Genomic DNA, 65,521 nt, shown 5'->3' with positions numbered 1-65,521 from the left:
GGGTGCTGTTGAAAGCAGAGGGGGTTTATTTTAGGGTAATTAATAATAATAATAGCCCGTGAGCTGGCAACAACAGAGGCTCAACACACATTAGATCTTAAAATAATGAAAAATTAAATGGCTTAATGCTGCTAACCTTTCGTTGCCTGTACTCCATAATTGACACGAGCAAGACGTGCAGACATCTATGTATGTGCGGAGATATGTTTCTAATATAGATTATTAAAAACAGGCTGATGGCAGCTGAATTTTAATGTCACATCTTCTGTTAGTTTTAGTTTTCAAATCCACTCTCTGAGCCAAGTAAATTAAAAGAGTGCTTTATACTCTGCAAGCCTAGAGGTGACTTTTTTGCACAATTAATTAGTATGTAACTAATGGGACTGGATGGTTCATGGTTTTAGTAACAGGATATGGAGTTTTTTACTTCTAGGTTGCTGTTTCTAATCTGGCTGCAAGCCGGTAGTGACTGAGCCAATGCTATTTGACGGCTGTCTGGTGGCTTACATGAAGTGACCTGAGGGACTCAGGCAGTCCCCGGTGGACAGGTGGCCACATCACAAAAACCACCAGCATACTTGGCAACAAAGGGCAGTCTCAACAGAGAGGCCAAGGAATGAGCAGGCGTGGTGGCAGATCTACACTCTCCAGAGCAGGAAAGGTTCAGCTGGAGCCTGCAGGAAGATTTGCACAGTGCTGGAATCGTTTGAGAGAAATCTGGTTGCTTGTCAGGACCAAATTTTTGCACCCAGTGAGGAAATCATATCAATGTAATACTGGAATTGAATTTAATACATAGCACACACACACACCCAGGCATTATGGAGCAGATGTTTAAAAGCTGGCCCTGGTTTTGCCACCAGTAACCTCTCGTGGGCTCCATTTTGACTGCCCAGTTGTATGCAGAATCATTCAATGTTACTTGAACCTCTAAGTACTGGTTTGCACTGGCAAATCAGCTATTTAGACAGCGAAATGACCTTAATTATACCTGCAAAACTACAGGCATATAAATGAATGCCCAGATAAGGCTTGGCTGTAATATAGCTCTCTGTGACCAAAAAGATTAAACGGTTCACTCCCTGTTATTAGTATCCCATTGCATCTCATCATGATGCTCTGGCATCTGAAATGTCATTTCCTCCCATCTGTTGGACATTAACAGACAAAGGCAAAAATTATTCCCAAGAAATACTGGTTTGGAAAATGGTGCATTTTAGAATTACAATCCGAAACATTTCCCCATTGCTCCACTGAGCAAACACCTAGGCATGTTCTCTAAAAATATAGATTTTCTCAGCGGTGACTCAAACCCCCACAGCAACAGCACTCTGCAGTCCCCCTTCCTCAAACATATGGAGCTACGGGACGCCTGCCAGGGGAATACTATCCAATGGAGGGGTGTAAATAAAGTGCGTTTCTCCATTCCCTCTGCTTCTCCACTGACTCCTCCTCCATCTCTGTTGGCCTCTTTGTATGCATTAAAATATTTTTCTTCTCAACCTCTCCTTTGAAATGAGAGTGTCTTTCTCTTCTTCCGGAGCAGAACAGTGTCTCCTCTCCCCCTAGCTCTGTCCATGGTGTCCCTTCCCCCCTTCTCTCTGTTTCTTTTTTTCTTCCCATGGCCCCTTCCTCCCCCAATTCAATTCTCTCTCCCTCTTGGCTTTCCCCACCTGTTTTCTCATCCTCTTTTCTTTTCCCTTCTGCTTCCCTTGCTACATTTTGTCTGTCCCCTTTCCAACTCCTCTGGTCTTGCCCAACTTTTGCTCTTTGGCCATCGCCACCTACAGCTGCAGCGCATTACCGCTCAGCAGGCAGGTGGAGGCCTGCGGGCTGATCAGAGGAGGGAGGTGGATGGAGCGTGCGACGCCTGATCTGCACAGTGCCCCCGCAGCACTGGAAGAAGCAGCACAGTGCTGGGGAAGGCTGGGGAGGGTCAGGCTGCTTAGAGCGTGTGGTGGTGCATGGAGCTGGCAATAATTCAGAAGAGGGGTGTATTGGTGGATGGGGGAAATGGTCCGGTGTGAGACTCGGCAGGCCCAGGTCCCTCCTAGAGGCAGCCCTTTACGATTAGGACTGAGGGGCAGCCAGGGGCAAAGCTCACACAGCTCCTCCCTGTTCTGTGTCCTGTAGATGGGCAGAGGAATCTGTTCCCCAAGGCTGTTTGGTAGGTTCCACCCCCCCATGCTGGTTATCAGAGTGGGCGGTGCTTTCCAGCAGCACTAGCCTCTCGCTTACCAAATGCATCAGAGTGGATTTGGGATTTGCTTGCCTTGGTGTTGTTTATAGTCATGTTAGTCCGCACTGGTTTAAAAGTGCAGTCCGAAGCGGTCTCCTGGGAGTGTAGGGTCTGTGCAGAAAGATACTGCAGCCATTGTGTGCTCACTACCAGGTTGGCGATAACCTCAGTTACTAGAAGCTGTTTTATTGGGGGGTGATGGAAAGAAAGACCAGAGATGGAGAGAAAGACCTAAATGTAACCTCATGGACAGGACCAAAGAGCAATATCCTTCCCCACCCATTGCTGGGTCAGCACTGCAGACCAAGGCCCGGATCCAGCAAAGGCATTAAACATGTGCCGAACTTTAGGCATGTGAATAGTTCCGACGGGACTGCTCACCTGTTTAAAGTACAGCATCAGCTTCTGTGCTTTGCTGGACTGGGGCTCAAGCCCCGTTGCAGGGCTAGAAAGTCGCCATTTGCTATTCATCTGCCTGCAGTCAAGCTGAGCAGGGAGAGGCTGGCTCAGCACTTGGGCAGCAGACCTCCAAGGAACACCTACAACAGGTGCTTTCAGGGAGCAGTGTTGATGATTCACTCCATGGCACTCTTCCATCCCAGTGAGTACTAGACCAATGCCTCAGCACGGTGCATGGGCCCCTGCTGGGGAGATCACCTTTCAGAGGAAGTCCTAACCACTTCTGGTCATTAAAGCTCCCCTAGTCATTTTGGTAATAGTAGGAGTATTAATCATGGTTTCCTGTCTGAACTGGGTCATGCTAATTACCTGCTGTCTACCAAGATACCCCTGGCAGCTTCAGCTGACCCAGGCTACAATTCACCTTTGGTCTCAACCCATTGTGTAGTGTTGCAGGGCCCTAGGGTTGCCAGCCCTCCAGGATTATCCTGGAGTCTCCAGCAATTGAAGATTAATCTTTAATTAAAGATTATGTCAAGTGATGAAACCTCCAGGAATATGTCCGACCAAAACTAGCAACTGCTGTTAGGGCCAAATTCTGATCTCCCATGCCAAAGGTAAGTGCAGTAAATGCCTGTTCACAGGGGACAAAATTCTCCCCTGACACCGAGTTCCTTCCTGACCTATTCACAAGCTCTCCCTCCATGTCGCTGCACAGACAGCAGCTATGGAGCATCGTACAGGTCACGCGGGGTCTTGTCCTCCTGAACAATGGACCCCGGCAGTTCCACTGGTTCAAAAGATGATGTGATCCTTGAGTACAGTTTTTAGGGTACTTTGGGGACAGGAGGGCTGAAATTATTAATTGTCATTCATTGCTGACAGATGCACTTGATACTCTCTCAGACCCACCAGAAAACATGGGGCAAGATCCTCAGCTCAGGCTAACTCCCCTTCATGGCACCCCAGCAGACCTTAATAAGGATCCTAAGATCTCTTTGTGCTGCTGAATCAGATCCTGATTTTGCAGCTCGCACTATCTCCACAATGGACAGGACCATCTCTCCAAGATCCGAATGCCCCCAAATTTGAGGGGAGGGGGAGTTGCAAGGCCAATCTGAATCTCACGGCTCAGACCCTGGCTAAGATACATGTCTCACTGCCGTAAATTGCTAATATTAGAAATCTGCACCAGGACAAATAAAAAACCCAAACGACCCTCACTCAGTGTCCATGTAAAGGATGGAAGGAAAGTGTCCCAGTAGGCCATGAGGTCCACTGAGGAATGCCAGTTTCCATATTGTGCAAAAGAGCTTTCCAGTCTGCTAATGTTCTCCTGAACCCTACTTGTTCTGGTGAGTACCACCTTGGGCTGGACACAAGTGGAGTCATTCATAATGGAGTAGGTGTGGGGAAATTTAACACAATGAGCAAAGCACTCAGGTTGCAGAGCTGTGGACATGAACAGGGCTGTTTGGACATTAGCGTACCGAGCTGGCTACTAAACTACTACGGCTTTATCCCCTGTCTGGATTTTAAACAGCTTCCTGCAATCCCTTCATGAGTCACTGTCGTGGCATGGAAATCACATACCTAAAAGGCTAGCTTTCTTAATCCACAGGGGACACTTTACCCTCCTAAAAATAAAGAGTGGGCAAACTAGTTTCAACTCCTGGCAAGAAATGCAAGAAAAAATTCACCTTCTAATAACTGCACGTTGTTGATGGGTTTTTTCCCCTCACTGGGGTTTGGGTTGAGGCAGATTTTCCTATTTATAATTGTGCAGCTGTTTGCTTTGCTGAATTGCCCTATTTATTATTTGCCATGTTTACTAAATGTCTCAAATACCTTCCCTGCCTCTAATTGTTGGGCAACAACAAAATTCTTCAGATGCATTTGTTTAAATGGGGCTGCATTGCTGTAACATGCCTTTGCACAGCCATTTTTGAAGGGCTATTCATGATTCAAGCGTGTGAGGCTTTGGACTCAAGTGACCCTGAACCACAGCAGACCTGCAAAGTGTCTCTCGCTTGGCATGAGTCGTGGGCAGTTAGTTCTCATTTTAAAACCAGTTTTATAGGGATGCACTCAACATTTTATAGGGATGCACTCAGTGCACAGTGTTTGTCCTGCCTTGCCAGCAGTCCCTTCTGGGTGTCTTTATGGCCATCTTTCCATCTGTCCCTCAGCCTCCAGGCCACCTAATTCCCCCCACTTTCCATTTTGCTGCTATTAGGACTTACTGTATTTCAGCCACTTTTCTTCTGGCTGAGGCGAAGGAGCCAAATCCTGCTTACTCCTGCAAACAGTGTCACTGCAGTCAGTGGGGCGGCTCGTGTGAGTAAGGCCAGCAGGAATTAGCCTTCTCTTTGGAGCCCTTCAACCTCATTCCTCACACAACTGAAGGGGACAGCAGCCCTCCTACCCAGGCTGACCCAAAGGGCTAAAAGGGGGATGTTTTGCAGTCACCCTAGCTCAAGCAAGTTAACCTGCTTGAAAAGCTCCATTACTATTCAGGCTAGGGGCAGCCTAAGCTACAACATGGCCATCTAACACAGCTTTAGCCTGCATGGGATTTCTCAATCATGTTAAACTGAGCGAGAGAGAGAGAGAGCACAAGTCAAATCCAGGCCTTGAGAAATGAGTGGTTTTTCTCAGGGTTGAAGTTGTGATTCCAGCATGTGAATCACAGCTCTAGCCACAAGGGGGCAGATTTTCAAAAGCACTTATGGGATTTAGGAGCACAACTCCCATTAACTTTGAATGGCACTTATGCGCCTAAATCTTTGCGGTGCTTTGGAAAAATATTGCTAGGCACCGAAATGGAAGCGAAAATCTGGCCATCTCCAGGTGCTGAGCACTTGAAATCCTGTTCATGAGTTTTTTAAACCTCTAGGCCTAGCTCTCTCCATGACCTAAGGCTAGTCACTAACTCAATACTTTACTGACGTACCTCCCAGAGGAGCGATGAGAATGACTGTAAAGAGTTTTGCAGATGGAAAATGCTAAGGAATATAGTCTCCTGTTTGACAGACAGATCATTAACCTCTGGACTAGTGGGGCAAGCTCTGCCTTTGGGTTCTGTTTTTAAATGAATCTTTGCAACAAACAGAAACTCTTTGAAGGGGGTGCCAGCGGACAGAGCACTCGACAGCTCAAGAGAAGCTCCTCGTGCAATTTCTTGTCAGAGATATGGGCACTGTATTGTACTGTGTAATTTATGCTCAGCCCCACTCAATTTTCTAAGAACAATTTCCCAGCAGTTGCAATGTTAGCTTTGTGGTGCACCAAAGCAAAGCAAATGGAAAGACTCCTGGAGGTAGAACAACCTTCCAGATGGGACCATGTCAAAGTAGGTCAACATCTGTGTCTAATTATATCTACAAGACAGAGTGTCCCATGTAAGTCCCTGGCATAGGCAGCGAGTTATATGGGCCCGTGGTGCCTGTGCTCCACCAATACTTCGAAACATGGGCCCAGCTCCAACGTTTCGGCTTACCGCGCTTTGCGGGGCCCCGCGGTTCAGGGGGATGCAGGGTCCAGGGTGGCCTGGGGGGTCAGCAGGGGGCCTGGCGCCGGCATCAGCAAGTGACCCAGCCCCAGCCCACCCCGCTCCATCGGCTCCCGACATTGCTCGGGGGAGGGGGTGGAAGCTGGAAAGAGGCGGGGTGGGCGGTTGGGGGAAGGGGTGGAATGGGGGAGGGGAGATGGCGGAGCAGGGGCGGACTGGAGCCGGGTCACTCACTGCTGCCGTTGCCAGGCCCTCCGAATCTCCCAGGCTGCCCTGAACCCCGTGTCCCCCGGAATTGTGGGGCCCCCCAAAGCATGAGGCCCAGGGCGGTTGTCCCAGTCCATCCTATGGACGGGATGGCTCTGCCTGGACCCCAAGTCCCCCTGAAGCGCAGGGCCCCCCAAAGCGCGGGGCCAAGGGCTGTTGCCTCAGTCTGTCCATGGACGGGATGGCTCTGGGACCTGTTCTGGGCACCACCAAAAATTATACAAACCTGGCACCCATGGTTTCTGGGTCCAATTCTCATGGCTGTTTGTACACTGAACTGACTTTCATGAAGTCACTCCTGATTTGCCCCAGAGCAAGTGAAAGAAGAATCAGGCCTTCAATCTCTTACTCTCTAACAATCAAGCAATTTACAAAAAGAAAAGGAGTACTTGTGGCACCTTAGAGACTAACCAATTTATTTGAGCATAAGCTTTCATCACGAAAGCTCATGCTCAAATAAATTGGTTAGTCTCTAAGGTGCCACAAGTCCTCCTTTTCTTTTTGCGAATACAGACTAACATGGCTGCTACTCTGAAACAAGCAATTTACAGCATTACGAGTCATTTAAAACCTAACAAAGGACTGTTTGAATTCTACCTCACTTACATTTCTCCAGCTCAGCAGCTCAGTCAGGGGCTCCGACCCACTCACCAAAATGCACTGGGCATATTCATATTGCTGGCCAATGATCCATCAGTGAGTCACTCACTGAAACAACTAGCCAGAGTCTGTCTTGCTGGAACTGTAAGGCTGCAACCTGGCCAGTGGCGTTATTACCTTAGATGATGATGATGATGATGGTTGGGGAGATTTAGCTTCAAAGCCAGCTGGAACTCAGCCAGTGTTATATTTAATCTCTTCAATAAATACAAATAAAGGTTCTGTATTTGCACTTTGAACATTATTAAACCTTCCAAAAATAAACCCACACCTCTGCCATAATAAACGTAGCCAGCTTTTTCCTGGAAGGTATCAGCACCGTGGAGGAGGGGGGTTGTTGTGTGTTTGTGTGGTTACTGGGCTGTCCACCCCCGTCCCACTCACTCTGCTACTTTGTGTCCCAGGATTGGTTTTTAAGAAAAAATGGTGGAAGCCCAAATGCATGTTCCCCAAAACAGCCGAATGCCAACTCAGCACTAAAGCAGTCAAAGTGGCTGTCAGATCAGGACTATTCTGAGGTTGTTACACTGAGTTCCATGCGGCTGTGCATGTGTTTTTAGGCCTCATGAAATTTGGTGTTTATCTTAAAGTTCCTGGAGTCACAGGCTTATGTCAGAATTCCAGCTTTCATTTTGTTTAAAAGTGTTTCTAGCCCACGTGTTCACAGAGAAAAGTGTGCAGATCTGACCCACAAACACTTAGAAGCCAAAAGGCAAGTAAAATGAATTCCCAAACTTTTATAATTAAAAAATCTTATGATTTTAAGGGAATCTCATTATTTTGGAGCCCGACTCATGTTTTTTATACTGCGTGGAGTTGGCAGCCCTGCTGGGGAGTTGTTTAAAACGGAGGTTCTGCCTGCTCTCTGTTAACTATCCCATGGCACTTTTCATAAAAGAGTTGAACTCATGTCAGTGGCCAAAATTTCTGTACAGAGTATCTGTCCCTATTTAGGAGAAAATAACCTTATTTTCAAAAATTGTTTAGGAAAGTAGCTATCATTTGTCAACGCTCTCCCTCAAGCTCTCCCAATTAATGATCGTCCTTTGGCTTAGAAGATGTATAAATGCCCCTATTTATAGTCTCTATTTAAATCTTTCAAATGTCCCTGTCTGATACCCTCCACCCCAGAAGTGGCTGCATCCAGTGGTGTTCTAGGTATCTGAGGCATGATCCATTGAAGTCACTTCCACTGACTACAACGGGCATCACCTCAGGCTTGTAGTTTGCAAGTGTTTTGGAATTCTTTGCGATGGGAGGTGCAACATAAATGTAAATAGAAAAGGCGTACTTGTGGCACCTTAGAGACTAACCAATTTATTGGAGCATAAGCATTCAGTGCATCCGATGAAGTGAGCTGTTGCTCACGAAAGCTTATCCTCCAATAAATTGGTTAGTCTCTAAGGTGCCACAAGTCCTCCTGTTCTTTTTGCCAATACAGACTAACACGGCTGCTACTCTGAAACCTGTCACTGTGCCGAGGAAGGAGTCCGGGGCAGAGCGTGCGCCTCACCGCAACCAAGCCCCCTCCATTCACCCCCAGCCATCTGAGGGGGGCCAGCCCCCACGGGTGGGCAAACCAGCCACCTCTCCCTGCATGCACGTGCCTGGCCCCTGACACCGGGGTTCGTCCCCCTCCACACGGTGCCAGAAAATCCCCACGGCCCAGCTGTGCCACGACAACGGCGTTTCGGGGCGGCAAGCGGGGCAATGGCCTGGGGCCCCACCCCACGCAGGGGGCCCCGCAAGGCTACATTGCTCAGGCTTCGGCCCCCAGTGGTGGGGCTCAGGCCCCTCGCAGCGGGGCTTCAGCTTTCTGCCTTGGGCCCCCCTGCGCCCTGAACCCTGCTCGCCCCCCCGCGCTGGGCCCCGCGCTCCGCCCCGCCCCCCAGGCAGGGCCGCCGCCCGCGGGCCTCTGGCGGCCCGGAGCCACGAGGAGGCGGCGGCGGCGACCCGGGCGGACTACACTTCCCAGCAGGCCCCGGGCCGCGAGCGGGGAAGAGGAAGCCCGGCGCGTGGTGCCCGTGGTCAAAGGGGACTAGAGGCAGCGGGAGGTGCCTAAGGGGGCATGTGTCTCCCTGCGTCCCCGCTGCAGCCCCGGTGCACGAGCCGCCAGGCCGCCCGGGCGTCGCCCCAGCGGCCGTAGTCAGGGCGGAGGCCGGGCGGGAGCAGCATGGCAGCGCCGAGCACGGGCCCGAGGGAGCTGCTGGCCCTCATTCACCAGCATCTGCTGCGCGCTGGCTACGCCAAGGCAGCGCGGGAGCTGCAGCTGCAGCTCGGCCAGGTAACCCTACAGCACCCCCACGTGGGGACCCGGGCACGGCTGCCCCTGGGCTCCCCTGAGCGCGTGGGCAGGTGTAACCCCGCAGCACCCCCACGTGGTGCTCCTGGACTCCCCTGAGCAGGTAACCCTGCAGCACCCCCACGTGGGGACCCGGGCACGGCTGCTCCTGGGCTCCCCTGAGCGCGTGGGCAGGTGTAACCCTGCAGCACCCCCACGTGGTGCCCCTGGGCTCCCCTGAGCGCGTGGGCAGGTGTAACCCTGCAGCACCCCCACGTGGTGCCCCTGGGCTCCCCTGAGCGCGTGGGCAGGTGTAACCCTGCAGCACCCCCACGTGGTGCCCCTGGGCTCCCCTGAGCAGGTAACCCTGCAGCACCCCCACGTGGTGCCCCTGGGCTCCCCTGAGCAGGTAACCCTGCAGCACCCCCACGTGGTGCCCCTGGGCTCCCCTGAGCAGGTAACCCTGCAGCACCCCCACGTGGGGACCCGGGCACGGCCGCTCTGGGCTCCCCTGAGCACCTGGGCAGGTGTAACCCTGCAGCACCCCCACGTGGGGACCCGGGCACGGCTGCTTCTGGGCTCCCCTGAGCACCTGGGCAGGTGTAACCCTGCAGCACCCCCACGTGGGGGCCAGGGCATGGCTGCCCCAGGGGCTGGGCTCCCCTGAATCCATGGGCAGGTGACCCTTTATCACTAGCACATTGGGCTAGTCTGGAGGGGCCAGGGTGAGACGTACTGGTTCATGTCTGTCGTGCCCCATGGCGTTACTTTGAACTCCATAATCTGTGTGCTTTCGTGAGGTAAACACAGTGCCCATTGTTTCCTTTCTTCTTCTCCTACAGAAGGAGTTTCCTCCACAGTTGACCTCTCTTGAGGACATCTTCACCCACTGGCAAAAGTAAGTCTGTCTGAGAGGGAATGGTTATGAAGTGGAAGGCAGGTCATATCTCACTCTCCTCATAGAAATAACCAGGTTTGATTACATTGGTATGTCTGATTAATTGGAATGGGGCAATTTGGAAATATTCCCACTAATGTCAAGATGGTCATGTACCTAGGATGAAAGTGTCTCTAACCCTAACCCAGACAACACCCCTGTTTGGGCTGAAATTTCTCAGCCCAGAGGGCAGGCCTTACCTTTAGCATCCAGCTTTCTAATGTAATATTCTCGCTGGTGACTTTTTTGAGGTATTAGAGGAGGGGGAGCATGTTTCACCAGTTTAGATGTTTTCCTAGTGATTTCTTTCCCGTGGACTAACCCCATTGACTTCATTAGGATTTCATTAGAGACCGGTTGTGCAAGTAACCTACTTGTGTGCATGTTTGCAGCATTGGGGCCTTCATGTTAATAAAGAATGAAATGATGGTGTTCAGCATCCACTCGTTCTCTATGGGCTGTTTGCTGTGTTTTAACCCATAGAAGGGTGATGCTACACGGGGTGAAATCTGATTTATGACAGCCGCCAAAGGGATCCGAAAAAATCTCTTAGCTAGGGCTACAAGAGTCAGCCTGTACCGAGTCATTTGCAGGAGAAATACCTGAGTCGAGAGAGTTATTCAAGGTTGAACCAAATTTTACTAATAACCCCAGAGAATAGTTTATAGGTTTCATTGTATCTAAAGTATCACACAATGAAATACTGTGTATCCTGACAGTCCTTGGCCCTCTCCTTACTCTTGCTGTGTATCTCTCTGATCTCCTTTCTTTCATGTTTATTGCCCTATGTGATCATGAGAAACTCTACAACTTGATTCAAGAAACTCAACTGATGCAAAGGTGGAGCTGAAATTTAATTTTCTGTGCTACTACCTTAATGTCTTAATTTGCATTGCACCATGACAGATCATTCTAGATACTCCTACAACCACCCGTATATTACATAAGTGTATTTTTTCAAAATGCACATGTAATGTTACCCTATAATACCACCCCCACTCATGCAACCCCAAACACACCCTTCGTTTATTGTCTTTCTTTGCTGTTATGTCTAGACTAGAGTCTAAACTAGTCGTGGCAGGGACCTATCATTGTATTTATCTATCCGATACCATGCTTACCAAAAGCACCATAACCTGGAGAGGTTCTTCTTCTTGGAACAACTTTCTCTGTCTCTCAATTTTTGGCCTTGAAGATGATGCCCCTCCCCTTCTTGACCCATCTTAATAGCATCCAAGCACACTCCCTTTCATCCATCGCTCTGCAGCCATTACACGTCTGGCTAAGGAGAACGGGATGGGACTTTCTTTGGAGCCTTTTAATACTCTCCTTAAGCAGCCAGAGAGGCTTCATTTAAGTGGTTAAAAAAAATAGTCTCTTCTCATCTTACATAGTCGGGTTATGAAGGGAATTGATACATAGAATGGTTATATAGGATCAGATTGGAAGAGAAGACCCAATCTGTTGTTGTAACACATTTGCCTTATGCAGAGTAGCTGTAGCCATGTCTGTCCGGGATATTCGAGAGGCTAGGTGGGTAAGGTAATATCTCTTATTGGTCTGACTTCTGCTGGTGACAGAGACAAGCTTTCGAGCCACACAGAGCTCTTCTTCGGGTCTGGGAAAGTACTCTCACCAACAGAAGTTGGCGCAGTAAAAGGTTTTGCCTTAGACAATTTAGCTCGAACAGAGATTATGCGCCTGATGCAGAGATTATTGGGTGAGGTTCTTTGGCCTGTGTTATGCATGAGGCCACATTAGATGATCAGAATGGTCCCTTCTGCTCTGAAAAATCGGAGGGCTTGTCTAGACTTGAAATGCTGCAGCTGCAGCGCTTCAGTGTAGAGCCTACCTACGGTGGTGGGCGGGGTTCTGGAACTCGAAAAAGAGTCCCGCAAAAAGTGGAAATTAGGTTAAATTACAACGGATGAATATAAACAAATAATACAAGTATGTAGGGGCAGAATTAGAAAGGCCAAGGCACAAAATGAGACTAAACTAGCTAGAGACATGATGAAGGGTAACAAGAAAACATTCTACAAATACACTAGAAGCAAGAGGAAGACCCGGCAATTAATCAATGAGGGAGGGGAAACAATAATAGAAAATGTGGAAATGGCAGAGGTGCTTAATGGCTTCTCTGTTTCGGTTTTCACCAAGAAAGTTGGTGGTTATTGAATGTCTAAACATAGTGAATGCCAGTGAAAATGAGGTAGGATCAGAGGCTAAAATAGGGAAAGAACAAGTTAAAAATTACTTAGACAAGGTAGATGTCTTCAAGTCACCAGGGCCTGATGAAATACATCCTAGAATATTCAAGGAGCTGACTGAGGAGATATGAGTCATTAGGGATTATCTTTGAGAAGTCATGGAAGACGGGAGAGATTCCAGAGGACTAGAAAAGGGCAAATACAGTGCCCATCTATAAAAAGGGGAATAAGAACAACCTGGGGAATTACAGACCAGTCAGCTTAACTTCTGTACCCAGAAAGATAATGGAGCAAATAATTAAGCAATCAATTTCCAAACACCTATAAGATAATAAGGTTATAAGTAACAGTCAGCATGGATTTGTCCAGAACAAATCGTGCCAAACCAACCTGATAGGGTTGACAGGGTAACAAATCTTGTGGCTGGTGGGGAAGCGGTAGATGTGGTATAGCTTGACTTTACTAAAGCTTCTGATTTTTTGTCTAACATGACCTTCTCATATACAAACTAGGGAAATACAAACTAGATGAAGCTACTATAAGGTGGGAGCAAAACCAGTTGGAAAACCGTTCCCAGAGAGTAGTTATCAGTGTTTCATAGTCAAGCTGAAGGGCATAATGAGTGGGGTCCTGCAGGGATCAGTTCTGGATCCGGTTCTATTCAATATCTTCATCAGTTATTTAGATAATGGTATACAGAGTAAACTTTGCGGATGATACCAAGCTGGGAGGGATTGCAAGTGCTTTGGAGGATAGGATTAAAATGCAAAATGATCTGGACAAACTGGAGAAATGGTCTGAAGTAAATAGGATGAAATTCAATAAGGACAAATGCCAAGTACTCTACTTAGGAAGGAACAATCAGTTGCACACACACAAAATGGGAAATGACTGCGTAGGAAGGAGTACTGCAGAAAGGGATCTGGGGGTCACAGTGCATCACAAGCTAAATATGAGTCAGTGGTATAACACTGTTGCAAAAAAGCAGACATCATTCCGGACGTATTAGCAGGAGTGTTGTAACCAAGACATGAGAAGTAATTTGTCCGCTCTACTCCGTGCTGATTAGGCCTCAGCTGGAGTATTGTGTCCAGTTCTGGGTGCCACATTTCAGGAAAGATGTGGACAGATTGGAGAAAGTCCAGAGAAGAGCAACAAAAATGATTAAAGATCTAGAAAACATGACCTATGAGGGAAGATTGAAAAAATTGGGTTTCTTTAGTCTGGAAAAGAGAAGACTGAGTGGGGACATTATAACAGTTTGGTACGTAAAAGATTGGAGGGAGGTAAATTGCTCTCGTTAACTTCTGAGGATAGGACAAGAAGCAATGGGCTTAAATTGCAGCAAGGGCGGTTTAGGTTAGACATTAGGAAAAACTTCCTAACTGTCAGGGTGGTTAAGCGGTGGAATAAGTTGCCTAGGGAGTTTGGAATCTCTGCCATTGGAGATTTTTAAGAGCAGACTAGACAAACAGGGGCCTGTCCAGGATGGTCTAGATCAGTGGTTCTCAACCTACTTACTATTGTGGTCTGAAGATTGAGAACCACTGTGCCAGACACACACTGGCCTGCCCAGCCCTGCACTGCCAGCATGCCCCTTCCCCTTGAGGGCAGGCCTGTGTCACACTGACTCCCTATGCCCAGCGCTCCCCTGTCCAGTCCCCCCACCCCCTGAGACCCCTGCACAGAGCGGGGCCAGGAGTGGAGCCCTGCGTAAAGCCTGGGGGTGCTGTAGCACTTCCCAAACCCCTAGTTCCTGCACCTATGCTGCCCAGAACCCCCCACAAACCTCTCCACTGCCCAGCACCCCCTACCTCTCACTGGCCAGATCCCTGCCCCCGGACCCACCCCACTTCCCTGCACCCCTGTTACATTCACTGTTTTGCTGGGAGATGACTTTGTCTGCCAGGCAATCACAGGCCAGGCTCTCTCCCTCAGGACCCACTTGCCCAGTGTCAAAGTTTGACTCAGACTCACAATTTATCAGACCACTCTGTTTTATTAGCAAAGCTGCTCTGCTAATACATTTAGAAGTGAACCCCCCCGAGTGGGGCTTGTGTCTTTTTAATTTATACAGTTTTTTGGAGAACAAGTTACAGAGAAGTTACAGACAAAAGAAGAAAAATATTTTAGTCACCACGCTTCGAGATCCCTGAGACCAGTCACGTATCTTCAATTACCTGCCACCCTTAACAATCTCCTTTAACAGCTTCCAGTTAACTAATTGCCCTTCACACCTTCCATTCTGATGCCTGCTTCTTAGACGTGCTGGCTCTATCTTAATTGCTTCTCCATTCAAAAGCTAACTGTCCCTACGTGTGCTCCCTCAGATACTTTGTAACATGTTTTGGCATGCCCTCTCATATACAATGTATCCAGCATGTCCCCTTATACAACGTTATACTTATACTTCCACACCAGCCAGGCCCCCTGCATTGGACTGCTGAGCTCTTCACTTGCCACAGGGGCCTGCTTCGCCTTCCCTGCTGGCAGGAGCGCTCTTGCCAGGCTCCGTGGGGCCGGCCATCCCTCAACCGGCCCCACCCCATGCCGGACCAGATCGACAAACGGAATTTTTTTTTTTCACACATAGCTGGGCTGCAGCTGTGTGCTAATTGGGCTGTGGCTTGAGAACTGCTGGATAATACTTAGTCCTGCCACGAACACAGGGGACTGGACTAGATGACCTCTCAAGGTCCCTTCCAGTCCTACAAGTCTATGATTTTCACCCATAAATCCAGTTCATATCATAATTTTGTGTCCCCTAGGTGTGACCATCCAAGTCTGAATGGGTGTGTAGCCTCTAGGTCATGGGTCAGTTTTGCATCACGATCCATTAGCCTCCATATACCTGTTTGGAGCTTGTCCTGTAGGACCAAGCCATATAAAACAAGTCTAGCCAGTGCTGAGTTCTAACGTGAGGCTGACTAGACATTTAAATAGAGCACTGGACTGGGGCTCAGGAGTTCAGGGTTTTATTCCTAGCTCTGCCATTGGCCTGCTGGGTGACCTTGGGCAAGCAGCTTGCCTGATCTGTGCCTCAGTTTCCCCATTGGTAAAATCTGGGTAATGATACTGACCACCTTGGTAAAGCACATTGAGATGCTCTGAGGAAAAGCGCTAGATAAGCGTTTAATCATTTGACTGTCGGAGCAAGAACAGCATTTTTCCAAATACTTGAGGCTAATTTTCCTGACTCTGGCTACTGGCCCTGCCCTATACAGATGGAATTCATTTCTAGCCATCTCTCCTCTTCACGTTCCTGTGAAGTGTCACATCCAGGGTTTGGCTAAGAAGGATTATGGGGAATTCTCTTCAGATCAACCTAAGTCGCTCCAGAGTCAGGCACCTGAGGTTACTGCGGAGGAATGGCAGTTCCTATGCTGACCCTGGGGGAAGAAGGCTGGGTGAATTGATAAGTGTTTCTGCTATTTAATGCCATTTCCCTTTTTAACACCACCTCCCTGTTCTTGAAAAATCTCTCCTACAGAACTCCTTCAAACACCAAGAAACGAAAGACAAGCAACTTGGGGGCAGGCATTCCAGGAAAGAAGATCAGGGTGCCTGATCCCCAGAGCAGCTCTGAAAGTTCGGAAGAGGAAACAAAAGCTGGGAAGGGTAAGAGCCAAGAACGGCCCACGTGGATCGGACAACAGAGAGGGCTAGCAGGCAACAGGTGCAGCTGATGCTCAGATAGCTTAATAATATGTGGCTCACCGCTGTTCTAGCGGAGCTTGTTATAGTGTGGCCTAGTGGTTAGAGCCACAGATTGGGACTCGGAAGATCTGGGTTCTAAACCCAGTTCTTCCACTGGCCTGCTGGACATGGGCAGTGGGTGGAGCCGCCTCTCTGGGGAGGCTAGCCCCTGACTCCACCCCTTCCTCCCGTGCCCTCCCCATGGCCAGAGCCCCGAGACCCCCTGTGTCGCATTCCCCCCCCAGTGGCTGGAGCCACAAGCCCCCTGCCCAGAGAGGTGCCCCCCCGGCTGCAGAAGCCCTGGGCCAGCCGAAGCCCCAAGGCCCGCCCGGAGAAGCCCTGGGATGGCCGAAGCCACGCAGTGCCTCCCCTCCCCAGACCCAACCTGTGCAGGAACCTGCAAAGGTCATCATAAAGCAAAAACTTTGCTGCCAAACCCCGCACCCAGGGGCCGCGGCAGCGCTGGGGGAGGCAGAACCTCCCCTGGCCTATTATACCCACCGCCCATGCTGCTAGGTGACCCCGAGCAAGTCATTTTTACCTCTGTGCCTCAATTTCCCTATCTCTGCAGTTGAGTGCAGCTGCTGGGAGGAGCGGCGGTTTCCCATTTGAGCCCCGTTCACCAGCGAGGAGTCTGGGGCAGACTAACCGAGAACTCAGGATTGGCTGCATGCACAAGCAGCAGGCTCTTAGGAGGACTTGCCATAGGTCAGCCCAGGGGGAATGCTTTTTTTTTCTTTTTTTTTTTTTTTTTAAAGCTTACCCATGTGATTTCAGCCAGGTCTGGTGGAGGAGCTGAGCTCTTCCACTGCCTCTCTGGCAGGCTGTTCCCGGTAGCCTGTTAGTCTGTATCAGCAAAAACAACGAGGAATCCTTGTGGCACCTTAGAGACTAACAAATTTATTTGGGCATAAGCTTTCATGGGCTAGAACCCACTTCATCAGATGCATGGAGTGGAAAATACAGTAGCAGGTGTGTGTGTGTGTGTGTATATATGTATACACACACAGAGAGACAGACAGACAGCATGTGAAAAGATGGGAGTTGCCTTACCAAGTGGGGGGGTCAGTCTAACAAGACAATTCAATTAACAGTAAATACCAAGGGAGGGAAAATCACTTTTGGGCCTTTCTTGTAGAAGGTGACTTCTAGGTACCCTTCTGGCTCTGTGAGTCTGTTTCTTAACTTCACCAGGTGGGTACTGTAGTTTTAAGAACGCTTAATAGAGATCCTGTAGGTGTTTGTTTCTGTCTGAGGAATTGGAGCAAATGCGGTTGTATCTTAGAGCTTGGCTGTAGACAATGGATCGTGTGATGTGGTCTGGATGAAAGCTGAAGACATGTAGGTAACCATAGTGGTCAAACACCTACAGGATCTCTATTAAGCATTCTTAAAACTACAGTACCCACCTGGTGAAGTTAAGAAACAGATTGACAGAGCCAAAAGGGTACCCAGAAGTCGCCTACTACAGGACAGGCCCAACAAAGAAAGTAACAGAACGCCACTAGCCGTCACCTACAGCCCCCAACTAAAACCTCTCCAGCGCATCAGCAAGGATCTATAACCTATCCTGAAGGACGATCCCTCACTCTCACAGACCTTGGGAGACAGGCCAGTCCTCGCTTACAGACAGCTCCCCAACCTGAAGCAAATACTCACCAGCAACTACACACCACACAACAAAAACACTAACACAGGAACCAAACCCTGCAACAAATCCTGGTGCCAACTCTGTCCGCATATCTATTCAAGGGACACCATCATAGGACCTAACCACATCAGCCACACCATCAGGAGCTCATTCACCTGCACATCTACCAATGTGGTATATGCCATCATGTGCCAGCAGTGCCCCTCTGCCATGTACATTGGCCAAACCAGACAGTCTCTGTGCAAAAGAATAAATGGACAGAAATCTGACATCAGGAATTACAACATTCAAAAACTAGTAGGAGAACACTTCAACCTCCCTGGTCACTCAATAACAGACTTCAAAGTGGCAATTCTTCAACAAAAAAACTTCAAAAACAGACTCCAATGAGAAACTGCAGAAGTGGAATTAATTTGCAAATTGGACCCCATCAAATTAGGCCTGAATAAAGACTGGGAGTGGATGGATCATTACAAAAACTGATTTTACCATACTAATTTCCCCGTACTGTTATTCACACCTTCTTGTCAACTGTTTGAAATGGGGCCACCTCATTACCACTACAAAAGTGATTTTTTTTCCTCCCTTGGTATCCTAGTGTTAATTGAATTGTCTCATTAGACTGACCCCCCACTTGGTAAGACAACTCCCATCTTTTCATGTACGGTGTGTGTGCGCATGTGTAATATATACCTGCTACTGTATTTTCCACTCCATGCATCTGATGAAGTGGGTTCTAGCCCACGAAAGCTTATGCCCAAATAAATTTGTTAGTCTGTAAGGTGTCACAAGGACTCCTCGTTGTTCCTCTAGCCTAATGTTTAAAGGTGGGATGCTAGATGGAGTTACCAAGCTCAGTCTAATTACTGCCTTCTAAAACTCTAGCCAAGAAAAATCCATCGAACTCTAGCACATGCTAAACTCACTAAGGTAAATATTATGGGAGAGCCCCTAGAGCTCAGCCTAAGTGGGTTAAATTGCATCTGCGTTGAAGTTCAGTGGTGTTTTCAGTCAAGTTAAGCTAACTTGATTTGGGTGAGGGGAGAGCATGTTTTTCCTAGTCCACACAAGGCCTCTCTAATAATACCATCATTACATCTCGATATTCATAGATTAATACACAGCAGTTCCTGCTGTGTCCATATCGTTATTCTATCTCTGCTCCATGTCCGCCACAAACAGCCAGGGATTTCTCTCAACTAAAGAGAACTTGACTCTTTGCTCGTAGAGAGGAGGGGTGAGAGGTAGGGGAAGAGAACTCTTCATGGAGCAACAAGGTCTTTCCTCCGACACCATGGTAATGTGCAGAACCAGCTTCTGCAGCGCCAGGGGTCTGTAGCTAGTACTGCCTTTGTCTCCAGTTGAGGGGAAGCTAGTCTTGTGTTTTGAGTCTCTGCATATTGTGGCTTTCCCTTCTGTGTGGCAGCTGGCGCCCCTGTTGTGACTAACTCCACGGTGCAGGCAGAGAGCAGGGGGGACGAAGGCTCCTCTTCAGAAGAGGAGGCAGCGGCTGGAAAGCAAATAAAGGAGGTAAGGTGACGCTTGCCTCTGGGCCGCCCCCCAAGGCTGCTAGTGGCCTGCGGCTAGGACTGCATTAGAAAGTTCTAGCAATGCCTGCTTGGGGGAGGGGGTGGTGTTTGTCACAGACCCTAGTTAGGACAGCAAAAAAGAGCTTTTGATGCTCCAGTTTATTTCATCTGGGGAGCCCGTATAAGCTATACTGACGAGTGCTTCAGCTCTGCGAGGGTTTGCCAGTATGGTTGTACTGACAGCCCTCTTCTGCTATAGACAGGCCTGAGGGAGCTGTGCATACGGCTTTGTAAAGGGGAAATCGACTGTGGAGGTTGAACCTGTTCTCATGGAAAGTGCTTTTCATTCACTTTGAAGAGTTAAGAGACTTGAGCGTTGTTTAGATGTGGCACTAATGAGAGAGAGAGAGGGAGGTTAGAGGAGCACTGAACTCCCTCTTTACTCCATGTGCCAGTTAATTAGGTGCTCGCTTCAGGGGAACAAAACACAAAAGCCTCATCCAAACCTCTTCTGCCTGATTGGGGCAGTAACCACAGCAAAACTCTGCGTGGGTTGCTGGTGTCCTGGAGAAGTGCCCTCTGAAGGCCAGCTACATTGCGGGTGTGAGTCCCTTGAGCTCCCTGGTGGAGCTCCGTGGATGAACGTGTCTCCGAGTGCCTCTGTTTAAATGCAAAGACTTTAGCCTCTGTGTCAGAGCGCATTAACGACTCGATACGTTTTGGCATTTTCTGGGCGGTGGTTCCTAAAATCTAGTTCAGAGCATTCACGATTCCATGAAGAGGACAAAAGGCTGTCCTGGAACTGACTTTCTTTTGTTGTTTCCTCCAGGTGAGAACTACTGCGGCGGGTAGCAAAGCTGCTAACTCTCTGCAGCATGCTGCCCAAAACAAAGCCAATGCCACTTCAGGTAAGCCTGGGGCTGCTGCTGTAGTTCAGACCAGAGCAGGAAAGAGCAAAGGCATCTCAAATAAGCTCACGCCTGGTGCTCCAGCTACTTCTTCAGCTCCGGCCCAAGCTGGGCAGAAGAAAGCCAGCGCTGGTAAGCCAGGACCTGCTGCAGCAACTCAGGCCAAAAAAAGCAAAGCAGCAGCTACTGCAAAGGCAGCAGAGAGCTCTGAAAGCAGCGATTCGTCAGAGAGTGAGGAAGGGGAGAAGATGCCAGCAGCAAAGCTCCCAGCTCCCAAGTCAGGTGAGAAGCCCATGGGCTTGGGATGCATTTCCTAAAGCATTGCACAGCTGTTGTGCTGGTCGTGAGACGTACATCTCTGTTCTGGCTTTGCAGTATATCAGGTCTGAATTACTTTCCTACTAATGCCGCAGGCCTCGTGGCTTCAGCTCTCCTGGCAGATAATCATCAAACCAAAACTGCTCCCTGTAGAGACTAAAGAAACCTGGCAGAAGCAGAAGCAACACAAGCACTGCCAGTCACAACCAGATCAGGCTGCATTCAGGGCCATATTGCTTGGATCTGCGATACAGAGAAATGGATGGGATCTAGCGTCTGGGGGAGCAAATGCTATAGTTAAGGTCTCGTTCAGTGCCCAGTACAATGGAGCGCTGACATGTCCGGGCCACTGGATGATACCAGAACGCTGCTTTATTCTGAGCACTCTGAAAAAGTCACTGAAACTTTCCATGTTTGGTCTCAAGCCAGAAGTGAATTGTTATTGATGTTTTGAGGGGAAAATCCCCAGAAAAGAAATGCTCCAAGCTTGGGACTTGATCTGGCAATGAGGGTGTGTGTGTGTAAGTGTCCACACTGCACTTACTCCAGGAGCGGGGACTTGGGATGACTGTCCTCTTTGAGGGAGGGTCTCCTAAACGGGTGTGGGGGGTTAATCTTCAATATGTGACCGGAAAATTTTTTTGACATGCTCAGTAGGTTCCTAAGATTTTAGCAGTGTCACTGGGCCCTGCCCCCATGCAACATGACTGTAGCCTCTCCCCTGTGCCTTCTGACTGGTTCCCATAACCTAAAAGCTGCATGAATATAGCTCTCTGCATGGACTCGACAAGAGAGCACAGTGTGAGTGACGTCTCCTCTCTGGTGTTTCAGCACTGAAGCAAACGGTGGGAAAGGCAGAGAGTAGCTGTGAGGACTCGAGCGATGAGACTTCCTCTGAAGAGGAATTAAAAACCCCAGCGCTCCAGGTATCTACCTCCAAGAGGGTCCACTGAGTGCTTTGAGCATTCCCCACCACCACCACCCATACACATCCTCTAACCTCCCAGGGCTGTGTGTTGTTAAGGCCCTTCCCCAGACTGACAGCGGGGCAGGGACTAGGAACAGTTTTCTCTGAAGCCAGGGCACTGAGGAAACAGACCCATCCCCACCCCACCCAACAGCACCTCCCAGCCTCTGTCAGCTCCAGAGGGAAAGTCTGGGTCCCGCTCTCTCACTAGAGGGTTAGAGCAGAGGGAGGAGCAAACCCTGAGCCGCTCTGACCTGTAGGATGCACTTGATGCAGACATGTGGGATACTGAGAACCCAGAGAGTGTAAAATGACTGACGCAGCCTGTTGTGCTGGTGAAACGAAAGTCCCCAAACCGCCATCTCTAGTGTAAACTAACCTACCACAGAGTCACCAGTTGCTGCCTGACCCAGGGGCCTTGCACTGAATTGTGGTATAGCTGTAGAGTGGGGGACCCTCGTTTGTAGCTAATCCCACCCCCTGATCAAGGCCTGTGCCCTGGGCTAACCTCGCCCCCTGACTGCCTTTCGGCTTCCTCCCACCCCCACTCCTGCACAGATGTTCCATACCCCTCCTCAGTGAGTCTCTTCTCTCGTCTCCAGACAAAACCAGCTGTGAAAGCAGCGCAGGTCAACGCAACACCAGTGAAAAGCGCGCCAGCCACTCCAGCACCCACCAAGAGGACCCCAGGGAAAGTGTCTGACCCAGCTCCATGGATGCCAACAGTAGATACACCAACCCAGAGCAAACCTGGAGCTGCAAAGGTGACCGCTCCTGCAAAGGTGACCGCTCCTGCAAAGGCTGCTGGGAGTGCAAAGGCAGAGGACACCTCTGCGAGCAGCGACTCGTCGGACAGTGATGATGAGGAAGCCACATCAGCAGCACAGGTGGGTCAGTTTGAGCCGATCATCCCTCACACCTGTCCCGAGGCCTGGGGATGCTATGAATGGCAACCTTGTAAAAGGGGCACCGTGCACAGCAAGCTGGCACTTGCAACAGGGTAGTTAATGGTCCCAGGTTGTTTCCACTGTAAACTTCAAGCGACCAGTTGAAAATGAAGTGTGCTGATTTCAACAGACAAAAGTTGCACGAGTGCTTTTAACCAAAATCCAACACAGGCATTCTCCACCCAAGAAAGGAAAATTCTACTCTAACCCTTCCGAGTTCTATATCTGATCCATGGAAAGATGGCAATTCACAGCTGAGTGTTGGATCTGCAATATCTGCAAACTCTAGCGCTACCTGATTTCTGCTGCTTTTGTGTCTGGGCAGGGGAGGCTTGGTCCTGTTCACCATTGGTTCCTGTGCCATGGTGCATGTTAAACAGAGCCGTTCATGTTCTTGTGCAGTAGGCAGCCTTTTCTCCCCCCACTGTTTGTTTGTTTGCCGCTGTGACCAGTTACACAGCAGATTTTTGAGGAATTTCAGTCATTGCTCCCTCACTCTAGGAGATTTCTTCCAGTGGCCAGGAGGACTGACGAGGGACGCCTGGCTCGCCACACTAGTCCCCCATCCTCTCTTGGCATTTTCAGCCTTACCACTTTTTGCAGTTGCTTCCCAGATTTACATCTTGATCCCTTATATTTTATCGTGGGAAGACGCATCTCCCCACCCCGAGTCAGGGATTCCTGTTGTGTTTATTCTGGTCTTGTCTCTTGGCTCTAGACCAACTCATCTGCAAAAGCTCCCCAGGCCACAGCGACACGAGTGAAAAGTACCTCAACTGCTCCTCCATCCTCCAAGACAGCTCCAGCAAAAGCCTCGACTCCAGCTCCACGGAAGCAGCCCTCAAAACCAGCTGTGCCCAGCCAGGCCAACGTGGGGCCTGGAACAACCAGAACCGCTGCAAAGGCTGCTGGGGGTGCAAAGCCAGAAGAAAGCTCGGAGAGCAGCGACTCATCGAGCAGCGAGGACGAGGCACCCCCAGTGCCGATAAGCCAGAAGGTTTGTAATTATTGCCTCCAGTTGGGTTCTGAGATGCTGGTGATGGCTGTGTTAGTGTCTGGCTGTTCGTACTGCTATGCTTAGGATGCTAAATCTTTCTGATACATGAAATTGCAGCCCTGTGCAAGGTATCCCTTCACCTTCCTCCATCTTTGCTTTGTAGAACTACTATGAATTGTTTTCTGATTTGATGGCCCTCTGCTTTAATGCATCTTTTAAAGGCCAGCTGTTTCCAAGTGACTAGTTTATAGTTACTGAATTCTCTGGCTCCTTTGTAGAACTTGTTTGGCTTTGCCAAAGAACTGGCTTCTGCCAATAAGATCAAACAGAAGTCATTGCAAACGCTACAATAAAATACAAGCCAAGGCCGGGGGGAGGCGCCCGTAGCATAGTATCACTTGGCTTAAAACATCTCCCATTCTTCAGCAGTGTGAGGAGCCAAACCAGCAAAAACTGTACATGGAGAACTCCAGAGTGAAACAGTTCATTTGCCTGCATCCAAACAATGACGCTGGTCTGTCATATGAATAGTAGCTGGTCGGAGCCTTCCCCTCTTGCTTCCTTTTGACTGGAACTCATGACATAGGTCCCAGAATGGATACGTATGGGGCCACAAGCAGCCTGGGCTTGCTTTCTGTGTGCACAGAAAGTCTGCTCACGCTTGCATGGGCCGGAACCAGCTCCCACTGAAGCTGATGGCAAAACTTCCATTGCTTCCAGTGGGATCGGGGTCAGGCTGAGTGTTTAGCAAGGCAGGAATCCACACGGAGTGGATTGGCACTTCTCAGTTGCTCATGATTAATCTGGCAGAGAGCACTGCCCGTGGGAGTCATTACTGGTAGGGCGCATCCTTATCAATGGTGGCCCCAAGTGCTCGCTCAGTCTTCCTGAAGATGGCACCCCAGCAAGGCGTAGTCTGATGGTGTGTGCAAGATTGTGACCTAGTTCCCCCTGTGTCTCCAAGAGTTTTCTCTCTCTCTGTGCCCATTTGGTGTGGAGGAGTGGGAGTCTGATGAGCTCTGCATGTTGGCTTTTACATTGGATTGTCCTGGTCTGCTGGCTCAGGGAACTTCTCTGAGTGATTGGCGCTATCCCAGTCTGTCTGTCTCTCAGCATTTCTACACTGCGATTCGAATCCTAATGCTGGTTCAGAACGAGGGGTGTTGTCGGGGAAAGGGGCAATTTATGCTGCATCATGAATTTGTGCAATACCAGTGAGACTTGGCCCTTCTAGCAATAGTAATAGGTGAAGAATGCATTTTCCCCACAATGTCTTTAGTTGAGGAGAATACTCTACTTGAGGCAGAATCCTAGAATATCAGGGTTGGAAGGGACCTCAGGAGGTCATCTAGTCCAATCCCCTGCTCAAAGCAGGACCAATCCCCAACTAAATCAACCCATCCAGGGCGTTGTCAAGCCTGACCTTAAAAACCTCTAAGGAAGGAGATTCCACCACCTGCCTAGGTAACGCATTCCAGTGCTTCACCACCCTCCTAGTGAAAAAGTTTTTCCTAATATCCAACGTAAACCTCCCCCGCTGCAACTTGAGACCATTACTCCTTGTTCGGTCATCTGCTACCACTGAGAACAGTCTAGATCCATCCTCTTTGGAACCCCCTTTCAGGTAGTTGAAAGCAGCTATCAAATCCCCCCTCATTCTTCTCCTCTGCAGACTAAACAATCCCAGTTCCCTCAGCCTCTTCTCATAAGTCATGTGTTCCAGTCCCCTAATCATTTTTGTTGCCCTCCGCTGGATGCTTTCCAATTTTTTCACATCCTTCTTGTAGTGTGGGGCCCAAAACTGGACACAGTACTTCAGATGAGGCCTCACCAATGTTGAATAGAGGGGAACGATCACGTCCCTCAATCTGCTGGCAATGCCCCTACTTATACAGCCCAAAATGCCGTTAGCCTTCTTGGCAACAAGGGCACACTGTTGACTCATATCCAGCTTCTCGTCCACTGTCACCCCTAGGTCCTTTTCTGTCAAACTGCTGCTGAGCCATTCGGTCCCTAGTCTGTCGCCGTGCATGTAATTCTTCCGTCCTAAAGTGCAGGACTCTGCACTTGTCCTCGTTGAACCCCATCAGATTTCTTTTGGCACAATCCTCTAATTTGTCTAGGTCCCTCTGTATCCTATCCCTACCCTCCAGGGTATCTACCTCTCCTCCCAGTTTAGTGTCATCTGCAAACTTGCTGAGGGTGTAGTCCACACCGTCCTCCAGATCATTTATGAAGATACTGAACAAGACCGATCCTTGGGGCACTCCACTTGATACCAGCTGCCAACTGGACATGGAGCCATTAATCACTAGCCATTGAGCCTGACGATCTAGCCAGCTTTCTATCCACCTTATAGTCCGGTGGTCCCCAACCTTTCTGTTGTAATAGCATATTCATCTTCCCAGAAGAGTGTGGCGGGCCAGCTGCCCAAATGCCGCCGAGAAGCAGCGTCATCGAGAAGCGTTGCTGCCTAAATGCTGCTGAGAAGTGTCGCCGCTGAAATGCCGCTGAGAAGCAGTGGCATTTCAGCGGCGATGCTTCTCGATGACGCTGCTTCTGGGTGGCATTTCAGCGGCTGGTTGTCCGGCGGCCGCGCTCCTCGGCAGCGGGTTGTCCAGCAGAAGCGCTCCCTTGTCAGTAGGCAGGTGCACATAAATGCCCCGGCGGGTGCCATGGTGCCTGCGGGCACTGCATTGGGGACCACTGTTATAGTCCATTCATCCAGCCCATACTTCTTTAACTTGCTGGCAAGAATACTGTGGGAGACCGTGTCAAAAGCTTTGCTAAAGTCAAGAAACAACACGTCCACTGCTTTCCCTTCATCCACAGAGCCAGTTATCTCGTCATAGAAGGCAATTAGATTAGTCAGGCATGACTTGCCCTTGGTGAATCCATGCTGACTGTTCCTGATCACTTTCCTCTCCTCTAAGTGCTTCAGAATTGATTCCTTGAGGACCTGCTCCATGATTTTTCCAGGGACTGAGGTGAGGCTGACTGGCCTGTAGTTCCCCGGATCCTCCTTCTTCCCTTTTTTTTTTTTTTTTTTTTTTTTTTAAAAGATGGGCACTACATTAGCCTTTTTCCAGTCGTCCGGGACCTCCCCTGATCGCCATGAGTTTTCAAAGATAATGGCCAATGGCTCTGCAATCACATCCGCCAACTCCTTTAGCACTCTCGAATGCAGCGCATCCAGTCCCATGGACTTGTGCTCGTCCAGCTTTTCTAAACAGCCCCGAACCATTTCTTTCTCCACAGAGGGCTGGTCACCTCCTCCCCATGCTGTGCTGCCCAGTGCAGTAGTCTGGGAGCTGACCTTGTTCATGAAGACAGAGGCAAAAAAAGCCATTGAGTACATGAGCTTTTTTCTACATCCTCTGTCACTAGGTTGCCTCCCTCATTCAGGAAGGGGCCCACACTTTCCTTGACTTTCTTCTTGTTGCTAACATACCTGAAGAAACCCTTCTTGTTTTAACATCCCTTGCTAGCTGCAACTCCAGGTGTGATTTGGCCTTCCTGATTTCACTCTTGCATGCCTGAGCAATATTTTTATACTCCTCCCTGGTCATTTGTCCAATCTTCCACTTCTTGTAAGCTTCTTTTTTGTGTTTTAAGATCAGCAAGGATTTCACTATTAAGCCAAGCTGGTTGCCTGCCATATTTACTATTCTTTCTACACATTGGGATGGTTTGTCCCTGTAACCTCTAAGGATTCTTTAAAATACAGCCAGCTCTCCTGGACTCCTTCCCCCTCATGTTATTCTCCCAGGGGGTCCTGTCCATCAGTTCCCTGAGGTTGTCAAAGTCTGCTTTTCTGAAGTCCAGGGTCTGAATTCTGCTGTTCTCCTTTCTTCCTTGTGTCAGGATCCTGAACTCGACCATCTCATGGTCACTGCCTCCCAGGTTCCCATCCACTTTTGCTTCCCCTACTAATTCTTCCTGGTTTGTGAGCAGCAGGTCAAGAAGAGCTCTGCCGCTAATTGGTTCCTCCAGCACTTGCACCAGGAAATTGTCCCCTGTGCTTTCCAAAAACTTCTTGGATTGTCTGTGCACCGCTGTATTGCTCTCCCAGCAGATATCAGGGTGATTTAAGTCTCCCATGAGAACCAGGGCCTGCGATCTGGTAACTTCTGTTAGTTGCCGGAAGAAAGCCTCATCCCCCTGGTCCAGTGGTCTATAGCAGGCTCCCACCACAATGTCGCCCATGCTCTAAACTTAATCCAGAGACTCTCAGGTTTTTCTGCAGTTTCATACCAGAGCTCTGAGCAGTCATACTGCTCCCTTACATACAGTGCAACTCCCCCACCTTTTCTGCCCTGCCTGTCTTTCCTGAACAGTTTATATCCATCCATGACAGTACTCCAGTCATGTGAGTTATCCCACCAAGTCTGTTATTCCAATCACATCATAATTCCTTGACTGTGCCAGGACTTCCAGTTCTCCCTGCTTGTTTCCCAGGCTTCTTGCATTTGTGTATAGGCACTTAAGATAACTCGCTGATCATCCCGCTTTCTCAGTATGAGGCCGGAGCCCTCGCCTCTTGCACTCTTCTGCTCATGCTTCCTCCTTGTATCCCACTTCCCCACTTACCTCAGGGCAGTCTCCTTCCCCCAGTGAACCTAGTTTAAAGCCCTCCTCACTAGGTTAGCCAGCCTGCTTGCGAAGATGCTCTTCCCTCTCTTTGTTAGGTAGAGCACGTCTCTGCCTAGCACTCCTCCTTCTTGGAACACTATCTCATGGTCAAAGAATCCAAAGCCTTCTCTCCAACGCCACCTGCGTAGCCATTCATTGACTTCCACGATTCGACAGTCTCTACCCAGGCCTTTTCCTTCCACAGGGAGGATGGACGAGAACCCCACTTGCGCCTCAAACTCCTCTATCCTTCTTCCCAGAGCCATGGAGTCTGAGTGATCCATTCAGGGTCATTCTTGGCAGTATCATTGGTGCCTACATGGAGAAGCAGAAAGGGGTAGCGATCCAAGGGCTTGATGAGTCTCCACAGTCTGTCCGTCACATCGTGAATCCTAGCTCCTGGTAAGCAGCAGACTTCTCGGTTTTCCCAGTCAGGACGGCAAATAGATGACTCAGTCCCCCTGAGGAGACAGTCCCGGACCACCACCTGCCTCCTTCTCTTGGGAGCGGTGGTCGAGGAACCACATCCCTAGGACAGGGCATCTCATGCCTTCCAATCGGCAGAGTCTCCTTCTGCTCCCTTCCCTCAGATGTATCATCTAGTCCACTCTCTGCATTAGTACCTGTGGAGAGAACATGAAAACAGTTCCTTACCTGTATCTGCATTGCTGGTACATGGACGCTCCCCTTTCTTCTTCTGGAGGTCACATGCTGCCAAATTTCTTCACCGTCCTTCTGTCCCCACTGCTCAGTCTGCTCTGAATCTTCAGAACATTGTGTCCGTAGAAGCATATCCTGATGTCTGCCCAGGAAATCTTCAGTTTTTCTTATGCAACGCAGGGTCGATACTTGTTTCTCCAGACCTTGAACCTTCTCTTCCAATATGGAGACCAGATTGCACTTTGTACAGACAAAGTCGCTTCTGTCCTGTGGAAGAAAGACGACAAACATGGCACATCCTGTGCCAGTAACAACAGCTGAACACTCACCATCCATATGACCTTCCTTCTAAGAGCTTCATCAGGTGCTGTAGTAACTACTCGGAGAAGCCTGCAAGATGAAAGCCTCAGTGGGCTCTCCCCAGGCGAACTCAGAGGCCAACTCCCTCTGTTAGCCTCTCCATTATTCACCGCTCCCCTGGTTCGCAGCTGACTGGCTTTTTAGAACAGTCAGGCCCACTCAAGGCTCACCTGGAACAAAGCACTCCCAATTCACACTTTTCAAACAATCAAGCACAGGGTCAAACTGACAAACTGTCCCTGCAACAGACACTCACCAACACAGCCCCCCTAAAGCCGCACTCCGAGTTTCTCCTCTCGGACAGATCCCAGGCAGAAGTAGCTGTCTCTCTTAGTGAAGGGCGATTTAAAGGATTTCATATCTCCTTCTGCCACTGTTTGCAAATTTGGGATTCCCACGTACCAGTCGCTGCTGCCGAGAAAGGCTGTAACCAAAATGGGCTGGCTTTCATGATGCCAGCAGCCAAGGACTTGGAATGGAAGTAGGCATTCTGCCCTTTTGTGTCCACAATCCGGCTCTCCCAGTGGAACGTCTCTGGGCAGATGGAGAACATGAAGTACTTGGGCCTATATTTAACCACTGACTTACTGTATCCTGCAGCTTCCGATCGCTTCTAAGCGAGATCCAGACAGGTACAGAGAATTGCAAGCTGCTTCATCTTTCACTGCAGGGGCGGATTAGCACAATTAAAATGAACATCATTTCTACATCAAACTGCTTATTTAGTATGTTTACCGCTGAAGATTTTAGGATTATTTAGTCAAAGACATTTGTTTGCAAAGGTGGTGTTTTGGTGTATGTGTTTTTTCCCGGTGCAATGGGGAAGCAAACAAGATTGACCTTGAAGAAACTCCAGGCTCCTGCTTCTTTCAGACTTTCCAAACCCACCTGTGCAATAAGTCCAAAAATGTCATATGGGTACACTGATGTGCCGGTGCCTCACTTTAGACGTGCAGCGAGTCTACGTCTCCTGTCGGCACCCAGAAATGGAGCCATGTAGTATTAATGGACATGACGGAAAATTTGGCTGTGAGCTTTTATCTGGACTCAGTGCTGAGGCGATAGTCCACTAGATCCTTTGGGGAGATGAAGCATGACTGCGTCCTAAGCTCATACCTTGGAGCGGCAGTCTTTATTCCTTTATGTCGTGGCACATCCCAGTTACTGAGCTTGTTGTTGGTATGCTGGGGGTGCTTCCTGTGCATGCCGGTAGGCGAGATTTGGCGTGTGACTGATACAGCTTCTGGGGAGCATGCTCGCTGTCTGACTCACTGCATTATGCAAATAAACTAAAGAGCATGGGGGTAGAGGGGTGATTCAACTCTGGCATGCTCCCACCGCTGGGCCAGGAGCTATTTGTAGGCCAGCAGAGAGAGAGAGAGAAAGGAAGCGAGGGAGGAGAGGACAAGAAGCTCAATCTGTAGTTACTCTTGAATTTCTCCCAGGTACCAGCATCTCTAGTATGGCAGACTGCTCCTCCACCCCTTTACTTTAGGCTTCTTCCAGTCTCCTGGGTCCGTAAAACATGCTGGCCTGGATCGTGTTCTGCACAGCTCACCTGGGAGCGTTTTACAGCCAGGCGAAGTTCAGCCAAGCCCTGCCTGGGCTCAGTCACTAGGACGTGGCAGCCCTGTAGAAATGATACCACGGCCGTTTTAGGGAAATAATCTTACATAGTGTCCAGATGCTGCTATCTGATTGTCTTCCAGGTCTTTGAGCTGTTCCCTAATACGTCCTTGTTATACATGGGCTCGCTTTCTGAACGTGAGCGAGAGTCTGTCCTGTCACTAGGAAGTTGGAGGCAAATGACTTAGACTAGATCCAATATCCCGCAAGTGCTGGTGTCTGAGTAGGGAGGAGTCTGGTGTGTTCCCAAGTAGGTGATTCATTTAAATCCCTACATCCGCTTCCAATAACGCTCTCTATTTGCCATTTAGAAGCTGGCCCCTCTCTAGGAGTTAGTGACTCATGTTAACCAAAACAAAACAGAGACTCCAGTTTGTTTTCCTCTCTCGTCCTTGTGGAGGTTTCAGTGTCTATGTGCAGAGCCTGGATATGCCTGGCTTGTTTGGAGAGCCCCTTCTGTAATGGGTAAACTCTCCAATACTGACGTCTGTTCAGCAGCTGGTTTAAATGCAGTAAACGCTGCCCCAGGGCCGTGCCAGAAAGCCAGGTTTGACAGTCTTCCATCTCACGAAGCTGCAAACCTGGGGCTCTTGGCCATTGGCAAGGAGCAGCCACCCCTTCAGGCTGTCAGAACGACTGTGATGTTCTAGCTCTTCACTGGTATTGAGGGAGAGCCCGTGTACTAAGTCCGGCACGCGGAGTAAAGGGAATGAATGCTGGGGGAGGGGATAGTGTCATGCTCCATTTTCCCTGAGAAGAGCTCTGGTGATGGCTCCCAGGCCATGGGACACCGCCCCAAAAGTGGGTCACAGGCAGGTTGGGTGGCTCTCTGCTCCTACTGTGCCTGGCAAACGGAGTGTCCCTGAACATCCAACTGCCAGGAGCTGGGACTGGACCACAGGATGGATCACTCAACAAGTGCCCTGTTCTGTTCATTCCCTCTGAAGCATCTGGCACCGGCCACTGTGGGGAGACAAGATCCTGGGCCAGGTGGACCATTGGCTGGCCCAGCATGGCCATAGTTATGTTCTTGCGCTGCCAGAGCAAACTGGTGCTTGAGCGTTCAGCCCAGCATGTGAAGATCAGGCCGTGTTTGCGTGCCTGAGCGGGTGCAGAGCCTCACCGGCCCTGAAGAGCCCCAGAGGGTGGGGTAGTCTCCCGAACTTCCTGCAAGTGGGACTTCCTCTCTTTAGCACACCCTCTGCAAGCAGCCAAAGGGTGAGAGGAGCATGGAAGCTCTCTCTGGGCCGCATGGGAGGCAGAAGATCAGACCTGTCTGGAATAATTTTTTCACGTGCCAGAATAACTGGTACCTCTTTGCATCAACTCATCAGCTGCACAAGACCCTGAGACGCGGCTCACACGCTGCCTTGAGTCACAGAAATCCAAACACGGCCAGCTGCTGTACAACCCAAGTGCCATGTTCGAGTTGCACAGCTGCTTATTTAGGCTCATGGGCAAATGAATTGCTCACGTTCTGGACAAAGTGCTTCCTAGGAACGATGCGACACTGTCTCCCTTAAACGCCTCTCTAATGCTGTGTCCAGGAGGCAGCTGCTGTGATGGTGGACTCTTGCAGTCGTTTCACCTTGTGCTCGGGTCCCTCAAAGTGTCACAAGCCCCCAGGGTCCGACAGTCAGTGTTCAAGGGAGCAGTCTCCAAGGGACATCTAGCCCCTGTAGGCAGTGGGGGTTTTCTGTAGTTGGCCTTCTCCCTTCCAAGTCAAGCTGCCCTGTTTTGGCCTGTTGATAGTGCCGTGCAGTTGGTACAGTTGTCAGATGAGACATGATAATGAGGTGCTGAACCCCTGGTCATTAAAGATCCCTTGGTCCTTTTTGAAAGAGTAGGGGTTTTAACCCTGGTGGCCTGATTAATTTCTAGCGAAATATGGCCTCCCCTCAAGTTTTCCCTGCGCTCTTCCAGTTGGATACGGTATACTTCTTGCCTGAACTGCTGGGTGGTGTTTCTCTCTGCTGCAAACAGCTGCTGCCTCCCACCCAAGAGAGGTAGCCGCATTTCACTGGTTTCGGGCATGATCCATCTCCAAACTTGTGATGTTCTTTGGGGATAAAGGGAGCATTTTAAATTATCACAGCAGCATATGGGGTGTAGGAAACAAACCCTGGCTCAGTGTTGTTGGTTTTTTTGTTTGTTTTTTAAAGAGATTACCAACTCCTCAGCCTTCCCCTGGCATCAAGCCCAGCCTGGTGGGTAAAGCTGGGAGCCCCGGGAAAGCAGCTGGAGGTGCCTTGAAGGGCAAGGACTCTGAGAGCGAGAGCAGCACGTCATCAGATAGCGAGGAGGACGAGGCAGCACAGAAACCGCCTTCTAACGCTGGTAAGATTCTAGCCTTCCGTTGGTATTCAGGGCCTCTCTCCTCCATACTCACGGGGTTTGCTTCTCTTCTCGGCTTGAGCAGCTAGTGTGTTCTAGACGGGGCTGCCCCCTAAGAGCCATCACCAGGCATGCTCTGAACTGCCAGGGGATGCAGACTTTGCCAGTCGCTTTGAAGCTGATGTTAGCAAGACCTGTCCGTGCAACTCCCTCCTGTCTCTTCTAGAGTGTCCTTCCAAACTGGCACAAGAGTTGGGTTTTTTGGGGGTACGGGGGGTTATTTTGTTCTGTTTTCTATTCCTTCCAGCATGGGTCAGCTGCTAACATACTCCCCAGTGTATGCAGATGGAGGGAGGAGCCTTGGCGTAATAATTAATAAGCACTTTGAGATTCGTGGATGGAAGAAATTACTAGTAATGAATGAAGTAATGAATGAATTACTATAAGAAATTACTAGTAATGAATGAAGCCACACTTCTCCCCTCCTGTGTGGCCTGGGGGAGTTTTGTCATCCCCATTCCTCCTGGATCAGGCGAGGAAGTCTTGCACCACTCTGGTTGATGAAGGGGTAGGAAGGGAGTCCTGGCAGCTGTCCTGGAGTGGGCCGGGGCTGGCTACAACATGGAGTCTCACGAGGACATGGTTATGTCTGAAGTGGGGATAGAGGAAGATCACCGAAAATGCAGAGGAGCCTCCCAGGCAGAATACATATCTTCTCCTGCTTCCCTGCTGCTGCCCCCGTCTCCAGAGTCTTCCGGCGTCTCTGCAGCTACAAGGCCCAGAGAGCGCAAGGTCTAAGTCCCCCGGGAAGATGCAGGGCCACTGTCATTAGACCTGCAAAGGAAACTCGGGGTGTGGCCAGTGGCGTGCTGGGGCAGCACTGGGACAACCCATGGGAACCCAGTAAATGGAGGGGCTTGATGACTGTCTGAGTTGACTCTTGCTGTTTTCAGTTGACCCATCTCCTCCCTTCCATGGACATGAACCTTCAGTGGTCACCAGGTGGCTGTGGTCTTTGCACAGCAATGTCCCTGTTTGCAGTGCAGAGGCCCAGATAACGCATGCTCCAGGCTGGTTCGTCTCTGTTGCTGGGTTTCGTGACATGAGCAACCAGAAGTTATTTCTGGCATCTCAGCAGTTGATGCCTGGATGCAGGAGGATGCCGGAGGGAACGATTTCATTACAAAGAAGTCTTGCACCTGTAGATGGCTATTGCAGGACCTTCCTGCAGGGAGAGCTTGAGCTAATGTCAAGTCCTTTGTTACAGGGAGCTGGTAAAACGGGACTCGGCCTGTGCCCGCGGGAGGTGTGGAGAGCTTTTGTTAGCAGTACACGTGGGGTTGAGTGCTGAGAGAAGTGGAGCCTGCCCATAGCGCAGAGGAATAGCCTGAGCATACACAGATCTGCCCTTGCACGGCTGTCCAGACCTCCGACACCCCCTTGGTTTGTGTTCTGGGGCTAGTGGAAGCACCAGGCAATAGGCCGGCTGGCCTCTATTGCTTGTTGGTGTAACTGCTGCCAGGAAACAGGCAGAAACCCTCCCAGTCAGCTTTATTAGTAGCCAAAGTAGCTGACGTTCTCCCCAGCTGTCAGGGTGGGAGGGTTTGTGGGATATGGAAGACAGCAGCCCCCTAGGAAATAAACAGAAGCCTCCAGCAGGCTTTGCACAGGGCATTGTTCAGCTGTCAGTTGCTAACATTTTCCACTACTGATTCCTGCCGGCTTCTGGTGGTGGTTGTCTGTTCGCACAAAGGCGGGAGGGAAGGGTTCTCCAGCTCCAGAGCTCAGTTATTCTGGCATGGTCGTGGCGTTCCCAACTGTTCCATCCCTCTGCCACCCCTCGCACCATGCCCTGTTGGGCCCCTTCAGTCGTACTGAAGAGAAAGCCAGGGCCTGGGGGCAGCAAGAGAAATCTTGCGGAGAAGGAGGTGTTAGGAAGGGAAATCATTGTCTTCTAGCAGCTCTCCCCTTCCAGCAGGGTTTTCTCTCCCAGGCTAAAATCGGAACACTGAAGCATCGGCAACCTCCCTCGTCTCTCCAGCCATTATCTTCCTATAAACAGCCTGCAGTCTTACCCTTGGTTTCTCTCTGACCTCTTTCAGCAATGAAGACCGCTGCTGCAGGACAGCTGACTAGCGTCAAGAAGGCCCAGGCCCTTCCAGCATCTCTTCCAAAAGCACCAGGGGCAGCAGATAGCAGCGAGGAGTCCAGTGAGGAGTCAGACTCTGAGGAGGATCAGGTACCCCCGCAGGTAACTAGCAAACAGACCACGCGGCTGTCAGGCAGTGAGGAGGAAGCTCTGCTGAGTTGGCCTCTTTGAGAGCTGGGGTTTCGAGGAATGGTGACTAGCGAAACTCTATCTGGAGCCCTTGCTCTTCAGGAAACCCAGCTCTGGGAAATGTCTGTCAGTGCTGGGGATCCCAGACAGCTGGCACAGGGACCTTTGCAACCAATGGGGCCTGGCTAGGGTTCGGAGGTTAGAAGCAATGGAGGGATTGGCTGCCTTGTGACAGTGATAATCATACAGGCCCATGGGCCTCTTTTTGTGCCGCTCCTGTAGAATAAATAAGCTGGAAAACAGCTGGATCCCCCCACAGTGGAGAATTCCCCCAGCCCAGGAGGGGTCCCCAAGCCCTGTAGCACCAGCATAACCCCCTGTCTCTTCTTCTCCCCACCCCCGCCCCCTCAAGCCCGGCAGGGATGTACTGACCAGAATCGTCTGTACTCCAGCTGTTCAGTGCTGCAAGGTGGCCCACGTGCCCCCGGAGAAACTGCCATAAATAAGAGCAGCCTCAGTGGTTTTTCTAACTTCTAGTGGGCCGGGGCATGGTTCTCCGCTCCCATCGGTGCCCCCTGAACTGCGCAGTGCTCCAGATATGCCCCACAGCCTTTCAGCTCCAGCTGCCTGGCTCCAGCTCTGCTCCCAGGTGTTTGAAATCGTTGGTACCTGCTGGCTGGCCTCTGGGAGAGGGGCTAGGTGCTCACCATCCCGTTCCCAGAAGCGTCCGTGCCGTGCAAAGCGCCAGCCTAGTTGGCCCTGTTGTTGGGATTCGGGGATAGAAACAGGATGCCCCTGTGTTGTGGATGACCAGAAAGCTGTGTGCTCCCCAGCTGGCAGGCTGGCACAAGGGCTCCTTTATTAAGAGGGTTGATATTTTAGAGGTACGTAAAAGCAGTCACTGTGATTTTTGAGCTTTTAAATCACAGCCGAAAATGTTTAAAGACACCTTGGATCCACAACCCCCTGGATGGCATCTCGCACCAGATGTCCTATCCGAGAAGCCTGCGAGATCCCACGGAGCCCTGGCACGTAGAAGCTTGGGTGTCTGCTGGGTGTGGGAGGCTGCACACGTAGCCTGGCTTGTAACTGACACCAGGAGACTGATCGCTTCCCCTGCCCTCCTCTCTTTGTATTCACTTGCTTCTGCCAATAGTCTACCTCCCCGGAGCATGGTGTTCCTTCCAGGGCTGTCCCGTCAACCCCCGGTGGCCACTGCCTCCCATGTGGGGAAGTGATAGGCCTGGGCTGTGATGAAATGCTACACATTCTTGTTAATCATCATTGTAAACCACGTGGGGTGTATGAAAAGAGAGGGAGAGCACATTTCCCAGGGGGCTGGTGTCCTGTTCTCTATCTCGGTATGTCCCCATCAGCCTGGGATCTGAGCACAGAGGCTTACTTGGCTATGCATTGTCCTCCTGCAAAATGGGGTCTAATTCCCTGGACTTCCAGGCTCCTCAACTCTGTTGCTGTATTTCTTTAAAAGTCACCATGCTATCTTGACATTCCTCCTTTCTTGTCTGGCCTAGCAACTGGCCCAGGTGAAACCTAAACCTGCCCCAGCCGCAAAGCCTCTGGGCACGGCCGGGCCCATGCTGCCCACTGGGAAAGGGGCCAACAGAGTGGCCAGCAGCCCTGTGAAGCCAGCTGCTGCCGCAGTTGGCCAAGCGCCCGAGAGCTCGAGCTCCGATTCCTCGGACAGCGAGGAGGAAGAGAAGCCGGTAAGCCAGGTAAGAAAGAAATGCTGGGTGTGCAGAGCCACGTGCGGCGCTGCAAGGAGATCTGGTGGAGCCTGTGGGCCTGGACTGGCGGAGTGTCCTCCAGAGGCTGGCTGGGGCTTGCAGTGCGACTCTAACAGCCACGGTAAGCACAGTTACCCCAATGCAAGGGGGGAAAGAAATCCCTGTCGCCTTGACTGAGAAGGCTGCAGTTCTCCCCCTCAAACTGGCTCTTTCCTGGTAAGAGCGCCCTGCTGAAAACTTCCTTTTCAGCTCTCAGCAGTTCCCCGCAGGCCTGTCTTGCTGGCCGCCTCCCAGATAATGGCTCCGGGCTCACGTCAGTGCTGTCTTGTAGCTTCCCCTGCACCTCTTTACACTAAAGATCTGGAGTGACCAGACCATCTCTTTCCCTCTCCATCTGTCTTTGATTTGAGCTGCTGCTGCCCCCAGCCACAGACTGAGGGGTAGCCAGAGCAGCGGGCACGAGCTGCGTCCCTGAGGGCTTTCTCCTCCCTCTGATACTGAGGAGACTCTGAGGTTTGGTAGCACCTTCGATTTGAGGATCTTCACTCCTTTTACAGATTGCCTCAGGTATCGTAGCTTCCTCAGCACCACCGGTGAGGCAGGTGGCATTTTCCTCATTGTGCCCATGGGGAAACTGAGTCACGGAGGTGAAGTGACTTGTCCATGAGCTGTGTGAAAGAGATTCCCCCCCATCCCCCTGATCATCTAGGCCCTCACCATAAGAGCTCCCAGCCTTCGGGGTACGCTGGATGCTCTGGAAAGCTCAGGGAAATTATGAATCCCCTACCCCCAGTTTGTCTAAAATGTTCCTTGTTTTCTTCTCCCTGCCCTCAGCCCCTTCCTCCTTCCTGCCTGAAGCATGGGGCTGCCTCAGGTAAAGCTGCTGCCCTCGCAGGAAAGGGTGCGCAAGCAAATGCCCCTGCATTGCTGAGCCCTTCTGCCAAGGGCAAAGGTCCCGTCGCAGCCGCAGGAAAAGCAAGACGTCACGCTGCAGGCAGGGCCACCCAGAGCCAGGCGGTGCCCCCCGCACCCGGCAAAGGCCGGGAGAGCCCGGACAGCAGCAGTTCCTCCGACAGCGAGGAGGAGGAGGACAAGGCCAAGCAGCCCCTGAAGCCTGGTAAGAGATGCTGCTCTGGGGGACTTCCAGTAGTGGTTGGGGGCAGCCGGCCCAGCAAGCAGCATGGAGAACGAGGGTTCGCTGTGCACTGGGCCTGGCTTAGCTGGCGGGATGGGTCCCGCTAACCCACGAGGCTGTGAGTGACAAGAAGCAGCAGGCTCCTTGTAGAGGAGCGGACGCTCTCTGCAGCACACGTCTCCGGGGAGCCCCGCTGCAGCCTGTATCCGGGAGCGACGCCCAGAGAGAGCTCTCGGGCGCGCGCTGGGCTGGACCAGTGGGAGGATTTCACTGGGCACTTTGCTTCTCCAGCAGAGGCGCCCCAGAAGCAGGGAGCGACGAAGGAGGCCGACAGCACCTCCTCAGAGTCCAGCGAGGAAGAAGAGCAGCCTTCGCAGGTGAGGGGTCCTGTACCCTGCGGGCTAGGGCTGTTGCCTTTCTCCTCTGCTCTGTAAGATGAGCAGACACTGGGCCAGAGTCAGCACCGGCGTAAACCGCTGCTGCCGCCCTGGAGTCCTAAAGTTGCACCCGCTCCGGCGGCTGGGTGGGGCGTTGAAGGGTGCTGGGCTTCAGGTGCCTCCCATGGAGAGGGAGAGGGGAGAAGACTTTGAACTCGGGTGTTCGGGACCCTCCTGCACACTGATGGACAGATCGCAGCGCGGCTCTGCCCTTGCCTGGTGCTGTACTGACATGGCCGTCGAATAAAATGGCACGTACTGGAAGCCTGGTGCCCTGCAGCACTGAAATAGCCAAACAAGGGAGACTATCCGTGCTCGTAGCGGCAACGTGTATTTGTAACTAAACCCATGTCTAAGCCAGTAAACCCCCTTTATTAGTAATATCTAGGGAGTGCAGTACATCTGTAATGCATCAGCTTTGCATGCAAGCGTAGGAATGCACTGATGGTCAAAAACCTCCCCAGGCATGTTTTACCAGGAGAAAGCAAAGGAGCAAATATACAGTGGATTATGACATATGTCATAAACTCGTCAAGCAGCCATATACATAACCTCCCTGTTTGGGTTTCGTTCCGTGAGCAACCCCAGCTGTGCCACTCCCCGCCACCCAGCTGCCCAGCACTGGGGTACCCCCAGCACACTCCTGTACCCACCTCCATGGCTCGGGGTGTGGGACAGGAGAGAGGCTAATAATGGAGCAGTGGGGTAGAGCCCAAGTTCAGTGGGCTCCCTACAAACCCCTGGTCTCCCTGTGTCGTGTGTTGGTAGGTGCACTTTGCTTCTGTCTCTCCGCTTTCCAGTGGCCCCAGATCACGAAGGGCAGCTGAGGGGAGCCTGCCAACCTGGAGGGCTGCTCAAGGGGCAGTTGCGGGTGGCAGTTAAAATGCCCTGGGTGAAGGCAAGAGGGTCCAGCCCCGGTGACGATGTCTCACTCAGCATACATGTGCTCTTCAGTCCCTTCTCACAGGTTATCTAGGCCTTCCTAAGGCTCCAGCAGCACCCCAAGGGCAAAAACCTGCTTCCCTGACCTCCCCCAAACCGGGGTGTGGAAAAGCAGCCGCCGTTGCCAGCACCCTCGCCAAACCTGGGAAAGCAGGCCTGCCTGACGCCACGGAGAGTGACATCAGTGACTCCGACACGGATGCTGAGGGGACAGCAGCCAAACAGAAGGCAGGTTAGTCCTAGGGCCATGGTCTAGCTTGCAAACCCGAACAGCTTTAGAGCTGGCTCCTAAATGTGCACTATATCTGGGCTCCGGACACCCTAGACCATGGAGTAATCTTCCAAGGGAAGTGGTGGAAACCCCATCAGCTGGGACTTTCAGATGAGCTTGGAGAATATATGCTGAGGGGACAAATCTGCATTGGCAGGGGCTGAAGTAGATGATCTATTAGGTCTTCTCCGTCTCTGAAATCTGAGTCCAGGTGAAGAGTGCGAATCACAAGTCCACAGTGTCCTTTACTGTGACAGTCTGCTGCTGCCCCCTGCTGGACACCTCCAGCAACATTGCAATTTGTCCTGGGCTTCTGCATCCTTTCGGGAGGGGGTGGTTGGGAAGTTTTGGGAAGCATACACCTGCTCAGTTATACAGCTTACAGGGTGCTCCCATGTGCAAGGCTATTCTGAATCCCGAAGTTTAACTAACATTTCTAGTGATAGTTGCCAAAATTCTTTCTAAAGTCAAAGACCAGCGAGCAATGCGAGCTCTCTAACCTGATAACTGGCGAGGTGTTTGTCTTCAAATATATGTTGCACTTCTCCTGGGAACCATTTTTGATTGGAAAATGTCTCAACACTTGATAAATGCCGATTTAAGAATCACTTTATCAAATGCTACCAACAAAATACTCACCTGCTACATCTTCCATGGAGCTTTCTCTGTTACGTGTCATTCAGAAATGTTTGTTTGGGGAAGAGCCAGCCACAGGGAAACACAAGGGAACAGAGCTATTTGGTGGATGATTGAAATAGAATGTATGAACATACTGGGTCAGACCAAAGGTCCATCTAGCCCAGTATCCTGTCTTCCAACACTGGCCAGAGCCAGGTGCCCCAGAGGGAATGAACAGAACAGGTAATCAAGTGATCCATTCCCTGTCACTCATTCCCAGCTTCTGGCAAACAGAGGCTAGGGACGCCATCCCTGCCCATCCTGGCTAATAGTCATTGATGGACCTATCCTCCATGAACTTATCTAGTTCTTTTTTTGAACCCTGTTAGTCTTGGCCTTCACAACATCCTCTGGCAAGGAGTTCCACAGGCTGACTGACTGCGTTGTGTACAAACATACTTCCTTTTGTTTGTTTTAAACCTGCTGCCTATTCATTTCATTTGGTGACCCCTATTTTTTGTGTTATGAGAAGGAGTAAATAACACTTCCATATTTACTTTCTCCGCACCAGTCATGATTTTATCAACCTCTATCATATCCCCCCTTAGTCATCTCTTTTCCAAGCTGAAAAGTCCCAGCCTTGTTAATCTCTCCTCCACATATGGCAGCCGTTCCATACCCCCCTCATTTTTGTGTGGTTAAAAATCTTTCTCCCCACCGCCATTGAATGGTTGTAAGTGAATAGTAGAAATCCAAGACTGAAAGATCTGTTGGGTTTCGTCGGTATCCTCCCTACACAGCTGTGTTGTGGTCTGTGATGATCAGGAAGTCAGACAAGATGTCTGCAAGGGATCACTGTAATCTAGAATCTACTCTCAAAGTCGAGGGACGTAAGAGCATGGTCTTGAGACCGTCGTTGTGCAAGTTGCCCACGTACAGCCGTGTCTGTACACCTGCAGATCCAGCCAGTGCTCTTAATCTGGGCCTCTCTTGAGTAGAGACTTAAAATTCTCAAATTGTTTGGTTTTTCGTTTGGGGGTTTTTTTAGGGCACACATTGGGGACCAGAATGCCCTGTTCTGTTCATTCCCTCTGAAGCATCTGGTCTGACACAGTTCGGCCATTCTTACGTTCTTATGAGCCCTTTGGACTCTTTAATTTGTAGCCCAAACCTGGCTTTTGTACTCTGAGTTAATGCACTTCCCCCACACCCCCTCACTGAGCCCTGTGACAATACACCGTTATGTTTCTGGGGAGATTAGTGTCTATTTCTATATGGCCCAAGTACCTACAAATTACCGTGTCTGGGGGCGGGGACTGAAGGCGTCTCTTAAACACCAGCCTCCCTCGAGTGGGTTGGGTCATAACCAAATCTCTTCCCTAAATCCTCTTCTTTAAATTGTGTCCACAGAGAGCAAGTCGTCCTCTTCTGGGGCCGAAGGGGTCGCCGCAAAAGAGACGGCGGCAGGGAAAGCGGGAGAAGGAGGCGCCAGCTACAAAGCTTCGCGGGCAAAGAAAGCCCTGTTGGTGACTCAGAATGCTGGCGGTCCGGCGGGCGTTCCGGGGACGCCGTCCCCGTATGCTCTACTGTCCATCGCTCAGTCGGAGAGGGAGAGCTCGATGAGCGACAGCGAAGACGGGGTTACCACTGCTGCCAAGGCTCCGGGAGGGCCAGTGCCGGGGGAGCTGGAGGGAGGGAAGAAGAAGCAGAAGAAAGTGAAGAAAACCCCTGCGGCCTCAGCCAAGGCTTTGAAAGCAGCGAAAGCACCAAAACATGGGGACAAAGAGAACAAGAAGCAGAAATCCTCTGTGAAAAGGAAGCTGGCAGCAGGGGACGGCAGCCCCGCGGAGCCCAAGCCAAAGAAGCTGAAAAGCAGCCTCGAGACTCCCAAAAAGAAGAAAAGCAAAGGGGATAGACCAGCCGGCAGCAAGGAGAAGAAGAAGAAAGCCAGTAAAAGTAAGGGCCCTGCTGCTGTCCCTCACCCGGTTCGACTGTCCCCGCTCCTCTGTAGACAGGCTAGTGCCCCCTGCTCACCCCAATGCTGGTCTCCACTGCAGGACCCCCTAAATGGCACCCCAAGGCCTGATTCCTAAGGGTTAGCTTGGGGCTCCGCTGCCACTCCCAAATCCAGTCAAGGGTTGAGCTGAACTAGTTAAGCAAGCGACTGAATAAATGTTACCCCGGGTCAGAGAACGACTCTGCTGTTAAAAGGTGGCTGCGGGCAGTGACGCGCTCTGCTTCCGACGGCGGCCTGCCCACCTGCCTGGCTTACGCACCGGGCACGTATCTGTCCGCAGAGCAGTCCTGCTACCCTTGCTAGTCTGTCGCAGCGATGCTTGGAGGGAGGAGTTTGTCTGCTTCCGCCCCTTCTCCAGAAATACCCTTATGCCCCGGCCCTTCGCTCTGGGCCCCCTCCCTTCCCTACTCTGAATGCCAGCAGGACCCAGTCAGCAGGCTTAGTGCATGCCGTGCCGACGAGGACGGGGCAAGCCGCTGCCAGTTACAAGCTGTACAGAGCTGTTCCTGGGGCCACTGGTGAAACCCTGCAGCGCTTTGAGTGCCTGCCTGGCCCTAACGGGCTGAAGCCAAGCTGGCTGGCAATGCCAGCTCCCAGCTGGTGCCTGACAAAGGCCACAGGCATGTTCTGAGAAACGGAGGGTGAAGTTCCCAGCCAGGCAGGATGGAGGTTGGGGTTGTGATCAGCGCCAGCTCCCCGAGTGCATGGCAGAAGTGCTGATGAGCTGGGTGTTGTCAGTGACCCCATGTTTGAAAGGCTCTGCATTGAGCTGTCGTCTTCACAGCGCCAGCCTGCCACTCCCGCTCTTCACAGCGGGCCCTGCCTGGCTGCGTATTGTTACTGTACATTCCAGCGGGGCAGTGAGCCACAGCGATCCCCGAAAATGACTCCGTGACATTAGCGCTGCTCGGGGGGTGAGAGAGAGAGAGAATGGAGCTGGGCTGCACTTTGTCACTTCCAAGTAAAAGAGCAGTTTCTGCCCCTGCCCTGCAGGTAGCCCCTGCTAAGAGAATAAAGGACAGAAAAGGGAGAGGACGATCGAAACCCCAGCAGATCCTGTTTGATCATGCAAAAATCCAACTTCTCGTCTGGGAGAGGGGCCTGGCAGCGCAGTGTGGGGTAGATGGACAGGCTGCCCAGGCTGGGCTTTGTGGGGTGCTCCAGCCCTACAAGAATTAAGACCTCGTAGAACAGTTTTTTGCTCATGTTGCTCTTCTGTTTCTTAATCGTATGTGTATTCAGTGCCAGTGAGTGACCTCCCAGCCTGGCTCTCCCCCACGCATGCCCCATCTTGGAGAACCCCCAATTCGCTTCGCAGTATCAGCTGCGGTGGGAATGTGCCCCAGGCCGTGTCACCACAGAGTTGTGCCCAGTCCATGTGAGCGGGCTGAAATGTTAGCACAGGCCCTAGCTGCCGCTGCCCCTGTCAGTGCCTCCAGCCCAAGAGACGCCAGCGTGGGATAGAACGGGGCGTGCTCTCAAAGGCATTCCAGCTTCCCTCTCGAAATGTCCCTCGGGCACGGGTGGGCCCTGAGCGTCAGGGCTGGGCATTCACTGCCATCGTTGCTAGCCTGATGGAGCAATGCAAGGCAAGGGTGGGGAAGCTGCTAGCAGGGGCATAGCCAAAGGCTTGCTGGGCGAGGCAGAGACCACCTCCCCACCCCCACCCCCCGCCTCTCAGCAGTGTCTGACCCAGTCCCCTTTCACGTGCACCCCGGTCCTTTTGTCTCTCCCAGAGAAGAAGGCCGCGAAAGACAAGAAGAAGAAGAAAAGCAAGAAGGCCACATCTGGAGGGGAGGCGAGCACGGACGGGTCTGCTTCCACCCACAAAAAAAAGAAAAAAAAGGTGGGTGGGTGTGTACACACTTCCATCCCCCCGGAGCTGGGTGGGAGAGGGCTGGCCTCTGTCTTGTGGGCAGGTACCCAGAGCACAAAGTGATCAGCATCCGTGGCTCCCTTCTCCAGCATCTCAGCAGCAGCGTCTGGTTGCATGGCCAGACTGAGCTGCACCCTACAGCTGGCCCCTTCAAGGCTTGGCAGCGTCAGTGGCGTTAGAGAGGGATGGACTGACCTGGTCTTCATGTCAGACGAGCCCTCTGACCTGCGTGGGGGCGGGTGGGTGCTGAGAGCTGGAGGGAATGGGTTTTCCCTTGCTGTGCTAATGCTTAGACTCGCTCACTCCTGCCTGAGTTCCTGGCTGTGTGTGGGGGGAGTGCTCCACGCCGCCCTGCTCCTGCCGGTAAAGAGAGCTTTGCTCCAGGGGGCTCGCGCCTCTCCCTAGCAAAGAGATCACGGTGGGGAAGCCCTGGCTGCGCTTCCCAGCAGGCTCTGCAATCACTTTGCAGAGAGAAATGAATCATTCGGCTAAAAACTGCAGGGGGTGAAGGGGAGGGGGTGGGGAAAAGAGGCAGGAGAGAGGAGTAGCAGTAGGAGCAAAGCCTCTGGACAACTGGAAAGCTGATCTCAGCCACCCGATGAAACTGTGTGTGAGGAGGAAATGTTCATTTCTGTGGAGTCAGCAAGGAAGCCTCCAGCGACTGTCGCCGGCTGTAGACTCGGCTCTGCTGGGTCCAGTTCATACGGGGGTTTTACTGATTTTACTTTCCATTTTTTCCTAGAAGAAAGATGCTGAGCTCGAGGGATCCTTGTGAGAAGGTAAGTGGGCCATGGAGACTTGTCCTTAGCTCTTTGAACTCCAAACCCTGAGACCTGTATTCTTGGGTGGCGAGGAGCTGTTCTGTGGCACCTGACTCGGCCTGTTTTAAAACATGGCCTTTAACAAGCGACCTCCGTGCCCTGGTGGGGTGGTGCACACCCGTCTGTCTGGGGGAGTGGACCCATACCCGTGCATAGGAAGAAGTTGTGTGGAAAAAGCACCATGCAGGGCTCAGTCTTTTCCCCTTGAAGTCCTGCCCAAGCTTTCAATGGGAGGAGAGCGAGATGGGACCTTTTTCTCCTGATGTACATGTTCGGTTTTCACGGAGTTCAGCAGGAATGGGTCACCACGAAGCATGGCTCTGAGAACAACTGGATCCACAGAGTTAAGCAGTAGTGACAGGACAGCTCGCCGGGCCCCTGTCAGTTCTCCTGAGGATCTGTCTGTGCAGGACTCGCGTCTGGGCCTCTGCTCCCAGCGCAGGATCCGGAATTCCCCGAGCCCTGGCGGTTTTGGTCCCTAAGGGCAGCCGTAGTGCCAGGAGGTATAAGCAAGTCTCCCCAGCTGGCTGGCTCTGCACCAGCCCCTGAGCTTACGGGCTGGCCCAGAACCTTCCAGCCAGTTCCTAATTGTCACCAGCGGCACGCCCTGCGGGAACTGCCTTTCTGGTCCCAGCACTGCCAACCTCAAGAGGCCAAAAATCACAGGGTGGGGGGGGGGGGTTTGTTTGTTGGAGACAATGTATTGTGGGTGGTACGGGTCTCCTCTGATTGTTGATCTCCTCCCCCCCTGGGCCAGGTGCTAGAGAGAGGGGGAGCACGGGTGCCCCACTGCTCCCAGGAGAGGAGGGGGCAGAGTCACCCTGAGCCGCTCGGCTCTTTGGCTCCAGCTTGACCAGCTCTGATTTGGTTATTCTGCCCCAGGAGGCAGGCACGTGGGACAGCCAGCCAGTCCAAGGGCTCGGATTCACTAGCAGGCTGGCACTTCTCTCCTCAGCCCTGGCCGGCTCCAGCGCCAGCCAGAATTGCCTCTCGCCCGAGCATTGGCAATGCTGTAGTCAGCTTTCCGGCTTCCTCGCAGCCCTAGCTGCGCATGCCGCTGGCGCCCTTTATTTGTGGCCAGCAACTCCTGCACTGCTGGCCTCACTTTCCCTATTCAAACGGCGTAGGACTCTGCCCCCGCTCCTCTCGGAGCTTGAGGGACGTTTGAACTTGGACAATAGAAGTGAGGGTGCTACTCGTCATGGGGGAATTTGTCCATCTCTCTCTTCCTGACCTTTCTCCGGGGGTCTTTACTTCCTGCTCAACTGACAGGCTGGTTCACAGGGTGGCCCACGAATGCCAGTGCTGGGGGGATGGAGGTGCAAGGCTCACACTCAAACCTCCTCCTACCGCCTTGGGGACCAAAATGCATTCAGAGCTTGGAGCTCCACTTCTCTAGCACAAGGGCACCAAGACCTAGGAGCGAGAATCTGGCATCCAAAATTCCAAGCCAAGGCCCCTTTTCGCTTTTGGTTACAAGCCCAAGGGAAGCTCATTTGTCCTGACGGTTTGTGAGTGACAGGACTAGAATTAATAAGCCTTTTACAAAGAAGTTGAGGCCGGGGGAGATGTAAGAGCAGATCGCACTGCCCCTCTACGAAGGGGGATCCTTGCTTAGGGGAGTTAACGGGTCACCTTGTGGCCGTGTAATAGGCCTTTCCATCTCTGTGGGATGGACTTAGAGAAGAAATAACAAAATCTTTTCTTCCCCATAGAGCACTCCCTTGGACGGCCGACAATGAATGAATGAATGACGAAGGGGTGGAAGAAAGCTCATCAGAAGGCGGATGAAAACGCTCTTCGATTATTTTTTTTAAAGAAAAAGATAATACTTAAACTTCTAAATCTTAATTTATAACTTCTTCTTTTAACTGTGACTTTTAGAGCCAAGCATTGTACTTTGCTGCCTCATCTACCACCTGGCTGGGAATGGACTTAAGTATATAGTGCTCTCCCGGAACCCCCCCCTCCCCCCCAGCCGTTGCACTGTAACCAAACGGAGCAGCCCCTTGGACAGAGGGAGTAAGAAGCTGGCTCCTACAGTGTGACATGTCCCCTCTTAGAAGTGATGTGCAGCAATGTCTCTCCAGAGCTATATTTTTTAAGAGAAACTTCCAATCTTTCTGTGAGCACGGGGTCTGTCTTTTTGCTACCTACCTAACAGCTCTTGGGTTCACTTTATAATATAACTTTAAAACCAGGTTCTCTGGGTATTACCTCCTCGGTCCCGTCAGAGGCTGTATTCAAGCAGCAGCGTGCACAAGGCACGGTTGGTCTAGGCTGCGTTCTTGGGGTTTTGTTTTTTGGAACACAGAAATAAAATTGATTTTGATTGGAAGTGTGTCCCTGACTGGGCTCTAGGAAGGGCAATGCTTTTAAAAGGAACATGGGGGAGGGATAGCTCAGTGGTTTGAGCATTGGCCTGCTAAACCCAGGGTTGTGAGTTCAATCCTTGAGGGAGATACTTAGGGATTGGGCCAAAAATTGGGGATTAGTCCTGCTTTGAGCAAGGGGGTGGACTAGGTGACCTCCTGAGGTCCCTTCCAACCCTGATACTCTATGTGCATTTAAGCCCTTCATAATGTATGGTGGATATGGCAGCTCATTAAATAGCAGTTGAGGATTGCTTTACTGAAAGTTTAAAGTATGTGAGGCCCTGGCGGTCTGGACTCTCCAGAGCGGGGCAGGGGTGATTAAAAAGTAGCTGCAGGTCAGATCCTTGGGTCTGGCTGAATGATACTGAGGCCTTGTCTTTGCTAGGACAAAGTGGTGCTTGCTTATGTCACGTTACAATGCCAGCGTGCAAAAGCTAGCATGTCCAGGTAAAGCCAAGGCTCTTCCTCCTCTCCCCATCCCGCTCTTCCAACTTTAGCTCACCCTGCTGATGTGTCTGAAGATTATAAACTGCCTTGTCTTCTCTGGGCTTTGAGCTTGAGTTAAGAACACACCTCTCTCTTGTTGCGAGGACAAGACCTCAAGGGGGATGGGTGGAGAAGATGAGTGAGCTGTGCCCTGCTCTGTTAGGCTGGTAGGAATGGTTGTTTAGAGACCCTCCTGCTGTCTAGGCATTGCAGGAGCACTGGACCCTTGACCTACAGCCCAGGGACAGGGGCAACTTGATAGGAGCTGGAGGTGAAAGGTTCAAAGGCAGACCCATGGGCAGGGATCACAAGCTGCTGTTCTCTGATGGCTGGGGTGGGGCAGTGCAAAATGGGTCTGTAGGGTGCCTTAGTCCAGATTCATGTCATAGAACCCACCACCCCAGGGGGTGCTAATGGGACCCTCCACTTAGGGGCAGGGGTAGCAGAGACTATCCTCCTCCTCATGCCTGGAGGTGGGCCTGTCACGGAGTCCCTGGGCAATGCTCTGGAACTGCTCCCCATGAAGCCAGTCAGGACTCTGGGGAAGTCTCCTTTCTGTGAGCAGCCCGTCTTCAGGGCACACAGCTCACACAGCTTCCACCTTCCTGGGTCTGACTTTGGAGCATTCAGCATCCTCTGCCCCTCCGTGCGCTTCCCCCAGCGAGTCCGCTCAGGCAGGGCTCCTGGGGAAGCCAGAGGGTCCTGCACCCCAACTTCGCAGTCAGATGTGACTCTCAGCCAGCCAGTAAAACAGAGGTTTATTAGATGACAGGAACATGGTCTAACACAGAGCTTGTAGGTGCAGAGAACAGGACCCCTCAGCTGGGTCCATTTTGGGGGGCAGTGAGCCAGACAACCACGTCTGCCCTTCACTCCATGTCCCAGCCAGCCCCAAACTGAAACTCCCTCCAGCCCCTCCTCCCCTGGGCTTTGTCCCTTTCCTGGGCCAGGAGGTCACCTGATTCCTTTGTTCTCCAACCCTTTAGCTCTCACCTTGCAGGGGGGAAGGGCCCAGGCCATCAGTTGCCAGGAAACAGGGTGTCGGCCATTCTCTGTGTCCAGACTCCTGCACACACCTGCCCTCTAGGGCTCTGCAATGATCATACACCCTTCCCCCACCCCCTAGATACTTAAGAACTGCATAGGGGAAACTGAGGCACCCCCACACTATTCAGAGGAAACATTAAGAACAGTCGCACTTCGTGACAGGGCCCCCTAGGTAAGGAGTGAGCGACTGGGTCAGGAATGGAGCAGCCTCTGCTCACGCACTAAGTTGTGTGGGTGAACATGCAAATCATAAAGGGTCCCAGCCCACATGTGCATCAGAGCTTGCAGGGGAGGTTCTCTAGAATTCCTCTGCCCCGTTGCCTCAGCTGAGCTCATGCAAGCTAATGCTGACTCTAGGGGCTGAAGGCTGCTACTGGGGAGCCTACCACCCTATAAAAACATACTTCACAGTGCTCCTGCTTCCTTAGCTTTCTCCAGCAGGCCCCAAACTCTGCCCGCACCATAGCCTCAGAGGCATAACCAACACAAGGAGGGGAGCAGTTGATCAATAACATAATTTGTCTGCCTTAAAAGGACAGAGCTGTGTCAGCCATGCGGATTCCAGGTATTCATAATCTGAAATGGATACAGTTGAGTCCCTCCAGCTGCCCTGGCAGGCAGACCCTAGTATGGGGCGGGGTACAAAGAGCTGCCTGCCCTGGGTATTTTACCTCAGTGGGGAGAGACAAAGAGGCACTGCTGTTCCTCAGTCTCCGGTGTGAAACAAGACCCTTTGTGCTGATGGGGGAACAGGCCAAGCTCTGAGAGACTGAGCTCAGACACGTCCTTTGGCATACGAGTCATGGACTGGGCAGCCTTCAGCAGCCCCTTTGCCCCCGGAGTTCTCCCCCGTGCAATAGCACCCCTCCACAAGCTCCTGCTCATCCCTTGCCAGCCCTGCCTCATTTTACCAAGTGGAGTGAAAACAATCAATCCCAGGACTATGCATTTGAAATTCATTGACTTCAGCTGCAAAACACATCCCACGTGCCTTTGAAAGCTAAAGGAAAAAGGAGCGACAGGCCCAGGCAGGAAGTGTGGGGCTATGGAGACGTGATGCAAACATCGAACACTGAGTTGGACCCGTGGAAAAGGTTCTCCACACATCTGGGCCAGAGGGGGCGATAAGTCATTCCTGGCCCTAAGGCCTTCTCTACTCTTTGTGCTGGCTGGTGCCTGAAGGATGGGAAATGTTCCAGCCCTCACTTCAGAGAAAGCACCCGCCAGCTGGTACCAGTGGAAATGGGTACCATCAAAGGGCCTGATGGGTGCTGCTCTGTGCTATGGAAAGTTTAGCAGTGGGGGGAGGGGCCTCAAGCAGACGGATTAGGTAGTAAACAGCATGGATGGACTGCGAGTATGGGCAGGAGGCCGGGACCCTGCACACAGCTGTGGAGGAGCAGGAGTGATGCTCTGAGCAGGAGCACATAGTCACGAGGGCTAGGCTGTGGAGAACAGGAGGTAGACACCCACCTGTACAAACACAGGCAAGTCCACATAGGCAGTGGAACAGATACACTTGCTAGAGACTTATTTTGAATCACATCTGATTTGCCAACTACTTTAACAAGACCATGGCCTGACCGAGAAATGCTTGTTAAATAGCTTCCAGGCAGTTTTTTAGGGGCGGTCATTATTAAAAGTTTATTGGAAATCATCAGCCTTGTGAGTTTGGTTATGCTGTAACAAGAGAACACATTCAAAACACACAATTCTAGTTCCAAGATTAGCTATTACGTTACCCGTTCAACAAAGATCCTACCAAATACCAGGGTTAAGCAACGGATGGGGAAATACAGCAATATAAACTCATTTGCCTGTTTAAAAAATATAGGAAGCCTGCATTCCTCTAGTACGCTAATGTCCCCCTGAAGCCCACTTACTTTGGCTAAGATCAGAGTTCATTGCTGCTGCATTTAATGTCTGTTCAGTGTAAGGAAAAGCCACTGACCCATTCTTTAGCTTGAGTGATATCAAACTCTTCCTACAGCCTCTTCTTGGTGACCCATGGCCCCAGAGGCGCTTCAGAACCCACTGCTAGCCAGGTTCTCAAACTAAGAGCTCTAACTCTGTGATGAAGCGCAAAGCATTGCTCAAGCAATCAGGGTATTTCAGTGGCTGAATGCTCCTGCCCATGTAATTTGGAATAGCATGTGCTTCATAGGGTGGGGTGCTGCCTACCCCAGCTTGGTCCTTTAGGATGGGGGAGAGAAGGCCTGTGCTACTCGTCAGCACTGAATACATGTTTAAGAGTTGCTGGCAGGTTCAGTGAATTTGGAGGTTGCACCTGAGATACAGACATACCCCAGCATTATCATTCAGGGCTGTGGCAGTCAGAACCTTATGGACACCCCTGCCCCGCACACACAAATACTTGGTTCTTGGAACAACCAGACAAGTCTGCACCGGTGGCTGACCAAACTCATCCAGACCCTCAGAGCCATTTATAAGCAAACATAGGGCCTGATTCTCCTCACGTACATTGGTGTAAATCAGAAGGAACTCCACTGAAGTCAATGGAGTTACACCACTGTAAGGGAGGGAAGGATCATGTGCAGCGTACCTAACAATTCACTGAGATAATTCAATTGAAATTGACCGTGTTTTGGACCCGGATCCCCTCTTCCCACCGGACAGTGCTGATATAACAGGAGCTGTGGTACTGCACCAGCCCCATCGCTATTCAGACACCTGTGGTTGTCCATGCAACGGCTAATGTGCTCTCATTAGCCAAGAAAGCACTAAGAGCTTTATCCTTTGCTGCCTTTGATTGCAGTTCAGGGGGCCACTGCATCCTTTCTCCACTAAAAGTCCTAATATTCTGCTGGCTTGCTGCAGCACATCTTGGTACAGGGAGAGGCACTGGGTTTGGCAGACAGGATCTATATTCTACTCATTTGGATCGCCTGCTAAGACGATAAACAATAATAAATGCCTGAACAGAGGCTCTCAGCGGCTGCTGCTGTAATTCAGGAAAGCAATTTTAAAGCATGAGTGAAAAAGAGCGGTAACTCTGCAAACTGGAGGCAGAGACAGAAGGTGCCAGGCCTCTGCGTCCTCTTCTACTTGGTGACGTCTAGGGGGAGAGGGAGAAAAGAGGGAGGAAATTAGATAGACCTGAACCCAGGAAGTGATACTCACTGCATCCGCCTGGGTTTCAGTGAAGCAACGATCAGTCATTTCTTTGTTCTGCTCCAGTCACCTTCAGGGTCAGGCCAATATAAAGCACCTCTCCGGCTGGATTGACATGAGTCATGTGAAGTGACATGACGGGTGAAGGCTAGATTTCACTCCCATCCAGAATCCATACACCTGGGCATGCAGCCACTGGTGCCAGCCTTAAGCCCCCACACCACAGCAAGAAAATAAAAATCCAAACAGCACTTTCCCTCGCTGCTCCTGATTCCATTGGATAGGTGGCTCGGGTCTGTGAAGACCTTTGCCTCCCAGCTTCTGGGATATCCATACCTCTCATCTATCCCCCAGCCCAGATCAACCGGATTTACTACAGGATGCTGAGCTGCAGACCTGCGTGGGACGAAGCACTAATTCCCTTTGAAAGAGATAGCATTATGTTTCGCTGATGGTGCTATTTTCCCTGTGTCCTTCATTTGGACCTCAGTAGTTTAAGGGGAGTGGCGATGCACCAAAACACCGCTATAGCCCAGACAGCAAAGGTCCTTCCTTCATCTCCATTGCTTACTCATGACCATCCCTATACACACAGCATCATGTCACTCGGCCACTGGGCCTAGGAATCTAATCGTTGCCACCTTCCAGCCAACTCTCCCCATCACCTCGCCGAGTCATAGCCCCCAGCCCTAGGCTGGCTCAGACTCTTACCTTTCCCTTTCCCAGACTCCAGCTTCAGCAGATCCACACCTGAGTACATCAGTTCTTCAGTGTCCAAACCACCTGGAGTAACTGCAGCAAGACACAGCAAGAGATTCGGCATTTTATAGCACACCTGAGACAGGCACGTCCCCCTCGGCTACCAACACACCTGGGACGCTTTGTGCTAGCCTGAGCCAGGGCTAGTCTCCCTACAATATTTGCCTGGATCATTACGTGCATGTATTCATCATAACCTACCCAACACACTGAAGTGTGGGCTCTGATTTTCCTCAGTGTCTGATTCACCAAGGAGTTTTAGACATCTCACTTCTCTCTCTCTCTCTCTGTGGCTAACAGCTGTATTTGGGATCAGCACCTTCAGCAGTGGGATGAAAATGGGGAGCTCGGGGATTTGTGGATAGCTTCCCCTGCCTCTGAGAGCAAAGACCCTTCATTTCTTCAGGGAAGGTTCTGTGGGGCACTAGCCATGTGTGGGCCCAAACTGGAGTCTGGACACAGCTGAGATAGTCCTACTGTCCTGGTTCTCTGGGACCTCTACATATGACATGGGTGCTGGCCAGGCCGGGCTGGGATGGTGACAGCTATCTCCATTTGACTAAGCCAACAAGGGCGGAAGCTTCAGTTCATACATTTTCAGAGTGCTCCATTCAGAAAAGATGGTAGCAACATAATGGCGCCCAGTAGTAGGGAATCAATGATCTCCCAGGATATGGGGTAGTGAGAACTCAGGGTGTACCAGCAAAGGGGATAGTTCCCATTCTTCAGCCAACTCTGGGCAGACATAGGCAGTGCAATCTCACCCTTTGTCATTTGCCCATGTCTACGATCCTCCACCTTATATTTGCTCCTAATAGGCTGCATTTCCTACTGTGTTATCTGGGTTCTTCCCGTTGATGACCTAGTGTCTGATCTTGCCAGGCACTGAGCACCTGCTGGTTGATGCTAAACACCCTCAACTCCCACAGGGCCAGTTGCTGAGTATTCACAATTCTCCTTGGTTTCCTTTGGAGTTGTGGGTGCTCGGCGTGTCTAAAAAACAGCTCCATTGACTTCCATGACAATTGAACGTGCTCAGGAGTTTGCAGGAGAGGACCCAGTACAGATACAGGAGCACGGGAGTGCTCTGAATCCTGTTTCCCAATGAACGCTCTGGACTGGATTCAACATCCCCAGAATTACTGATTTACCAGCCAGTCCCATGGCCCTACATTGACACAACGCCCACTGTGCTCATCAGCTTAGCGGAGCGAGAACATACGAGATCACAGGCAGCGTCTCCATGCACACGTGCTCCTTTCCCCTGCCCCTGGCCGGCCAACGTGAAATAAGCTCCTACCAGGGCAGTCCAGCTTTCCACGGGTATCAGTGCCTTCGATCTTGGTGCCATTTTTGTAGACGCACCAACAGTACCCCGTGCTGGCATGGCACTGCTTGGGAAGATAGTCACCATGTTCGTCACACTGGGGGCGGAACCGACCCGGGTAGACACCACTAAAACTTGACTCCGCCTGGCACTTAGATTGCACTAAAGCAACAAGCACAGGAAAATACTCATGAGTATGTTTTATTCTCCCCCCCTGCTGGGGTCTTCCCTACATTCCTAAGCCCTTGCGGCTATTCAGCCAATCCAACGGCTTGCTTGCGTGAGCACTGAAGCGGCGGTAGGATACATTGTGCAAAGAACTTCTCCATGCTGGGCTGGCCCCTCGGCACCACCCCAGGGAGGGCTGGGGGAAGGGATAGGGAATACCACTGTGCAAAAATATACTATCTTCATTGGGACAACGGCTTTATTGGGATTGCTCCCAGGAAACCCACTGAGCGTCATGATAACAAAGGGTGACAGCTGCTGCTTAATGGAGACAGTATTAACATAAAGTCTGCTCATGGGGATGCATCCGACCACTGCTGAGTGACCAAGTGGCATGGAAATCCAGGCTTGGAGCTCTCCATACTGAAGCAGCTAAATGAGGAACTGAAAGGCATCTCAGCGAAATCTCAGTTTCACCTTTGCATCCAATACAGGGTTGTAAGTGATTATAAGGCTTTTCAGACTTGTTTAAAAATGGGTTCTTGTCTGTCCCCATAGGATGCTCCCATTGCTGGGGGCGGCCTTAATCAGGGCACTGGCCCCCTTCCATGAGGATCCCCCATTTAGCTGCAATAATTTGGATTAAAAATGAATTGTTCTTTATAGACACTTCATGTGTGCACACCAGGGTCACCCAATCCTGGAGGAGGAATGAATTTTGCTTCTGTTGTGACGGCGCAGAATTCAAAGTAGCAACCCTTGCGAGGCAGAGCTAGTGGGCCAGCCCCTCTGGTTTGCGAAGAGCCAAAATGTCAACCGATCTATTCCCAGGTTTTCTTAAGGCAGCGGCGATTGGCCTAAGGCTCACTCTGCTCCCAGCGGGGGATACAGCTTTGGAAATCTAGCCGCTAAAAGCAGACTCATGACACACCCAGCCTCAAGGATTCGGGAAGGCAGTCCCATAGTATCAGGTTTTGTACGGCCTCCAGCAAAGCTCAAACCCTTGTTCCCTGGGATTTTCCCTGACATCCCTCAACAGCAACTCCTCAGGCTGATGTGCCCCCAGTGCTCCAATAGTGGCCATAACTTGCAGCCTCAAGGATGGGGTGAAGACTACAAGTTTGGCAAAAATTGAAGTTCTCAAAGGAACACAGGAGGACTCTGGAGAAGGAAAAAATCGCTAGCTACCAAAGAGCAAAACCATTCCAAGAGGGTACGTGCTTCCACTGCCCTCCAAGGTGCTCTGAACCTTGGCCAGTGATCTCCTGGGTTGCAATTGCTACCTAAGGACCATTCCTACCCCAAAGGAATTTGGTGACCCATAACCCTGATACCTTCATCTGCTGGGACCTCAGTAGGTTGCACAGTTTGGGGGGTTTTGGCCATTTCAAACAGCAGCCACTTGTGCATCCAGGATTCAAACGACTGCAAGAGACCAACAAGGGGAAGAAGGTGTTGTTAATAAAATGCACCCAACAAAAACAAATGCCCCAGCCAACTGGCATAGCCTCCCTTCCCCACATCTGATCAGGGTGACACTGGAGCCCTCCCCGCTTTTGTGTTCTCATGTCTGCCGCACAAAGTCAGGAGCAGGAGAGCTGGGGTCCCTTGTGAACCCCCAGCGTCCCATGCAATGGTGATAATGTAACCATGACAGCAGCCCAAATGCAGGCTGTGCTTTGCCATGTAATGGAGCCATTCTCTCAGTGGGAGACCCCCATTCCACCACCAGCCTAGTTCAGGCTATTCCCTGGAATGGGTGCAAAGGATGAGCTGGAGCTGCAGCTGGTCCACTAGCCAGCTGACAGAGTGAGAGCACTGACCTGCCAGTCTTGGTTTGTCATGGTGTGCTTCAGGTGGTTCAGATTCTCCATCAGGTTATTCTTTAACTCAGGAAACATCTTGCTGGGGTCTGCCCGCTACAGGAGGACCAAAGGGGACAGGACAGCGTTAACAGCGGGCTGACACCTAGGAGCCAGAGAGAACTCACCTGCCACAGTCAAGCCAGCCCCCCGGGAACAAGGGAACACTAAGCCATGAGCCTAAGCGAATGAGAGCAGCAGATGAAGGGACAGAGAAAGAGAAAAGCAAGGCTGTTCCTAATCCAATGGCTCTTTAATAGTCCATACCCCTCACCCAGAAGAACCAATAGGCTAATAGGGCTGAAAGGAAGTGGGTCTGTGGAAGTGCCCAACTATACATGGGTGTTGCAGACAGACCCATGAGAGGGACAGAGGCAGCCACAGGAACAGAAAGGAGGCTCTTACCAGCAGCAGGTGTTTGACTTGGTCCGTGGTGCTGTTGCTAGGCATGGCCGTGTTCTCCAGGGGCTAGAGAGAGAGAGAGAGAGAGAATTGGAGTTGTGATGGTCAGGACGAGGAGCTGAAGAGCCAGAGACTTAAAGCAGATGGCCTTTAGCTGGAACAGGATGGGCAGGACATGGCCAGTCTTGGGGATTCTTTTTGGCAGACACAGAGTCACTTGGCTACCAGGGAGCCAGGCTGGTGAGAGTGGACGCTGCACCACAAGAACCTTCAGCAGAACTTCTTCTTCACCCCAGGGCAGGCTAATTTCTGGAAATACTGGACCCCCCCCCCCGGGAAGTGGAACCTTTCTCAAAGCCTGTGATCCCTGCACGGGCCTATCTACAGCACACGGAAGAACAGCTGAGCTTTGGAAAATACCAAGCTGACCACCTCCCACTGCTCCCCTTTCTCAGCCACTGTCCGAGAGGGACTCAGCACACAAACTCCACCCTAAGCAAGCTCAGGAGAAAGAGCAAGGCAACTACCTCTGATTCTGGAGAGCAAATGGGCCAGGGCCTGGGGAATGGCACACAGAACTTTCACCCCTCCGTCACTGGCGTGAATGCAACAGGTTGTAGATGGTGGTCTCCATCCAGGTACAAATGGGTGGGTTTCCATAACACTTCTTGTGTGTTGCTCTAGTTGGCAGAAGATCCAAGGACTGAACGGACCCCTAGGAGTTGGGACCCAGTAACTAGCAATAGGAGCCCCAGCCACAGGAGAGAAACCCAAGCTGCTGGTGAGCAGTGTGCACTGCAAGGTGCTGGCTGAGGTCTCAGAGGCAGGATGGCCAGGGCTGCTTTCTGCTTCTCTCACTGCTGACCACAGAGAAGCTATGGCCCAAGGCTCGGAAGAAACCGCTCAACCGCGTTCCCAAATAGACTACGAAACTGCTGCCAGAGCAGCATCCAAAACTACATGCAGAGTGATCCAGGGGACGTCCCTTACCGTCATGTCCACCTTCGGGGCGAGTGGCAGCTCCCTCATGACCATGGGCATGCTGAACTTTGCCATCCTCAGCTTGGAAGTTGGCTTGGCACCTGCAAAGGAAAGAGAGAGAGAGATGAATGGACCCCCAAAGTCCATTCTGGGATCAGTGTCTCCATAAGCGGGAGTTGAATCAGCAGAAGGGTCCCTGTGTTTTAGCTTAATGGGACTTTGTCACCCTCAGCCTGAGCTCAGTGCCTATCCTGTGCTGTTCCCGTGTTGTGATGTCCAGCAGAGCTAGTGTAAGTCTGTCTACCCAGGCTGGGAAACACCCATGGAGTCACGGACTTCATGGCCAATGCTCCAGCCAGCGCTGGCAAGGCTCCAGCCCGTTTCCCAGGGCCAAGGCAATAAATGGTTACTTGGTAGGTACTGGCAGGTTTCAGAGTAGCAGCCGTGTTAGTCTGTATTCGCAACAAGAAAAGGAGTATTAGTGGCACCTTAGAGACTAACCCATTTATTTGAGCATAAGCTTTCAGTGCATCCGATGAAGTGAGCTGTAGCTCACGAAAGCTCATGCTCAAATAAATGGGTTAGTCTCTAAGGTGCCACGAGTCCTCCTTTTCTTTTTGGTAGGCACTGGTATCACCGCCAGGTTCGACCCCGAGGGCCAGGAATAGCACCAGAAAGACTCCCTCCTCCCACATGCAGCAAACAGGCCGAAGGATAAAGCAGCGCTCAGATGGTCTCCAGGCACTCTATCAAAACTCTCACCCCTGCAAGTTTCACTTCCCCCTCTCCAAAAGTGGGGGTGAGGAAGGAAACATGATGAGACTCAGTAGGGTAAGACAGCACAAAAGCCACCGTCTCCAGAAGGGGAGCAGGAGCTCTAGATGACTCCAGGAGCCTTGTTAATAGCAGTCTCCAGAACTCTTTCCTCCATCTCTCTGGCCAAGAGAGTCGGGGGATGCTCTGGGACTGTGAAGTACAGCTGTCACGTCACTCAGCTGACCTAGGCTTGTGCCCACACAGTGCAATCATGCTGGGCAATTACTCACTTTGGGGGAGTTTCCTGGTCAGGGCCTCCAGCTGCAGATTCTGGGAGGTCTTGGTCAGCTTGCCGATCTGGCCACTCTGCTGATACACGAAGTAAATGGTGATGGCCTGGCCAGCAATCAGCAGGGCCACCAAGATGGAGACAGCAGAGTAAACGGCTCCACGGCTGCAGTAGTTCCTGCAAGATACAAGACAGAGGGAGGCTAGTGCAGGGCAAACACAAGCTGCAGCCACCTGCATCAGCCGCCAGCCTCTTGGGATACACTGCATTGGCACTGCTAGCGGACGTGCTATTCTCCAGGGGTTCTATACCACCCTCATCACCAGCACAGCTTTCAGTAGAGCATTGAGAGTTTGTCCTCTCTCATCCTCTCCCCAGGAGATGTGCATCATGCATGTGCAGTGGAGGGGTTAGTTTTGGTAATTATTTTCTTTAGTGGTAAAATGATTGTTCTCAGGGCGACCCATCCTCAGTCTGGGCACTGAACTTTTCAGTGTATTCCGCTACGTCAAGCTCCGGCCCATCTGAAAGCATCTGTCATTCATCCAATGCCCTCCCCACACTAACGCCATGGAGATTTGGGTTAGACTGGACCGATCAGCTACGTCGTCCAAACTAGACTCTTCTTTCCATGTGAGATTTGGCAGGGGAAGTGAAACAGTTTTCTAAATGGGGGGTATGAGGGGGAGCGTGTGTGTGTGTGGTGAGTGTGTGTTTGTTGGGGTAGGAGTGCAGGGGGTTGGTTGCTGGAGAAAATAATATCAAACATCTAGCACTGTGAAGAGAACTCTTCAAAGAGGCCACATGGAGTAAAGAGTTGAAGAGGTTCTGAAGCAGTACATGGTATACTTGCAAGCATGTCAGTTTAGGGTAGTTGACATACACAATTGTTAAATGCCTTTTGCCTCCATATTTTCCACGTTCTCTCAATGTAGGGCATGATCCAATGCCAGCTGAAGGCAATGGTTAAACTCCCATTGATTCCAGTGGGTATTGGATCAGATCCATAGGTAGCATCCTCAACTTGTCATGAGAAAATCCAGATTACGTTGGGGCAGGCGGGGTAGAAAATTGGCCATGTTGCTGCTCCTGTTCCCATTGTCCATTTTTTGCATACAGCGTGCTTAAGAGAGAAGAATTGTCAAACATTACAATTGAAAACGTATATATAATTTGGAGACTTTGGAAAATCAGACTCAAAACTTAACATAAAAGAGTGAAACCCCTGATTAATGGGAACGACTTTGTTCACGAGGATAAAGGAATCTAGAGATTACTGGGTGATAAAGAACTATTTGACTGTATGTGAAGACCGTCCCTATTTTCGGGTAATGGATAAAGTACCATAATCATATTGCTACACCTCTTCTTGCATTATGTTCATCTCTCCTTTTTCCTGTTGTTTTGTCTTCCATACACATAGATTTACTGATTATAGTTCTTTTGCAAGTTCATTTCACACACACATAATTTTAGTAGCCTAAACTTTAGGCACGTTTTTAAAAAACCCTAACAAAATATCGCTTTTATAAAGAATCTGACATGCTTTTATACACACTCCTATGTGCTTTTCCCCCCAGGCGAAAGCACACGGAGCAGCTCCGCATTATCTGGCAAGGGAAATAATTAGGAGACTAATGGACTGAAAAACTGTCCTAGAAACAAAAGCATCCCAGCAGGGAGCATGCTGAACGCTGGAGGAGCCGTGCCCTATTGTAGGCGGCCAGCTCTGTGCTTAGATACGCATGCACAACTCCCACTGAAAGCAGCAGGCCTGGTGCGCATGTCTGGGGATGGACTCTGCCCAAGTTCAACTTGCTCGACGCAGTTCGTCAGCAATTGGTATTAAAGCAGGTTCCAAAAAAGACTCCCAAATTACATTTCTACCTTGCAACTGATGAGGTCACCCATGAACCGACCTATTAGAAAGAAGCTCCAAGTTCTGCAGCCTACCTTTTTTTGTACCCAGCCTTCATTCTTAGCAGGTGTTATTGGGAGGAGGGGGAGGGTGTTTTAGAAAGGCAGCTAGATTGATCAGAGAGAGATTAGAGGGACCCTCATTTACTAACCAGATGGCAAGACATATGCTGATGGGCCCAAGGTAATAAGTAATAAAGCGTACCACAAATATTCCAAGAAGCTTTGTGCTAGACATGCTCTCTCGCTGTCGGAGGAGATCCTGCAAACTCTCTCACGGAGCAGTCCCATTGGCGTCAATGGAACTACTCACATGAGTAAGGGCTACTCAAAGGAGTACGGGTTTGCAGGATCAGGCCCATCGGTTGGAGAACACACCATTTGTGCGTGCGCTGTCTCTGTGTCCGCTACAGCACAAACACACACAGCGACATAAAAAGTAAATTCAGCCTGGAGCTGATCCAGGCCTGGCCAAGCAGGTTCTTTCCCCACCTTCTTTTCCCTAAGTTCCTGTTCTGATCGTCCTGCAAACCTTCCTGCCTGGCAACTCCTGATGTCATGAGACATCTGATTTCTCAGTGGCTGGGGCTGTTTGGTCTGGTGTGGTTATAATGCATTTCCCTGTGCTAAGGGATGGTTACTGATTTGTACAAATGCAGCAGTTTTACAAAACCACAGGAGAAAGCCCTTTCTTCTCAAAGCCTTTCCACTAGGATCGTATATACTGGTACAAATGCTAGGGACTGTGGGAGATACAGCCCGGAGGAGGGCAGATATCTGCTCAGGAAGTTTGATCCAAGCAATGCTTCAGGCCAAGAGGAATTCCAGAAACACTGGCTATTAAACAACAGCATCGCTAGCACCCTGAGCGGAAGATGGGGGGCACAAAATAAAGTTATATTGTCCAAGCTCCGGGATGCTACGCACCTAGAAGATCACATTCTCCAGGGGAGAGTTTCCAGAAAGGGGCAGTCAAGGGTGTTGAATAAAGGATCTTGTTTAAAAATATAGCCCAGCTGTGGCTTGATTTACAGGTCAGATCTGTGCCGCCATAGACCCAATTTTCTGTGCGCACACCACAGACAGGTGGGGTCAAGTCTGCTGCTGGGGTATCTAGGGCACATGCTGGTCAGACAATGAGAAGGGTGTATTTGGTACGCAGAATCATGTCTAAACAGCTCATTGGAACTGGGACGAACAGGGCCGAGCAGGGCACAGATGCCACCAGCCAAGGGTATAAAATAACTCAAGAGATTTTGCATGATTCCCGTGTCGGGCTTTGGTTACCACGGGGCCAGTTCACAAATAGGGCCAAAGATTCCCGAGGGAGTTGTGCAGCGTGGGGCAAGGAATAAAGGGAAAACCAGCTTCCCAACTCTCCCTCGTTGGTGGAAAGCCCCTCCTGCGGGGTGGGAGATCCTTGCACAGACATCACAAGCTGTCACGCAGCTGGGCTCTAATGCTGGTCTTTTTAAAGAGGTACCTACTCTCCCACGTGTTAAAATAACGTAACCAGCTGCCCAGATCTGAGTTCAGGAGAAAGAAGGGAAATTCAAGTTCAAATTCAACATTCAAGCCCTGCTTGGGAGTCTGGTCAGGTCAACCGCTGAAGAACTCATTTCCCTTGAAACTCCATCAGCTCACACTTTCCCCACTACCAAGATTTAAATGGCTCCTTCATTCCATTAACGGAGCCCACTTTCCTTCTCCTGCTTCCAGAGCCCTCCCTACTTCCCCCTGCCCAAAGAAATGCAAATAAAAGGGGACTGAAAACCTAGATGAGGAATACCTCTGTGCTCCAGAGTCTGGGGCCATGACGCCATCACCAGGTCGCTCCTGGGTGGAGATCAGGTCCCGTCTGTCTTCGTCTTCCATGGAGCCTCTTGCCCACTCGCTGACTTCTGCTCTGCAGCTGACGATGTTCTGGGCTCTGCCGCACCCGGCACTGGCTCTAAGTTGATGCTGAAAAGGAAATTAGGTCCTGTTCCTTTGAACTTTCTCGAAGCACAAAAACTAGGAAGTGAAAGCTACAAAATATCAATAGTTGGAAATACCCCACCGAAGCCTGCCCACCCCCAGTCCAGCCACAGAGAGCCCTCAGCCAGCACTATTATTTCAAGTGTGGCATTAGAAATAATCCTATTGGCTACTCAGAGGGCATCACTTGTTTCTAGGCAAACCTTTGAATTCTCAGTCCTCATCTTGGACTTGCACGAGCGGATGGAACCAGCACAGTGCTCTCATTGTCTATAATACAAAATCCCCAATGGATATAAGAGACACAAGGCAGGTGAAGGAAACTCTTTTACTGGACCGGTGTCTAGAGGTGAGAGACAAGCAGCTTTCGAGCTACGCAGAGCTCTTCTTTGGGTCTGGGAAAGGTGCTCCCGATGTCCCAGCTAAATACAAGGTGGAACAGATTGTTTAGCATAAGCAGCTAGTATTTGTTGAAAGAGGCCATTCAGGATGAAATAGGCAACATTTCCCTCTCCCAGATCAGTTCCGAAGCAAGATTTTTTGCATCAGATCAGGACGACTTGTGAGCTCTGCAATATTTAACACCAACTCGCACGCACACACACACAATGGCTTAGAGGCCGACTTTGCCTTTTGAGCTACATACTTGGGGCCCCGCACAAGCATCTTAGGGCAGAATTTGACTTTGAGGCCAGATCCTCAGCCGGTGTAAAGTGATATCACTCCATTGCCTCCAGTGGAGTTGTGCAGTTTCACGAGCTGAGGACCTGGCCCTTAGCTTTTACATATTTTCATCCTATCACTTGCAAAAGGGTTATTGGGGGAAATGTCAATGGGTCAGCACGAAGGACACACCCAATCACAATTATGCTCATTTACATATTATTAGGGTTGGACTAGCCATGCTAGGGGTTTAGTGGAAGAGGCACTACTTTTTATTTAAAGGGAGGGAGGGTTTTTATTTGAAAAGTACTAAGTTAGCCTTTGGGCTGACCCCTCCCAGGGTGCTCTCAGCACATGTTCTGTTTGGCTAACCTTTCAGCCTGTCAAGGAAATATTTAAAGCAGGTACAAGTGCCTTTCTTGCAGTTATATGACTTAAAATGGCTTCTTTTCCATACGTCAGCTTGCCTGAGATTTGAGAATAGATTTTCCAAAGCACAGTGCTCTCAGACCACGGCATAATGTGGCCGGGTTTTGGGAAGTGCACAGAGCACCCCGGAGCTCCCGAGACCAGCAATGGAAACAGGTGGGTGCTGAGCACTTTGGAAAATCTGGCCCGTAGCCAGAAATAATGAAATTGACGTGTCTGAAAAGATTTGATTTGGTCAGGACCCAGTGCTACAAATCCCTACTCCCAGGGATAAGCAATAGACACACAAGAAGGCCCCCAGCAGCTAACAGGACTGGTCGTGGGAGTAAGGATTACTCATGTAAATCAGTCTTTGCAGCACTGGATCCTAAATTATCAGTATTTAAAGCGGTGTTTTATGCATATGCAAAACAGCATTTTCTATTAACTTTTTAATACACCAAGATCCAGCAATACATTTAGTGTATGAGAGGATATCTGAGGCATTGAACACTTAAGATCAACATAGTGGCATTTATTCAGGGATTATACATTCAAATAAGAATAACTGGAGCATTTCAGCATTCAAGCCGTTTTAGAAAACTTAGGAAATTAAATCAGAACATTACAATAAGGTTACTTATGAGATTTCAACTATATGAAAGCCAAGACATTCATGTTTTATAATCCTCTCAGAAATCATTATTTGGGCACATCACACATGGAGAAAGCATCGGACATGCTTTTATACACATTGTCATAAATCTAAAGGGAAGGGTAACCACCTTTCTATATACAATGCTATAAAATCCCTCCTGGCCAGAGGCAAAGTCCTTTTACCTGTAAAAGGTTAAGAAGCTCAGGTAACCTGGCTGGCACCCTACCCTAAATGACCAATGAGGGGACAAGATACTTTCAGTTCTGGAGTCGGGGGGAAAGGCTTTTGTCTGTCTGTGTGATACCTTTGCCGGGAACAAATCAAGAATGCAAGCCCTCCAACTCCTGTAAAGTTAGTAAGTAATCTAGCTAGAAAATGCGTTAGGTTTTCTTTGTTTGGGCTTGTGAAATTCGCTGTGCTGGAGGAAATGTGTATTCCTGTTTTTGTGTCTTTTGGTAACTTAAGGTTTTGCCTAGAGGGATTCTCTATGTTTTGAATCTGACTGCCTGGAAGATTATCTTCCATTCTGATCTTACAGAGTTGTTCTCCTATCTTTTTTTGTTCTTCTAATAAAGTTCTGTTTTTTAAGAATCTGATTGGGTTTTTTGGGTCTTAAAAATCCAAGGTTAGTTTGTGCTCATCTTGTTTATTCTCAAGCCTCCCCCAGGAAAGGGGGTGTAAGGGCTGGGGGGGATATTTTGGGGAAATAGGAACTCGAAGTGGTCCTTTCCCTGATTGTTTGTTAAATCACTTGGTGGTGGCAGCGTTTACCTAATCCAAGGGCAAAGACTTTGTGTCTTGGGGAAGTTTTAACCTAAGCTGGTAGAAATAAGCTTAGGGGTTCTTTCATGCGGGTCTCCACATCTGTACCCTAGAGTTCAGAGTGGGGAAGGAACCTTGACATACACTATTTGCTTTTTCTCCCAGGTGAAAGCACATGGAGCAACTTTGCATTATCTGGCAAGGGAAATAATTAGGAGACTAATGGACTGAAAAGCTGTCCTAGAAACAAAAGCATCCCAGCAGGGAGCATGCTGAACGCTGG

The 65,521-nt window shown here is 50.7% G+C and overlaps 2 protein-coding genes across 4 annotated transcripts; one reads left to right on the top strand and one right to left on the bottom strand.

Moving 5' to 3' along the window:
• The first annotated feature begins 9,084 nt into the window (after positions 1 to 9,084).
• Positions 9,085 to 47,607, top strand: TCOF1 (treacle ribosome biogenesis factor 1). Of its 3 annotated transcripts, none has more exons than XM_077824193.1 (18): positions 9,085 to 9,360; positions 10,200 to 10,255; positions 15,995 to 16,122; positions 19,278 to 19,381; positions 20,210 to 20,570; positions 21,438 to 21,532; positions 22,176 to 22,460; positions 23,239 to 23,517; positions 32,958 to 33,132; positions 35,232 to 35,380; positions 36,940 to 37,131; positions 37,987 to 38,269; positions 38,579 to 38,664; positions 39,679 to 39,898; positions 41,966 to 42,511; positions 44,309 to 44,418; positions 45,191 to 45,227; positions 46,985 to 47,607. In XM_077824193.1, the coding sequence occupies exons 1-17, from the start codon at positions 9,250 to 9,252 to the stop codon at positions 45,221 to 45,223; spliced, it is 3,213 nt and encodes a 1,070-aa protein (XP_077680319.1). In that variant the 5' UTR covers positions 9,085 to 9,249; the 3' UTR covers positions 45,224 to 45,227; positions 46,985 to 47,607. The 3 variants fall into 3 exon arrangements, with proteins under 3 accessions (XP_077680319.1, XP_077680318.1, XP_077680316.1); XM_077824192.1 differs by having other exon boundaries at positions 36,940 to 37,140; positions 38,582 to 38,664; XM_077824190.1 differs by having other exon boundaries at positions 36,940 to 37,140.
• Positions 47,608 to 50,793: 3,186 nt separating this feature from the next.
• Positions 50,794 to 62,856, bottom strand: CD74 (CD74 molecule). The gene is made up of 9 exons (XM_077823578.1): positions 62,560 to 62,856; positions 58,855 to 59,030; positions 57,818 to 57,909; positions 56,831 to 56,893; positions 56,387 to 56,482; positions 55,898 to 55,988; positions 54,369 to 54,557; positions 53,021 to 53,101; positions 50,794 to 52,253 (listed from the first exon to the last, which is right to left on the bottom strand). Exons 1-9 carry the CDS (start codon positions 62,643 to 62,645, stop codon positions 52,240 to 52,242), a joined length of 888 nt encoding a protein of 295 aa, XP_077679704.1. The 5' UTR covers positions 62,646 to 62,856; the 3' UTR covers positions 50,794 to 52,239.
• Between the last annotated feature and the right edge of the window lie 2,665 nt (positions 62,857 to 65,521).

Source organism: Eretmochelys imbricata, chromosome 8 (assembly GCF_965152235.1).
Source record: "Eretmochelys imbricata isolate rEreImb1 chromosome 8, rEreImb1.hap1, whole genome shotgun sequence".
Taxonomy (NCBI): domain Eukaryota; kingdom Metazoa; phylum Chordata; order Testudines; family Cheloniidae; genus Eretmochelys; species Eretmochelys imbricata.
This window is presented reverse-complemented; position numbering and strand designations above follow the sequence as displayed.

Excerpts from the sequence above, each read along its gene's own strand:
- CD74 (XM_077823578.1), bottom strand. The coding sequence starts at position 62,645 with ATGGAAGACGAAGACAGACGGGACCTGATCTCCACCCAGGAGCGACCT. Across the intron at positions 56,483-56,830 it reads AAGTCAAACACCTGCTGCTG|CGGGCAGACCCCAGCAAGAT; the intron begins GTAAGAGCCTCC and ends GTCCTCCTGTAG. Across the intron at positions 55,989-56,386 it reads TGACAAACCAAGACTGGCAG|TCGTTTGAATCCTGGATGCA; the intron begins GTCAGTGCTCTC and ends GGTCTCTTGCAG.
- TCOF1 (XM_077824190.1), top strand. The coding sequence starts at position 9,250 with ATGGCAGCGCCGAGCACGGGCCCGAGGGAGCTGCTGGCCCTCATTCAC. Across the intron at positions 20,571-21,437 it reads GCTCCCAGCTCCCAAGTCAG|CACTGAAGCAAACGGTGGGA; the intron begins GTGAGAAGCCCA and ends CTGGTGTTTCAG. Across the intron at positions 39,899-41,965 it reads AGCAGCCAAACAGAAGGCAG|AGAGCAAGTCGTCCTCTTCT; the intron begins GTTAGTCCTAGG and ends TTGTGTCCACAG.